This window comes from Pan paniscus, chromosome 3 (genome assembly GCF_029289425.2).
Source record: "Pan paniscus chromosome 3, NHGRI_mPanPan1-v2.0_pri, whole genome shotgun sequence".
Taxonomy (NCBI): domain Eukaryota; kingdom Metazoa; phylum Chordata; class Mammalia; order Primates; family Hominidae; genus Pan; species Pan paniscus.
This window is the reverse complement of record NC_073252.2, coordinates 185,004,877-185,076,965: the sequence shown is the minus strand read 5'-3', so window position 1 is coordinate 185,076,965 and position 72,089 is coordinate 185,004,877. Positions and strand designations below refer to the sequence as shown.

The window sequence follows — 72,089 nt, the reverse complement described above, 5'->3', positions numbered from 1 at the left end:
TATACACTATTGTCAAGACATGGCTAAACAGCTGAAGAGAATGGACACAAACAGATGCTTCCATAATAGACAAAACAAAGCTGAGCAGCAATATTATTATTAATAATAAGTAAAATATCATAATCTTGAAGGGAATATGAAGAATTTAAATGACCAGGAGGAATTTTCCACTCAAAGACCCCTAAGAAAACAAGCTCTGCAGATATGCAGCAGATATTGGAAGATGGACAAAGAGAAATGGACACATTTGCCATCTTGCTGGGAAACTCGGACATACTTCTCTTAGCCATAGATAACAGACAAATATTAGTAAACACATAGCAGATTTGAATCACACAATTCCAGAATTTGGTTGAACAGAAATGTATCATACCCTGAAACTGACTACTAGAAAATATGTGTTATTTCAGGTGTACATTAACAAAATGTGACCATTAATTAAATCACAAAGTAAACTTCAATACATTTCAAAAAATGTGTAACACAGAGACTACATTATGTGACTGCAATTAAATTTGAAATTGCCATAAAAGATAAGGAAAACATTTCATATGATTGTAAATGTCAGAACAATTCTGCTTAATTTATGGATCAAAGAATAAATCAAAATGGGAATTAAAATGTATGAAACATTGAAAGATAATTCAAAGACTATGAATTAAAACTGGTAGTCTCCACACAGGAAAGCAAAAAGAAAATTATTCTTTTTCAACCCTGTCTGACAACCCATACCCTTTAATTGTAAGGCTTAGTCACCTTATACTTAATGTAACTCTTGTTACGGTTGGATTTAAGTTCACTATATTACTCTTCGGTTTCTGTTTGTCCCACATGTTTCTTGTTTTTGTTTTGTGGTCTTTTAGCTACAATTCTTTGCATTGTTATTATATATTTTTGGAAATTATTCTAGAGATTACCATATGCACCCTTAAATTATTATAGTTTATGCAGTTAATATTGTGCTGTAGCATGTAATATATGAAAATTTTGCATCTGTATACATGCATTTATCTGGTATTTGTATTCTTGTTACTATATATGATATATTCAGGCACACCTCATTTTATTATGCTTTGCTTTATTGAGCTTCACAGACACCGCATTTTTTACAAATTGAAGGTTTGTGGCAACCCTGCATCAAGCAACTCATTTGGTTACATTTTTCCAACATTTTGTGCCCACTTCATGTCTCTGTGTCCTACTTTGATAATTCTCATAGCATTTCAAACTTTTAAATTATCATCTGTTATGGGGATCTTTGATCAGTGATCTTTGGTGTTACTATTGTAACTGTTTTGGGACACCGCAAACTGCATCCATATAAGACAGCAAATGGTCAATAAATGATGTGTGTGTGTTCTGACTGCTCTGATGACAGTCTGTTCCCCCATCTCTCTCTCTCTCTCTTCCTCTCTTCAGGCCTCCTTATTCCCTGAAACAGAACAATATTGAAATCAGGCCAATTGATAACCCCACAATGGCCTCTAAGTGTTCACGTGAGAAGAAGAGTTGCATGTCTCTCACTTTAAATCAAAAGCTAGACATGATTAAGCTTAATGAGGAGGGCACGTCAAAAGCCAAAATAGGATGAAAACTGGCCCTCTTGCACCAAGCAGTTAGTGAAGTTGTGAATGCAAGGGAAAAGTTCCTGAGGGAAAAGTTCAACTCCAAGGAACACAGAAATGATGAGAAAGAGACACAGCTTCATTAATATTAGAAGTTTTAGTGGTCCGGACAGAAGATCAAACCAGGCACAACATTCCTTTAATCCAAAGCCTAATCCATAGTAAAGTCCTAACTGTCTTCAATTCTATGAAGGCTGAGAGAGGTGAGGAAGCTGCAGAAGAAAAGTCTGAAGCTAGCAGAGGTCAGTTCATGAGATAAGGAAATAAGCCATCTCCATAACATAACAGTGCAAGGTAAAGCAGCAAGTGGTAGTGGAGAAGCTGTAGCAAGTTATCCAGAAGATCTTGTAATGATCATTGATGAAGGTGGCCACACTAAACAACAAATTCACGATGTAGACAAAACAACCTCCTATTGAAAGAAGATGCCATCTAGGACTTTCTTAGTGAAGAGGAGAAACGAATGCCTGGCTTCAAAGCTTCAAGGAACAGGCTAACTCTCTTGGTAGGGGCAAATGTAGTGGAAGCCAGTGTTCACTTACCATTCTGAAAATCCTAGGGCCCTTTAGAGTCATGCTACAGCTACTCTTCCTGTGCTTTATAAATGGAACAGCATAGTCTGGATGACAGCACATCTCTTTACAGCCTGGTTTACTGAATATTTTCAGCCCACTGTTGAGACCTACTGCTCAGGAAAAAAAATTTCTTTCAAAATATTTCTGCTCACAGACAAAGCACCTAGTAACTTGAGTTCTTTTTTCCAGTATATTTTATTTATCTTTTTAATTTTAGATTTAATGAATACATGTACATATTCGTTATATAGGTATATTGTGTAATGCTGGGGATTGGGCATCTGGTGTAACTGTCACTTAAATACTGAACATTGTATTCAATAGGTAATCTTTCAGACCTCACCCCTCTACCCCTCTATTCCATCCCCCCTTTTGGAGTTCCGACTGTCTGTTATTTCCATTGCTATATCCATGTGTACCCATTGTTTAGCTCCCACTTATAAGTAAGAACATGCAATATTTGATTTTTTGCTTCTGAGTCAGTTCTCAGAAGGGCTCCATCCTTTTTGCTGCAAAAGACATATTTCATTTTTTACTGCTATGTAGTATTCCATGGCGTGTGTGTGTGTGTGTGTGTGTGTGTGTGTGTGTGTGTGTATATATATATCTTATTTATCTAGTCATCTGTTGATGGGACACTTAGGTTGGTTCTGTGACTTGGCTATTGTGAATAGTGCTTCAATAAACAAACAAGTATAGCTGTCTTTTTATATAAATATTTTTTTTTTCATTTGGGTAGATACCCAGTGGTGGGACTGCTGAGTTGAATGGAAAGTCTATTTTTAGTTCCTTGAGATATTTCCATGGTGTTTTCCACGGAGATTGAACCAATCTACATTCTCACTAAGAGTGTACAAGTTTTCCCTTTGTCTGCATCTGGTTAATAGTAGCCATTCTGACTGGTGTAAAGTGATACTTCAGTGTGGTTTTAATTTGCATTTCCCTGATGATTAGTGATGTTGAGCATTTTTTCATGTGTTTGTTAGCTGCTTGTATATCTTCTTTTGAGAAATATCTGTTTATGTCCTTTGCCCACCTTTTAATGGGATTGTTTTTTCTGGTTGAGTTGTTTGAGTTTCCTGTAGATTCTGGATGTTAGTCTTTTGTTGAAGACATAATTTGCAATTATTTTCTCCTATACTGTATATTAGTTTACTCTGTTGATTATTTTGTTGCTGTACAGAAGCTTTTTAGTTTAATTAATTCTGATCTATCTTTTTTATTTTTGTTGCATTTGCTTTGGGATCTTTGTCATAAATTTTTTGTTTAGACCCACATCTAGAGGAGTTTTTCCTAGGTTTTCTTCTAGGAATTTTATAGTTTTAAGTTTTACATTTATGTCTTTAATTTATCTTGAGTTAATTATTGTATATGGTGAGAGATAGTGGTCCAGTTTTATTTATCTGCATGTGGCTAGCCAATTTTCCCAGTACCATTTACTGTCTTTTTTATTGTTTATTTTTTCAACTCTATCAAAGACCACTTAATTGTAGGTATGTGGCTTTATTTCTGCATTTTCTATTCCATTCCATTGCTCTATGTATCTATTTTATGCAAATATCATGCTGTTTTAGTTACTGTAGGCTAGTATTATAATTTGATGTCAGACAGTGTGATGCCACTAGATTTGTTCTTTTTGTTTAGGACTGTTTTGGTTATTATGACTCTTTTTTGTTCCATATGAACTTTAGGATCTTTTTCTCAATTCTGTGAAAAATGACATTGGTAATTTGATACGAATTGAATTGGATTTATATATTGCTTTGGGCCATCTGGGCACTTTAATGATCTGAGAGTTCTGATAGCAATGTACAAGGAGATTAATGTGTTTTCTTGCCTGCTAATACAATATCCATTCTGTAGCCCATGGATCAAGGAGTAATTTGACTTTCAAGTCTTATTATTTGAGAACTACATTTCATAAGGCTATAGCTGCCATAGATAGTGATTCCACTGATGGATCTGGGAAAAGTAAATTGAAAACCTTCTGGAAAGGATTCACCATTCTAAATGCCACTAAGAGCATTCATGATTCATGGGAGGAGGTCAATTTATCAACATTAATAGCAGTTTGGAAGAAGTTGATTCCTAAACTCATGGATGATATTGAAGTTCAAGACTAAAGTGGAGAGAGTATCTGCAGATGTGGTGGGAATAGCAAGGGAACTAGAATTAGAAGGCGATGTGACTGAATTGCTACAATGTGATGATAAAACTTGAAGTTGTTTGTTATGCGCAAGCAAAGAAAGTGGTTTCCTGAGATGGAAATGACTCCTGGTGATGATGCTGTGAATATTGTTGAAATGACAACAAAGGGTTTAGAATATTACATAAACTTAATTGACACAGCAGTAGCAGTGTATGAGATTATTGATGCCAATTTTGAAAGAAGTTCTACTCTAGGTTAAATGCTGTCAAACAGCATCAAATGCTACAAAGAAATCTTTCATGAAAGGAAGAATTGCTGTGGCAAACTTCATTATTGTCTTGTTTCTTAAAATTACCACTGCCACCTCAACCTTCAGCAATCGCCACCCTGACCAGTCAGCAGCCGTCGACATTGAGACAAGACCCTTCACCAGCAAAGTGATTACAACTCTCTGAAGGCTCAGATGATTATTAGCATTTTTTAGCAATTAAGTATTTTTAAATTAATACATATAGATTGGGTTTTTTAGACATAATGCTCTCACACACATAATAGACAGCAGTATAGTGTAAAGATAACTTTTATATGCACCAGGAAACCAAAAATTATTTGGCTCACTTTACTGTGATACTCTTATTGAGGTGGGCTGGAACTGAACCTGCAATATTTCTAAAGTATGCCTGTATTGGTTACAAACTCCATCAAACACTACTGTAATTTTTGTTTAAAAAGTCATGTATATTTTATTCTTATTATTAGTATTATTATGTAGAGACAGCATCCAGCCTGAGTGCAGTGATGCTCATGGCTCACTGCAACCTCGACCTTCTAGGCTCAAATGATCCTTCCACTTCAGACTCATGAGTAGTTGGGACTATAGGCATGTACAATATAGTATTGTTAATGATAGTCACCATGCTGTGCATAAACATAGTTGAGAGAGCAGCCAAAGAAAAGTTTAGATGAAGTTCACATGTATATTTGAGGGGCTCCCACCTTTGCTGCTCCTCTCTTCTGGAATTTTATACCTTATTTTCAGGCTCCTATAACAGCCCCAAAGTCAGACCTCTAACTGCTGTCTGATTTTTCAAGCTTGTAAACTGTGGCTATCTTCTTAAATCCTGGCTGTCCCATATGATGTGGACAAGGTGGTGCCCTGAGGCAAAAAAAAAAACCCACACAAATGCAAATATCACCCAGTATAGTCCACCTATTTCAAGGGTTGTTTTCCCTCCGTTGTCTACCCAACATTGGCCATTTGCCAGTGGCTTCAAATATTTTAAAAATAGTATTAAAATAGTTTTTTTCCCTATGGCAGGTTATTCTGATAGTAGTTACTCTGACATCATTCTATACTTTATAATAGCACATATTAGGTGCTCAAAATTGCAATGAGTAGGTACGTGACTCTTTAAATGGTTTATATATTGTTAAATATTGACAGCTACCTTAAGTACTTCTTAAAAATAATAGCTAACTACTATTTTAAGTTTTCAGATAAGGCCATAGTTTGAAATACATCAAAAAGTCGAAGTAGAGGTATATTTTGTATAACTTTGAAACTGAGGTGGGTTTAATAGAAAAATGTTCTAGCTTGATGAAGTAAATAGCCATACTATAAACATTTCAGTGTGTTGGGAGAAAAACTGACACTCTAGATGCTCATAAAATTCCACCCAAGGAGGAAAGGTGAATTTAATAAAAAATGAGGAAATGAGTTTATCTCCCTTTATCTCCCTATTTATGATTATGGATAAGAAAAACACATTCTTAAGACCTGAAATGAGGTAGAATAGAATGGATAATTTAATAAAAATTTGCATAATATTCTCTAGTGGGGCTTTTCTTTTTATTTCATTTTGAAATTACTTATGATTATCGATTATTAAATTTATAGCTCCTATTTATAAATTAAGTTTTCTGTCTGTAATTTATGTTGCTTTTGTATCTGTTTACACAAACCCCAAAGTGCTTGTGATTTATTTGTTTATCTTAAGGATGGAATAAAAAGGCTTACTGTACCTTTGAAGACTATAAATAATCTTGACATTGTTCTGTAGGACAGTGTGGAGAGTAGTGCTGCCTGAGGCTTTCACACTGTGAAGAGCTTCATCCTATTCATAAAGCACTGGGCTGCTTGGTGGCAGTATCAGATCCCTGACACCAGACAGCAGAGCTAGTATGATGAAGAGCCACAGCCCTCATTTTGAGGGCTATTATTCTTATTATTCTTAGTCTGAAACCATGCCCAAGAATATGGCAGCTCCAGAACTGTTATAGGCGGACTTCTCAAATCCCCGCAACAGCCGCCCACCAACTGCCAATGGTTTCTTCTACTTTGCTGTGCAAAGGTGGCACGGGCCCACCTCTTCGGCATGGATTTGCCTGACTCTGCTCAAAGATCCCCACGGTGTCCCTCTCCAATAGGAGAAAAGGGCAGACATCTTTCCTAAGGAGATGGAGGAGACAAAAATTATTCTAAATGCCCCAAATCTCAACCTTCAGACTATTTGTCACTGATTATATAAAACGGAACAGAGGGCGGGCTGCGGTGGCTCGCGCCTGTAATCCCAGCACTTTGGGGGGCGGAGGCGGGTGGATTACTAGGTCAGGAGATCGAGACGGTCCTGGCTAACACAGTGAAACCCTGTCTCTACTAAAAATACAAAAAATTAGCCAGGCGTGGTGGTGGGTGCCTGTAATTCCAGCTACATGGGAGGCTGAGGCAGGAGAATCACTTGAACTCAGGAGGCAGAGGTTGCAGTGAGCAGAGATCGTGCCACTGAACTCCAGCCTGGGCGACAGAGTGAGACTCCATCTTAAAAAAAAAAAAAAAGAAAGAAAAGAAAAGAAAGAAAAAGTAAAAAAGAAACAGAGACACAGACACCCTGGGCATAGGAATAATGAACTTTCACAATAACAAAAAATGAAAGAAAACACCTCCCCGAGGGAGCATCCACAACACAGCAAAGCATTTCACTTTGGGCACAAAATTATTGAAACCTTATCATGTTATTTTTGAAATATCTGAAATCTCCTTGGATAACCACAACTCCGTCAATCCTATTCTGTTATGCTTTGATTGCATTGATTTTTCTGAAGGTTGGGTTTTTATTGTGATGGCAGTGGGGAGAGAAAGAAGCTATTGATAGCAAAGGTATAGTGTAATCTGTAGCACTAAACCAAAATGAGGACATATCATTCAGTAAAGAATGTGTATGCCACTTCTAAGTATAAAAATAAATCTTGGCAGATGAGGCTTGAGTATCAAAATATTGGAATTTCCAAGATAATATCATAGTTTATGGGGCCAATAATATAAAAAAGTATTTCAGAAAACTCAGGGTCACGGCGGCGTATTCGGAGCACAGAGTCACCGTGGGTGTAGTGTACAGGGCAACAGTTTATTGAAGAACTGCTTCCAGGTTTATTGAAGAACTGCTTCCAGGTTTATTTGAAGAACTGCTTCCAGGTTTATTGAAGAACTGCTTCCAGGTTTTCTCTGAATGGCTTACAAAGAGCATGGAGCCAAAAAGACGAGGTGAGACTGCTGTGATTGTGACAATGGACAAGGCCCACGGAAACTCTTTTATAGTCACTGTCGCTGTATAAAACTACCCAGTGTGACTTGCCTGGGAAAACATTGGTTCAAAACCAATGAAGCAAAGATTCTGTTGTATTATATTCTATGAAAATGAAATAAATCAACAAAATAAAATCATAGTGTACATCTAATGTGTGTTTTCTCCGTATACTCAGTTCTGTCCCCAAATTGTGGGATTAAATGGCATGGAAGAGAAAAACGGAAAAGACTTCCACGAACTGAACCAGCGTTCTCAAGGGCCTGCAGCGTCGAGGTGATTGGAAGGCCCCTTCTCACCATGTCGGGGTGCCAAGTGACGCCTTGTAAGTAATAAATCTCTGATTTTGATTTTAAAGTCCTACCGGGCAGGATAATTCTTTTTGTATGGTTCCTAGAGCGGTGCTATGAGCATTTGAACATTTAATCAGTGCTACTTGATAATGAATATAAGGTTTAACAGCACAGAATCAAATTGGTCCTGAGAGAAAAATATCTGACTCTCAGAACTAAGTGCTTTCTTCTGAGTTGCTGCAGAGCGTCTTCCCCAGCTCATCAGTGTGAAACATCCTCAGGTGAAGAGCCAGTTTCACAGACCTTGAACCACCCCCAAGGTCAGGCCCAGGGACGGCTAAGAATAGAACACAGATTACATGGTCCACTTCACCGAAAAACCTAGAAAACCAACAGTGATTCTTAAAGGGTCACTCGTGCATAAGGCCATTTTGCAGGAAAGTCATGCTGCCCCCAAACTGCCAGAAACCGAGAAGCACTCAAGGCCCGGAGGTCCTTAAAATGACTTGAGAGACTGATGAAAAGATAATTCACCTCTACTATCTAGGACACAGCTCCTTTTCCTACGTGAGCGAATACAGTAAGCGCTGCCTCTTCACTCATCAGCATCGCATTTCCAAGTACAGGCAAGGTCCTGACAAGCGGTCAGGGCCCAGGGCAGTCGCACGGGCTGGGAGGCAGGGCTGCGAGGTCCCGGGCAGGATTCCTAGGGCCGGTTCCAACTCTGGCTTTGTCTTCGTTGTTTCCTGCCCCAACCTGTTTTCAAATTCGACTAATTCTATGAGCTACCCAATATCCTAACAGTGTTTTTCTTGTTACTATAACTGGAATCAATTTCTTGTTTTTCTTTTTTTTTTAATGGAAGAACCTTAAGATACGAGTGATTCATAAATGTCTTCACTATCAAGGTATATTGACAGATAGAATAGTTCAACTTGGAACAGAATTTATTAAATGATACCATTTTGTTTAAATATATTAATATACACATGGCAAAATAGAAAAATGGATACTAAACATTTCATAAGGTATGTATGACACCTTTGGAGAATAGAATTATAGGTTTCTTTCTTTTACCTCCTTATATATTTCTGTGTTTTCATTTTTTAACCAAACTATATTACTACGAAATAAGAAATTGAAATACTCATTACTAGAAAAGTTCATCAAAAAATCTGTATTTTCACAACCCTTCTAATCCACATGCTCTTGTCACTTCAGCTATTAGATACGGTTGTGTTTACATGCAGAGCAGTAGCTCATTAAAGACCAGTGCCCAACCGCAGATGAGGGGGAGCAGGAGCAGAGCTCCTTATGATCAGGAGGTCACAGGTACCAACAGAGGTTGTGCATGGCTATTTACTAAAGAGAATTAGAAGTAGAAATTTAGCATGTTTTGTAGAGGGGTGGGGGAATGGGGGGGGTGGAGGGGGAGAGAGAGAGAGAGAGATTGAGAGAGAGAGAGATCAGCCTAAGACCAATAATTGAAATTCACCTAAAAAAGACCAATAATTGAAATTCACCTAAAAAACTAACTAGCAGACATTGAGCTCTACTAACTGTCAGGTACTGCAATAGATAGTTTTACTTCCTTGTTTTTCCATTAACTCTTCTTTTAAAATTTTTTTGGTTGGTTAATTAATTTTTGTCTGTGTCAGTGAAAAAATATATTGAATTTCACCAGCTCTTAAGTGCAGAACTAAGACTTAAGCCCATGATCTCTGACTCTAAGTTCATTGCTTCTTTCGCTCAATCCACACACGCAAGGATTTAGTGAACTATATGTGAAATTTACAAGGCACCCTCAGTTTTGGGATCAAACGCAAATTCTCTAACATCTGGGCTGTTGCATCCAGGAGAGATTTTGGCAGCTGCCAGGCAGCTCCCATCTTCAGCTAAAGCAACTCACAGCCTCCTGCTCAGTGCTGTCTTGACTGTCCAGCCTTGTGGGGTTTACGGGCTCTTCTACACAGATAGACGTGTTCTCCCATTATCCAAACCCTTTAGGAAAGAGTGGTTCACAGTTTGGTTGAAAGAAGGAGCTCAGGGTTTCAATTTCATAGATCTCATACCTCGGGCTCTGGAATTCCTCATATTGTTCTCATCCTTCCACATTAGGAAGAAGCCTCAGTATGAGGTGGAATTATTGGTGGTTGATTAAATACTCCTATTGTTAGTAGGGCACATTATTTAAGTATGTTGTGTTTGACGTTTTGTTTTTAGGTTCAATGACAGATGGGCAATTCCATTCCTATCTAGTCTTGTTTATGACCAGGACATACCATTTACAAGATGACTTAGCTCAAGCTACAGCCACCTCTGCCACTAAAGAGAGCTAGCTGGTGTCCATGGATGGATTTCACTACATGAGCTTAGTGACTGTACTCTCTCAGTTCTGAGGGACAAGAGAGAACTCAAGTAGAGCACCCGAGTCCCACACGCCGTCCTCCCTGCCCCTTTGTGGAACAGAAGCCCTACTTTCTCTTGATGATAGTGTCAGTTACATTTGCCGAATTGGTGATTTTTTTGCTCGGCTGCTACTTCCTAGTGAACCCAAAGTGGCTTGGAACCCAAAGTGGCCAAGTAGCAATCACAACTTAGAGCTGAATAGGACTCTTGTGTCTTCTGATGAAAGTGCTACCCTTTGAGGACTAGGATCTCTAACCCTATAGAGCCTAGAGTCGCCAGAATGGAAAGCCCAAAGTCTCCTAGTGCCTACAGAGAATGATGGTAAGCAAGTTCACTTCTGATTTCGCTCCTGGCTTGTCTGACCTATGTATTGTTCCTATTTGGGACACAGTGCTATTTAAAGTCTTTGCTGCAATGTGGATGCTGCATTCTGGAGGATTGTGACTCATCTTTATAAAACGTCACCGCTGAGCTGGTGCTTCCGCTTTACTGTTAGCAGGCCTTCTAATGTTCTACTGTACCTGCAGCTTTCAGGGGCATATTGTGTAATATGAAATATGGATCCCATGCCATCCTGCTTTCAAATGCTCTTTGCTATGAAGTGGATCCACTTATCTGACATAATGCTGTGTGGAATCCTGTGACAGTGGATCAAACAGTCTGTAAGCCCTTGGAGTAGGAAAGGCAAACCCAAACATGGAATATATGTCTACTTCTGTGAGAATGCATTGTTTCTCTTTCCATAGTAAAACAGATCCTTTTCTCTAAGTGACCATTTGGTCATCTTCAGAGATGGTGCCATCTTGGGTACCTTGTGTGGGTCTCTATTGCTGGCAAGTTGGACGTTTGGTGAAGAAATAGCTTGACCAGACTTGGTGAGCAGAAGCCCATACATTGCCTCTGTTTATTTCACTGTGATCACTTTGTAGTTGTGCTCATTGTGCCAGGGCTGGAGTGGCCACTGACGGAGGCTCACTGATGTCCATTAACCAAGTTATTCTGTCTACTTGGGGTCTAGTGTCGTTTGTATGTGGATGTTCTCTTGTAGGTGTTAATGTGTGATCTTCATACTTAGTGTTCATGCCCATTTGGCCACCTACATGCCTCTATCTCAGACATCTTCGTCCTTGATAATTTAGATGTCTTCTTCCAGGTTTCTGAACAGCTTGGCCAGGACATCTGCCACTGTTCATGAATCTGTATATAATCTACCATTGGGCCACTTTTCTGCCTGAAACTCTGCCCACTGTGGGAATATTTCCTCACCACAGTGTTTTAAGGCTATGCCTAAGTCATGCTGTAATGGGTAGCTCTTCTCTAATTTTGGATTGCATCCACGCTCCAAGTCAACTCATCTATAATTCAATCTTGGATTTTCTTTTTCCTTTCGTCAGATATTTACAAGAAATTTCCCTCTCCCGCCACAGGGACATAAGTATGACACGAGAGAGCGGTGCTCCGTGATGAGGGAAACATGGAAATCTGGGATGCCTGGTTGTGCGATTTGCTTGTACTTGCTGGTTCTGCTCATATTCGATCCTGAATGTATCACTTTCATCAGATGATGGAGTTTTTTCTGGGTCCACCTGACCCAGTTGATGAAGGACAGTTCCAGACATGCTGCACTTGATGTACCATGGTCAGGTTCTCTGTAGCAGGGCCCAGTAATATGCCAGGAATTGTTTCTTCAATGGTATCCTTCTCCACTGCAGATGGCTTGGCAATGCTTCACACCTCTGGGGGCCTGTGCTGTGATTTCCTCACGGGGCTTGCCATATATTCCACATGGCATATTTTCCTACTGCAGAAAACTCTAATATCATAGGGTCTCCTGAGCTGAGTGGCCCAAGTGGCAGTGCTGCATGCACCAAAGTCTGGATGTGATGCAGAGCTCTTTCTTGCCTGTGTCTACTTTAAGCTGGCAGCCCTTTTTGTCAGTAATAAATGGGCCCGATCAGTATTCTCAGGTGTGGATTATGTGACCTCCAAAACCCAAAGAGACTGAAATTTCTTCATGGGGTGTAAGATGAAGTAATTTATCTTTTAATTTTCATGGCATGCCTGTGACTATGCTTAAAATTTTTACTGATGTCAAAAGAATTCTGAATATTCACATGGTTCATCTCTCACCCTCTGAAGCCCATATGTCCAAACAAGGCATCCAACATACTAGCCACTTCTTGCATATCTGCTCTGACTAACGTGATATGGTGGATAAATGTGATAATCTGCGGGTTATCCTGACAGTTCAGATCACTGCAGATTTTGTTATGACAGGGGGAGGGGAATTAACATTGTCCCAGGCAAAACTGTAGATAGACACTTTTGTACATTACATGTGAATGCAAACTGTTTAGGATTCTCTTTTCTGATAGAAATAGGAAAACAATCATTGGCTAAATCAAGGTCACGTGGCATGTACTTCAGGTCCTATTCGTCAGTTCTATTAAAGATATAAGCATGGAGGCTGCAATTCAGACCATGACGTGTCATCCTCGGGATCCTCTGGTTTCTGGAGGAGCCAGACTGTTGAGTTAAATAGAGATATGAGAATTATCCTTCAGATCTCATGGGGGGCACTAATTTCTGTTCTCCCCCTCCTCACCCTGAGGTGCAATACTAATTTACTATTTTGGCTGTATAGGAGACTAGTTTCAGGGACATTCGCCTAGTCTTCCTACAATCATTGTTCTTATTCTGTAGGCAAAGGATCCAATGTGGAACTGTAACTAATACCAAATATGTCTATTCCAATTATATATTTGAGGGCTGGAAAAATTACTCTTGAGTGGGTTAGCAGACCATGTGAACCCACTATGAGGCTGGTGTTGAACGGAATATCATTTTCTCCCTGCCCCTCATATTGCCTCATACTAGCAAAGGGACTCTAATGCTGTTTCAGGTCTCCAGGTATTAATATCAAGTCAGGCTTTGTTACCAGCATTCCCCATTTTTAACGTCCATTCTCCAGTGTGAGGTAAGCTGAGTTAATGGCCCTAGGTTCTTCTGGGGAAGGACGGAGAGAATCATTCCTTGTAACCACTTGCCATGGTGTTACAGGGTCCTTCCTCCTGGAGACCTCATTCTTCTTCAATCAAGGGGTTCTAAGTCTGAAAACTGGCTCTGGTCCAGAAGTAAGACACAGGAAGCTGTCTATCCCTGTAGATGGCGGAGAGCTGGAGACTATCTCTCAAATCAGTACCTCAGCAGGGAAGGCATTACAGCCTTCCTTGAAGGGCGATCTGGTGGTGGATTGTTTTGCTACTACACAGTCTCATTTATTTTAAAAACAAAATTCTCTTCGGGAAAACACATTAGTCTAAAGAAACCTCAATCAATACTAGTTTTAGATAATTATAGGAGGAGCCTGTCAGATTTAGTGAAAAAGGAGACAGAGATTGCACACACCTTAGTGATTATGCCTGAGAGTGTGGCCTCACTATTGCAAGTGTTAGACATCATTATCAAAAGACCTTGAAAGATAACCCTTAAAAGCAATAACAAAAGTGGTTACATTGTGAGATCAAAATGAGATACATACAAAATTAAAAAAAAAAGAAAACCAAAACCGTTTTAGTGCTATAGGAATTGACAGTCAACGATTATAACCAAATATTCAGTGGCAACATCCTACACTGACTCAAAAATTTCAATATCTCAAGAAACTGAAATGTAAGTGAAGATCTTGGACTGTAGGGAAAGGGTGAGACGATTCAAGAAGTGAACCTAGCAACAATCAAGTCTCCGATGTTAGAGGTGCAGACTAACAAGGTGGCTAAGTGGTTTCTCCCTCCCTTGGTCCCGAGTGTGTCAGGCTCATGGTGTGGGTCTCTCCTGATCCCATGATCCATGGAAAGGCCTACAGTTTTCCCGGTGATCTTCTTGTGGCACTAAGCTTGGAACCACGTGACAGCTTTTCCAGAAATAGCCAATGCTGCTCTTCACTATAGCTAATCCAGTCTATGCAGAATCACATTTTAACTCAAATAGGGAGAGTCACAAAGGAGAAAATATGGTATAGGAGGAATACTCAGAAACATGGAGAAGACAAAGAGGAGAATGGAGCGGCAGAAAACTTGACTTTAGAATTAGCAAAAATGTAGAAGAATGAAAATTCTGTGTGTGTGTGTGTGCATGTATAATATTGCTTAGAGATAAATGCATTTGTTATTTTTGGCATTTTATTTTATTGTATGCTTTGGGGCTTTGTAGACAGCTTTAGGAAATCTCATTTGGTGGACAGTTGGCCTATTTCCTACAGTTTATCAGAGTCCTATTATACCTCAGTTCTCTCCTAAAGCATTTACTCTTGGCTGTGGATTGTCCGCAAATTCAATTAGCACACTCTCAACTCAATTTACCAAGTATTTAATAGCAAGACTGAGCAGAATGAGATTGAAAAGGGATTCCTCTAACACGCAAGGTATAGTTAGGCTACTAAGAATAACTGCAATTCATATTCTAAAATTTTCCCCTTAAGATTGGGTTAAAATCAAAACTATTATTGTAACAACAATAACAATAACCGACATTAGTATAGCACACATATTTCTACAAAACTGGTTCACAGCCATCATTTTTGTTATTCTTTTCAATAACCCTTTGAGGGCAACTAAGCATTACCGAATACATTCTTGATACAATATTGATCTGACTGGGGAAAATGTGAAAACAACCATTTATCTTTGTAATACTGATAAGAAAGCCTAAAATGGCTTGGGCAGTTTGTAATGCACTAAAGTTTACATTTTGCTCAATATTTTAGCATAGCCTTTTAACCCAGTTCCATAATAACAAACCATGCTTTTCTTGTCTCAAAGTATCCTCATCTATCTGTCATCTAACAAACTACTGGCTATTGTTTTCACAAATATGAAGGGGAAAATAGCAATCATCGTTTACATTTTCTAATAGTAGATATCTATCCATGCATGCAACGAAGGAGTGCGGAATCACGCTGCCCTACACCTGCTAGTTTGGCATCTACTTTAGGAGGCTGCTATATCTGATCATCCTCAGCTGACTTCTTCATTCCACTTTTCCTGCAGAAACCTTTGTGCAAAGTATTTGCACTGACTGCAGGATGAATGAAGAGGCTACATGGAAAACTTCATTGAGCTTCCTTTGATTCCCTGGAATTCAAAACCATCAAATACTTTTTTTTTTTTGAAACTTCAGAATGTTACTCTAAGAACTAAGCCTACTCTGGACAGATAGCACATTTTCCTGCATTCCAAGCAGCAAGGAGTCACAAGGAATTGTTTTAGAAACCTTTGGCCCCAACCTTCTCTGACCGTGATCAGGTATTTTAAAGTTACCATGATGCCAACACAGATTTATACTGCTCTTTCTGGAGGAAAAACCTTAGTATCTCTGTGCCTTAAGACATAGTTATGGTTTTAAATTCCAGCCATTATTTCTTAAGGAATCTACCGTGGACTCTGTGGTGGCTTTTATAACAGACGTAACACATGCCTATGGGCCACCTGGCCTTGTGGACTGCTTGGCTCAAGCCGCCCCCTGGGTTCATGATGCTCTCCCTTGCCTGGCTCACTCGTCTCTTTCCTAACAGAAGCTGCTGATGGAGACAGTGCAAGCCTTCATCTTTCGCAAATTTCTGACCCTCTCTGGATGTGTGTGGAGATCCCCAAGGCCCCAGAGCAGTGCTGTATAGTTAGGGGTTTCTCCTCTGCACCCAAATTTTCCACTTCTAACCTAAAAAGGCTGAAGGCTTTATAGGAGCCTGCTCTGATTCCATGGAAATGAGTCTATATTTGTAAAAGGCTTTGCTGAAATCCTTGATATTTTTCATGACACTGAGATTTTATGAGAATATTATTTCTCAATCAATCCCATCTCTCTTTTTCTCTTTCAAAACTTCATGTCGTCTTTGTTACTCTCTAAGGTGCTTTTATTCCCTTTTGCAATCAAGGCTGGGCAAGCTGCCAGGCAGATGTTATAAATGTCTCCATCTCTGTGAGAAGATATATGCAGTTTTAACGTGACCCATAAGACTGCAGTTATGATGCAGCTTTACCATGACCCAGATAAGAAAGTCTTCAGTAACACAGAGGAGAGTTTAATTATCACATCAAAATTTTGCTATGTTTTTTTCAATGCACTTTGGCTGTGAACCCAAGTGCAAGGTGCAAAATAAATTTTAGTGCCATTGTCTTAATTTGGGTCCCCATAAAGCAAAGGTTGTGTTGGCATATGCTACTCTTTTGTTAGGGAGTGTAAACTTAGGGAGACAGGAGTGGAGGGAAAAGAGTAGTGATATAGGAAAGGAGGGAGAGTTACCCACTTCTAGTTACCAGTTACTCTTGCCTATTCAGCCTCCCAGGCAGTCCCATGTCCATGGCAATCCTTGCTCACCTAATGGTAGTGATCAATGGAAGACAGTTATATATTTTCCAAAATAGAAATTCACATCACTCTTTAAATTGTATCCGGAAATAGACTTAATATCCAAGCAATGCCATCATAACTTTAGTAATAACATGGCATGACTTATTTACTGACAACTTTGAAATGATTCATTTTTTTCAGAGTTGATGAAATCAATAAATTTAAATTAGTGTAAGATTTAAAGCCTAATAGATAATCTCCTCTCTCTTCGCACCCTCCTTCCTGTGCCACAAACACACACGTGTACTAGAAAGGCCCCCTAGAAAACAAAAGGTATTTATGGTTAGAGGGAAAAAATGAAATAAAAAGAGCCACACGCCATGTTTGTAGAGACAATGTAGGGTCTCTTGTTTGCAATGACCCCCGAAAACTCTTAAAGAGGAAAAAGGACATCTTCCCATGTCTTGTATGCACACACTAAGGAACTGATTTAACTGATGGGTTCAATATATTTCTGAATGTAATGATTGATACGGTTCGGCTGTGTCCCCCCCAATCTCATCTTAAATTGTAGCTCTCATAATTCCCATGTGTTGTGGGAGGGACCCAGTGGGAGACGATTGACTCATGGGGGCAGTTTCCCCCATACTGTTCTCATGGTAGCGAATAAATCTTACAAGATCTGATGGTTTTAAAAGGTGAAACCCCTTTCGCTTCGTTCTCATTCCCTCTTGTCTGCTGCCGTGTAAGACGTGGCTTGTGCCTTTCGCCTTCCGCCGTGATTATGAGGCCTCTCCAACCATGTGGAACTGACTCCGTTAAGCCTCTTTTTCTTTATAAATTACCCATTCTCAGGTATGTCTTTATCAGCAGCGTGAAAACCGAGTAATACAACGATTGAATTAGAATCAAGTGAATGGCCACAACTAAATGCTACAAAAATCCCAGGCTTTTCTCACACTGTGATTTTATCTCAGCTTAGAAGTTCTGACTAGTTATTTCATTATTCACACATGTAATATAGTCATCCTATCTATAAACTCAGTAGTTAACATTTGACCTCATTTGTTGTGTTTGTTTTTCAAATAATGAAGCACCTGTGAGCCATACATCGTCACTATTTTTCCTGATTTGCAAAATTCACTTCCACCCTTTTAAGGCCGAGATACCTTTAGCTAGATCAAATTTAATGAGATGACCTCTCTTGCATAATTCCCATCAAAGATGTACAGAGAGATGCTCTTTTACTACATGGATAATTATCAACCAATTTTCTAAAATGCTCAGCAACATGCCTGGAAGAAAACTCACATAGATTGATGTATGTGATGAGAAATTATTTCCACAATTTCTTATTCCTTCACTCAATCTGCTCGTGGCCATGGAAAACACAAACATGGAGGAATGTGTTTTAAAACAGTAGCAACTGGATGAATGGGTCATTTGCCTGAAACGCAATAAAACAGGAGATTTTGGTTTCTATTATAATAAATATCTGCAGGACGGTGATGTGTGATGTAGCTCAAGGAATCTTACCCTGGGCTCGATGAGCAGCAAGAGGCTCCGCAGACCCATCCCTATATTTATTCCAGGTGCATTTTCACATGTACCAGTGCCCTATTCATGTGAATCCCTGCTGTATTACTACTAGGTAAGCAGAGGTGGGTAGGTGGTGTGGGATGCAGGAAGATGGATATTTGAATGGGAACAGGAACATAGCAAGCAAGTATGGCAAAGTTCAAGGGCAATTAGCTCTGAAGGCAGATAGGACTCACAATGTGGTCCTCATGATGAAACAATTGCTTCCCTCTGTTCTGCCGTATGTGCTTATTGGTTGATAGCCTAGAGGAATAATCCTTGAAATTTCTGACTTATAAACTCAGCATATCTAACTGAGAAAAATCCTGGGGGTGTAAGAAAGGGGGGAAATCAACACAAAATCAGTGTGTGAAGCACTTCAAGGAGAATACAGTACCAGGTCAGAAGCAGAATGCTTTATAGAGGTAGAGTTGGTTCCTAAAAGACTGCGAAATCTTTGTTCAAAGGAACAGATAAAAGAAACTTGAGTGCAGTTTTGAACGTAGTAAAGACTTTGTATTTGATAACATTACCTTATTGTTACCCACGTACCTCCGATATAGGTGTATTATTTTTTGGGGCTATCAGAAGTGAAAGTTAGTATAATTTTTCTATTAGTGTAGAATATCTGAGTTGCTAGGTTTTGAAAAGGGACATCTTCTCAACTTCTACTAAAATCGAAAATGGATTAGAATGCTGATTCATTTGAGGATTTTATTCTCTCTCTCTCTCTTTCTTTCTTTCTTTTCTTTTCTTTTCTTTCCTTCTTTCATTTATTTTGAGACAGAGTCTCACTCTGTCACCTAGGCTGGAGTGCAGTGGTGTAATCTCGGCTTGCTGCAACCTCCGCCTCCTGGGTTCAAGCAATTTTCCTGCCTCAGCATCCCCAGTAGCTGGCACTACAGGCACGTGCCACCACGTCCAGCTAATTTTATTTTTAGTAGAGATGGGGTTTCACCCTGTTAGCCAGGATGATCTCGATCTCCTGACCTCATGGTCTTCCCGCCTCAGCCTCCCAAAGTACTGGGATTACTGGTGTGAGCCACCGCACCTGCTGAGGATTATATTTTATTTCTGTACTTGTCATTCATTTTTTTCTCCAGAAGAGCTTGAAATACTAAGAATTTAAGAATTTTAAAAAGTGATTCGATACCCAATTAAATAGAATGATGAAGGTTTAATGTAACAAAATTAACAATGTATGAAGGATAATATTTTAGATATTTGATATTTGACAATTTTTGTTTGTTTTCCACACAGGATGCCCTGTTTGCGTTGTAAGCACGGCGTTATTCCTCAGCTTTACTGACACTCTCTGAATAGCACTGTGACATCAGTGATCGTTTTTATGCCCGAAACTGGGTTTCAGCCCCTCTAATTAGAAGACCAGGCAGATGTGTGTGTATACAAATATATACGTATATAAATGTGTGCATCTATATGTATATATGTATACACACACAACCTATGTTGTACAGGCTATATGTTAAGCAGATTAAAAATGTCCTTATAAATAATTATAAAGCAACGTTTCATTGGCTGTGCTTCTATCTCAGATATCTGTAACAAAACTCAGAAAGAGGCCAATGTAGCCAACGGTATCTTTTTCAGAGGTAATGCAAGTGACAAAAATAATATCTTTTTCTAATTTGATTATGATGCGGCTGATGTGCCTCATGGTTCAGGAGTCCCACTCCTGTTTCAGATATTAGCTTGATCAAAGGTTATCGTTTTATGACACCCAATCCCTGGGCCGCATTTCATTATATTATACAACCCAGCATGCTTACCCGGTATAGGCTGCCCTGAACTTTTGCAAAATCTCACAGAGCCTTTAGTGAAACAGTTTTTCTATATATTTTACTGTCGTCTACCCTTTTAAGAGCTCCAACACAAGCCTCTGGTATGGGTCAGGCAGGGACAAAGTGGAGAAAGAAAGCCACATAAGCAAGGTCTTTCACGGTAACTTATTATCCTGGGACCCAATTTGAACACCTAGAAACTCTCTCTCCTGCCGTGAACTCTTCCTGAGTCACTTGTACATGACCAAATACATCTGAATCCTTTGGAGAACAAAGTGTAAGCTCAAAACTTTTCCTACTATACGACAGCGAGAAAGGAAGATATGTCCACATTAATTCAAATTTTACAACAGTACGATGCATTCTACCCAAGATTCACATGCACACCATAATGCCAAATGCCAACCCCTAGCTGATTAAGGAAATCAGTTAACATCATGAGAAACTAATCCTTAATTTCTCCATAGTAATTTAAGAGAGATGATGTCCCACTCGTGAAGCATCTTAAAGTTCTGTAGAAGGGTGCTGTCATTAATACATGCCTGTGTGTACACCTAATTTATCACCTACGTTTACTTCATGCTTCTAAAAATGTTTTTTAAGGAAAAATATCATGGCTCAGTAGCTCAAAAAATTAGTTGAAAAGGTTAGATACCCTATAATGCAGGGAAATTTAATTTTTTCTACTATTCAAAGTGTTGCCTTTTAGTTCATATGGATAAAATATATTATTGTGATTTATCAAAAAGTATGTGTATTAAACTATTGAAATAAAATATATTATAAAACCACTCACTCATTTTTGCTCACTTGTCATTTCAAGTGTTAGTACATGTAATCACTATTTATATAGGGTCATTCACATACATATCAAAAAAGACTTTTCCAAGAAAAAGTTTCATATCATCCAAATCTCACTGTGTCTTTTACCAAACAGTTCACATTCAGTTTAATTTTATTGTCCATATCTGGATTGGAAATTGTTTCATATTTTTAAAAAACTGTTCTTATTACAAAGTATCCTTCATATCTCATAAATTAATTAACTTTAGTAAGGACATCTAATTAATTAAATATTCCTAAGTATAGATGTTGTTGACTTAGTTTAAAGATATCTGACAAATAGTGGCAGTGCCTGAAGTTTGTAGGGTAGGAAAAAAAGGGTTGTCATGCCAACTGCACAGTCATTGTGTGACCACAGGGGGAAAGACACATGCCTCACTGAACCTCCAGCTGGTTAGACTGTACTCTACCACATGAATCCTGCGATTACCATCCCCACTTACACATTTCCATTGTTGTGGGATGCTCCAACTGTTCAGCTATGTAATGGAAATTCATGGCTTCCTATGATGATGAATGATTCATATGATTTAAAGACATGAGATTTACTCTTGAGAACACATTATTTTATTATTAATAATTTTGACTATCCAGTTTTTACATAAACCAAAGTCCCAACATAATGTAAACTAATGCACTAAATCTAAAAGATAAAATTCATCAAGCCTTCCAAAAATTATTTTCCATTTTTATTTGTACTTTTATGGCTCAGAAGCCTTTTTATTTATTTTTTTCTTTTAGCTATAACCATTTGACTTTCTTCTGTCGATTTCTGCTGTTCAAAAAAAGGCCAAAAAGAAAGGAAAAGGCACTATGGCATATTTGTTGCTGCACGTATTCAATTTGAATTTGTATTGATCACTGGAGTCAAACTACATCTGAAAAAAATGGAGTCAAAATAGGAAAAACTTTCTGGATCAGGAAAAGACGGTGACCTTCCTCTGTCTGCTATTAAATGGCATCAGGCCTTTGAGTAATTATTGATAATGCCCATTTTGAAGCCACATTGTAAGGTTCTGAAAATGCATTTGAGAATTTTATCCACTCTAGGAGTAGTAGCTTGTGTTTTTTGGTTAAAAAACTTTTCCTTAAGAATAAGAAAACAGAACTTTGTCTAATATATGTTTTCAAAGCCCTCAGCTATCCATTGCATTATCTTTCTTGCTCTGTTGTCTAACTTTTCATTCTTTTGCCAATAATATTTTATTTTAATAACTTGTCTTATCTTGAGCAGTTTCTCAAAATAAGGAGCCTAACCACAGCTCACATAGTTTCAAAATAGAATCATGAAGAAGGAAAGCCAAGGTAAAGACGGGGAGTATGTTTTATCCACTCATGAATGATTTTCCATTTGTTTGTGTCATGTCTGATTCCTTGAGCAGTGGTTTGTAATTCTCATTGTAGAGATCTTTCACCACCCTGGTTAGTTGTATTCCTAGGTATGTTATTCTTTTTGTGGCTATCGTGAATGGGGTTGTGTTCTTGATTTGGCTCTAAGTGTGGATGCTGTTGGTGTAGAGAAATGTTATGGATTTTTGTACATTGATTTTATATCCTGAAACTTTGCTGAAGTTGTTTATCAGATCTAGGGGCTTTTGGGCAGAGACTATGGGGTTTTCTAGGTATAGAATTATATCATCTGAAAACAGAGATAGTTTGATTTCCTCTCTTCCTATTTGGATGCCTTTTATTTCTTTCTCTTGCCTGATTGCTCTGGCTAGGACTTTCTAGTACTGTGTTGAATAGGAGTGGTGAGAGAGGGTGTCCTTGTCTTGTTCTGATTTTCAAGGGAAATGCTTCCAGCTTTTGCCCATTCAGTATGATGTTGGCTGTGGGTTTGTCATAGATGGCTCTGATTATTTTGAGGTAAGTTCCTTCAGTGCCTAATTTGTTGAGAATTTTTAACATGAAGTGATGCTGAATTTTATCAAAAGTCTTTTCTGCATCTATTGAGATGATCAAGTGGTTTTTGTTTTTATTACTGTTTATATGATGAATCATATTTACTGATTTGCATATGTTGAACCAACCTTGCAACCCTGGAATAAAACCTACTTGATCATGGTAGATTAACTTTTTGATGTGCTGCTGGATTCAGTTTGCTAGTATTTTATTGAGGATTTTTACATTGATATTCATCAAAGTTATTGGCTTTATGTTTTCTTTTGTTGTGTTTCTGCCAGGTTTTGGTATCAGGATGATGCTGGCCTCATAGAATGAGTTAAGGAGAAGTCTCTTCTCCATTTTTAGGAATAGTTTTAGTGTAAATGGTGCCAGCTCTTTTTATACATCTGGTAAAATTCAGCTGTGAATCTGTCTGGTCCCGGGCTTTTTCTTGTTAGTAAGCTTTTTATTACAGATTCTATTTTATAACTAATCATTGGTCTGTTCACAGACTTAATTTCCCTCTGGTTCAATCTTGGGAGGCCGTATGTTTCCAGAAATTTATCCATTTCCTCTAGGTTTTCTAGCTTCTGTGCATAGAGGTATTTGTAGTAGTAGTCTGAGAGTTTTTGTATTTCTGTAAGTTTGGTGATACTGTCCCCTTCCTCATTTCTGACTGTGTTTATTTAGATCTTCTCTTTTTTCTCTATTAGCCTATCTAGTGGTCTATCAATCTTTTTTGTTCTTTGAAATTACCAACTTCTTGATTTGTTGATCTTTGATATGTTTTTTCTGTCTCAATCTCTTTCAGTTCCGCTCTTGATTTTGGTTATTTCTTGTCTTCTGATAGCTTTGAGGTTGGCTTACTCTTGTTTTTCTAGTTCTCCCAGGTGTAATGTTAGGTCATTACTTTGATCTTTTTAACTTTTGAATGTGGGCATTTAGTGCTATAAACCTTCCTCTCAACACTGCTTTAGCTGTGTCCTAGAGATTATCATATGTTATATCTTTGTTCTCATTAGTTTCAAAGAATTTCTTGATTTCTGCCCTAATATTGTTGTTTACCCCAAAGTCATTCAGGAGCAGGTTGTTTAATTTCCATGTAATTGTATGGTTTTGAGTGATTTCGTTAGTATTGATTTTTGTTTATATTGTGCTGTGTTCTTGAGTGTGGTTGGTATGATTTCAATTATTTTTTTTAATTTTCTGAAAATTATGTGATGGCCCATTGTGTGGTTGATATATGGTATGTGCCATGTACAAATGAGAAGAATGTATATTCTGTTGGTTTTGAGTGGAAAGTTCTGTAGATGTCCGTTACTTCCTTTATTTGTTCAAGTGTCAAGTTCAGGTACTGAATATCTTTGTTAATTTTCTGCCTCAGTGATCTGTCTAATACTGTCAGTAGTGTTTTGATGTCTCACACTATTATTGTGTGGTTATCTAGGTCTCTTTGTAGGTCTCTAAGAACCTGCTTTGTGAATGTGGGTATTCCTGTGTTGGGTGCATATATATTTAGGATAGTTAGGTCTTCTTGTTGAATTGAACGCTTTATCCTTATGTAATGCTCTTATTTGTATTTTTGATCATTGTTGGTTTAAAGTCTCTTTTGACTGAAATTAGAATAGCAACCCCTGCTTTTTTCTGTTTTCCGTTTGCTTGGTAGATTTTTCTCCACCCTTTTACTTCGAGTCTATAGGTGTCAGTGCATGTGAAATGGGTCTCTTGAAGATAGCATACCTTTGGGTCTTGCTTCTTTATCCAACTTGCCACTCTCTGCCTTTTAGTTGGGGCATTTCACCCAATTACAAAGTTAATATTGATATGTGCAGATCTGATTCTGTCATGTTGTTAGCTAGTTATTATGCAGACTTGATTGTGCAGTTGCTTTGCAGTGTTGATGGTCTACGTACTTAAGTGTGCTTTTGTGGTGGCCAGTAATTTTTCCATATTAAGTACTTCCTTAAGGACCTCCTATAAGGCAGATCTGGTGGTAATGAGTTCCCTTAGTATTTGCTTCTCTGGAAAGAATCTTATTTATCTTTTGCTTATGATGCTTAATTTGGCTATCTATAAAAATCTTGGTTAGAATTTCTTTTCTTTAAGATGCTAAATATAGGCTCCCAATCTCTTCTGGTTTGTAAGGTTCTGCTCAAAGGTCCACTGTTAGCCTAATGGGGTTCCTTTTGCAGGTGATCTGCTCCTTCTCTCTGGCTGCCTTTAACATTTTTTCTTTCATTTTGACCTTGGGGACTCTAATGACTATTGTATTGATGATGGTAAGCTTGTATAGTATCTTGCAAGGATTCTCCGCATTTCCTGAACTTGAATGTTGGCCTCAATAGTGAGGTTGGCAAAATTTTCATGGACAATATCACCAAAATGTTTTCCAAATTGTTTGCTTTCTCCGCCTCTCTTTCATTGATGTCAATGAGTCATAGCTTTGGTGTATCTACATAATCCCATATTTCTTGGAGGTTTTGTTCACTCTTCTTGATTCTTTTTTTAAATTTTTGTCTGATTATTTTAAATCATATATTTTTTGAGTTCTAAGATTATTTCTGCAGCTTGGTCAATTCTGCTGTTAATCCTTGCCATCATATTATGAAATCTCGAAGTGAGTTTTTCAGCTCTATCAGATCAGTTTGATTCTTTCTTAAAATGGCCATTTCATCCTTCAGCTCCTGGAAAATTGTATTGTATTCCTTAGATTCCTTGGATTGAATTTCAAAGTTGTCCTGAATCTCGATGATCATCATTCATATCCATAGTCTGGATTCTATTTCTGTCATTTCAGCCACGTTAAGAACCATTGAGGGGAAACTAGTGCCATTGTTTGGAGGTAAGAGGACACTGACTTTTTGAGTTGCCAGAGTTCTTGTACTGGTTCTTTCTCATATGTGTGAGTTGATGTTTCTTCAGTTTTTGAAGTTGCTGTCTTTTGGATGGAGATTTTTTGCTTTTATCTCTTTTGATGACCTTGGGGGTTTGCTTGTGGTATAAGGTGGGTTCAGTCAAATGGCTTCATTTCTGGAAGATTTTAGGGGGCCAAAGCTCAGCTCAGCACTCCCAGGCTGTGTACTCTAACTCTGGGAGCTGGTACTAGGCCCCTGCTTTGTTCTCTGTCCGTTCCAGGTAAGGAAGCTGCTGTGCTGGAGGGGCAGAGATGTTCCCAGTCTGCTGGCCACAACACTTTGTTGGGTGGTACCCACCAAGGCACTTTGTTGGGGCTTTGAGATCCATGCTTGCTCATGTGTGCCAGCAGCCGTGTTGTGAGGAGGTGCACACATGTTAGCTTCTGGGGGGTACCAGCAGTAACAGGGCTGTGGTCTTCCCGCATGTGCATGCACTGGCAGTGGCAGGGGTGGTGCATTGGCGGGGGCTTGGCCATGAGCATCTGCATGCGTGTTTGCACCAGTGGCAGCAGCAATGGTGTTGGGGTGGGGTGGGGGGTGTTGATGTCCATGAGCGCATTTTCATGGATCATTAGGCAATTTAAGCTTCAGTCCTCTTCTCAAAAAACAGTGATGATAATTATATTGACCTCACTGAGTTTCTTTGAAGATTAAATGAGATGATCCATACAAAGAATTTGGCACAGTGCAGAACATAGAGTAGGTATAAATAATTATTAGAAATTATGGGCCTGGTGCAGTGGCTCACACCTGTAATCCCAGCACTATGGGAGGCCGAGGCGAGTGGATCTCCTGAGGTCAGGAGTTCGAGACCAGCTTGGACAACATGGTGAAACCCCATCTCTACTAAAAATACAAAAATTAGCCAGGTGTGGTGGTGGAAACCTGTAATCCCAGCTACTCGGGAGGTGGAGGCAGGAAAATCACTTGAACCCTGGAGGCAGAGGTTGCAGTGAGCCAAGATTTCTTAAGGAAGCCTGAGTTGTTTATGTTTTGGTCTATTAAAAAAAGAGAGATCGTTGGTATAACAAACTGAAATAATGAACATAGCAGAAAAACACAAATCAGTTGTAACTGAAAGTTTCCAACAGTTGGAACATATTTCCTGTTTTCAGGGTATAGAATTTATAAACGTAACAAGAGAGAATGTAACTGGAAGATTCTGAGTCAGGCCCTGTATTTCTCCTCAAACACACACAATTGTCCTTTAAGATTTTTAGAAATTCTGCAGAAAAGTTATATCATCATGAAGAGATAACGAGCTCTTAGTCTTTTTTTTTGTATAAAATAAATGTTTCTGAAAGCTAACTCTCATCAACATGAAACTGAAATTATTAATGAGCTCTTGAAAATACACATAAGGAAAAATAATCCCATGTTCATCTTTCTTATCTGGCCTCAAGGAGAGATCATTTGGTCACAGTTGGAGTCAGCCATCAGCTCCACCATGGAAAGAGATGACCTAGTTCACTTTGGTATTTCTCACTGGAGATTAAAATATATAAAACTTTAAAGAGTGGTATCTGTCTGGATAGATCCATGCAAAGAAATCTATATAAAGACAGAGGTGTAGATATATATATACACACACACACACACACACACACATATATATATACACACATATATATGATTAGCTTCACAAAATTGTATAAAAGTTGTAATCCCAGCACTTTGGGAGGCCGAGGCGGGCGGATCACGAGGTCAGGAGATCGAGACCATCCTGGCTAACACAGTGAAACCCCGTCTCTACTAAAAATACAAAAAATTAGCCGGGCGTGGTAGCGGGCGCCTGTAGTCCCAGCTACTCGGGAGGCTGAGGCAGGAGAATGGCGTGAACCCGGGAGGCGGAGCTTGCAGTGAGCCGAGATCGCGCCACTGCATTCCAGCCTGGGGGACAGAGCGAGACTCCGTCTCAAAAAAAAAAAAAAAAAAAAAAAAAAAGTTGTAATAAATGCATTTCATATGTATGCATTTTATTTACAATCTTATATATTAAAATTACATAAACATTTTATTATAGACTTTGTTATTTCCAAAAAGAAAATACAATTTTTAAAAAGTCACCTTAGACTTATATTTCATGAATTTTTCCTTTTCTTCCCATCTGGGCAAAAATCGGGACCAGACTTAATTATATTCTATGATATTTAAAAAAAAACTCTTGAGTAATGAGATTATAGCAATGAAATGTCCTAAGTTGATTACAGACTGTTGCTCCCCTCTTTACTTCCCTAATCCCAAATTCTCAGGGACTCACCCAGAGCAGCAAGATAATAGCAGCAGAAGCTACCTTGTGGTAGGGGAGGCTCCAGTATCAATAGGTGTAACTGCTGGTAAGCAGAGGAGTAATCATCGCTCTTTTTGCTGGAAATCAGCTGCTTCTGGAGTTGACTTCTACTTTCAGTCATCTCAGCCCACTCAGAAACTGACCTAGAAAATGGCATTGTCAATACTTTGCTAGTCTGAACTTCATTGTTGGCTATTCACTATGCTGATGCTTGTGCTTACAGAGCAGTTGCAGGGAGATAGAGTGACAAGTAGAAAATGATAAAAGGGTGTCATACCACAAATTGATATAATGTACACCTAAGTCCTCAAGTAAGTGCTCAGTTGGGGAGCTGAGTGTGTAAGGGCTGAGGTATTTGAGAGAACGCTCCATTGCTGATGTGATACAGTTGCCTGAAGTTTGGGCGGAGTTAGCACAGGTGAAGAGGGGGCAAGTTTAAGTAGAGTGTGCACCTTGGGGAGTCAAAAAATATATTGTTGAATGCATACGGTGGAGCGCAACTGGAGAGAGAATTGACAACCAGACAGAGGAGTCTGGGGATTGATAAAGCAGAAAATTGGGGAAATTCACATATTTTTGAGTAAGGAAGAGGCCTGATGAAAAGCTATATGCCAACATTAATAATAAAACCCCGATATGCCAATGTATAAACACACTGAAGTGTTTGTGCATTCTTATATTGTAAATATATCTTGAATAAAAATATTATTTGTTGAGCCATGCACAACTATGTTATTGGTATTATTTTTTTCCTTTCTCCTTCCTTCCTTCTCTTTCTCTCTCTCTCTCTCTCTCTCTCTCTCCTCTCTCTCTTTTTAATGGAGTTTCACTCTAGTTGTCCAAGCTGGAGTGCAGTGGCGCAATCTGGGCTCACAGCAACCTCCGCCTCCCGGGTTTAAGCGATTCTCCTGCCTCAGCCTCCTGAGTAGCTGGGATTACAGGCATGCATCACCATGCCCGGCTAATTTTGTATTTTTAGTAGAGAGGGGGTTTCTCCATGTTGGTCAGGCTGGTCTTGAACTTCTGACCTCAGGTGATCCGCCTGCCTCGGCCTCCCAAAGTGCTGGGATTACAGGCATGAGCCACTGCATCTGGCCGTTACTGGCATTCTTGAGAAACCCATAATCTCTCAATATGCATTACCATAAAAATTAACAAAATAGATTCTTCAGTTTTTGTTTGTAATCATTCCACTCACTTGTTAATTCTAGCAATGGCCATGACAGGTCCAACTACAAAATCAGTATGACAAAGGTAAACAAAGTGACAGCTGCCGTATTTGTGGGCATTCAGTTAAAAAGCCGTTGGTACTCCTTTATTTTTGGTTTGAAGTTACATCCTTACTTTTCTTGTTTGTTTGTTTTGTCCAACATCTCCCTAACCTCTGGTAGCCACCATTCTCTCTACTTCTATGAGTTCAGCTTCTCTCAATTTAATATGCAATTATGTAAGTAAGATCATGCAATATTTTTCTTTCTGTGCCTGGCTTACTTCAAATAGCATAATATCCTCCAGGTTTATCCATGTTGTCACAAATGACCAGATTTCCTTCTTTTTAAAGGTTGGATAGCATTGTATTGTGTATATATACTACATTTCTTCATTGATTCAACCATTAATGGACACTTAGTTTGACTCCATATCTTGGCTATTGGGAATAATGCTGCAATGGACATGAGAATGCAAATACCTGTCCTACAGAGATATTGACTTTCTTTTGGATATATACCCACTAGTGGGATTGCTGGATCATATGGTAGGTCTATTTTTACTTTTTGAGGAAGCTCTGTACAGTTTTCCATGACGTCTGTACTAATTTACATTCCCACCAGCACTATGCAAGGCCTTCGTCTTTTCTACATCCTTGCCAACATTTAACTTTCATCTCTTTGATAAAAGCCATTCTAACAGGCGTGAGCTGCTATTTTGTTGTGGCTTTCATTTGCATTTCTCTGCTGATTAGTGATGCTGAGCATCTCTTCATATGCCTGTTGGTTATTTGCAAGTCTTCTTTTTCCATATACTTGCTGGCCTTTTGTATGTCTTATGCTATCTCACACCACATACAAAAGTAAACTCAAAGCAGATTAAAGACCTAAATGTAAGGCCTGAAACTATAAACCTGCTGAAGCAAAATATGGGGGAAAAGCTCCATAACTTTGGTCTGAGCAATAATTTCTTTTACATGAACCCAAAAGCACAAGCAAGAAAATAAAAAAATAGACAAATGAGATTATATCAACTTTAAATGCTTCTGCACATCTGAGGAAACAATCATCCAAGTGAAGAGAGAACCTGTGGAATAGAAGAAAATATTTGCAAACCCTACATTTAATAAGGGATTACTATCTGAAATATACAAGAAACAACTCAATAGGAAGAAATCAAATAATCCAATTTAAAAATGAGCAAAAAATTTGAATAGACATTTCTCAAAAGAAGACCATGTATATCTGAGGTCCAAAGACATATAATTTAGAGAAATCTAAAGAAGGCTATGATCTAAAGTAATCTGGTAGATAGCTTAGGAAAACTTGCCATTCAAGTAAGACAGTAACAGGGCTCTGGTTCCCAAGCAGACAATGCCAGGCAAAGCATGCAGGTGGATGCTGAAAGGAATTCATGGCTGTGACAAGAAGAGGAATATGAATCTCTAAATCCTTAGTGAGCCGGGAAAAAGGCATAATTGTGGATGGGCGCAGTGGCTCACGCCTGTAATCCCAGCACTTTGGGAGGCCGAGGCGGGTGGATCATGAGGTCAGGAGTTCAATACCAGCCTGACCAAGATGGTGAAACCCTGTCTCTACTAAAAATACAAAAATTAGCTGAGCTTGGTGGCATGCACCTGTAATCCCAGCTACTGGGGAGGCTGAGGCAGGAGGATCACTTGAACCCAGAGGGCAGAGATTGCAGTGAGCCGACATCATGCCACTGCACTCCACCCTGGGGGTGACAGAGTGAGATTCTGTCTCAAAAAAAAAAGCATAATTGCTACATTGCGAGGTCTGGCTCACACCTATATTTGCCGAAAGAGAACTCTAGCCAAAAATGCAAAATAAGAAGTGACTTTCTGAAAATCTTGCATACATTTATATTACTATATGTCTTAGGTATTCTAAAGTGCTAAATAAATTAATTTTTTTCTGAATGAATAGTTAAAAATAACCTATAATTAAATGGCATATGATAAAAGCACTGATATGCATAAAATGCATATTCATCTTTAGTTAACTTTTCGAACAGTTGCCAAAAGTCCAATTTTGTGGTTTAGTTGCTTAGTGTGCCTAAGATTAATATTTCTTGCATCACAACAGATACTCACAGGCATCCTCTATTTATTATTCTTTCTGTTACTGTAAATGGTAATTGGGACAACTGGAACTCATGTTCTTAAATCAAGGCAGAAACCCCTTTGAAGCAGCAGAGACTATGTTGTGGGTTTCCCCTTTTAGTGCTCATTTTAAAAGACATTTTGGTTCATCTTTAAGATTTAAAGGCTACTGATATGCAGAGTCATAATAAAATAGATGTTTCAGTCTTCGTGTGGAATGTTTCTGTAATTGGGTTTTAATTGAACTATTTTAAATGGATATTTCAAAACCTGAGTGGCTGTTTTAATAATGTGCTCCAATATGCAGCTGATTATGTCTTTATTCCTATTGGATTGTCAGGGAATTTAAACTTCTATCAGGATTTGCTGGTCACTGCTTCCTTGACATCCTCTTTTTGTTCCCTGCACAGGCATTCCAGCAGTAACTTTGATAAGACTAATGACCAGGAAACAAAACTATAAAGCCATATTACGTGGCCTCAAATAAAAACTTTCATATAACATATTATGTCCACATTTTTAGGATGGCAAACATTGCTTTTGGTTCAGAGAGAAGCCTACCATCTGTCACCTGAAGAGCAGGCACAACAGCAGTTGCTCTGAACACAAATACTCCTTTTTAAGATACAATCTACTCTGATGTGTTAGAGGAGAAGAACAACCTAGGGCACACAGAGGAGTCTACTGTCTAGCAAAAGTCCAGTCCCTTAATCATTTCATCCCTTTTTATTACTCTGAACTCGGGGTTATAACAAGGATTGTACAGACTCTCAGAGAGATGCACTCCAGATCTCCGAAGATGAGAATTGGACTAACCAAGATGGTGTCCCTGTTGCTAAAGCAAACTCTGATTTGATAACACAGGCCTAGCTTATATTATTGTATGTCAGTCTATTGTGCTTTGCAGATATTACATTTCTTACAGATTGAAGGTTTGTGGCAACCTGGCCTCAAGCAAGTCTATTAGCGCCATTTTCCCAGCATGTCCCGCTTCGTATGACCATGTCACATTTTGGTAATTCTTGTGATTTCAAATTGTCATTACTATTGTGTTTCTTATGATGATCTGTGATCAGTGACCTTTGATGTTACTATTTTAATTGTCTTGAGGCACCATGAACTGCACCCATGTAAGACAAAGAATTTAATCCAGAAATGTTGCATGAGCACCAACTGCTCCACTGACCAGCCATTTTCCAATCTCTCTCCCGCTCCTCAGGCCTAAGACCCAATGACGGGAATTAGGCCAATTAATAACCCCACAGTAGCCTCTAGGTTTTCAAGTGAGAGGAAGAGTCACACATCTCTTACCCTAAATCAAAAGCTAGAAATGATTCAGCTTAGTGGGGATAGAATGTCCAAAGCCAAAACAGGTTAAAAGCTGGGCCTCTTGCACCAAGCAGTTACCCACGTTGTGAATCCAAAGGAAAAGTTCATGAATGATATTAAAACTGCTACTCCAGTGAACACACAAATGGTAAGAAAGCAAAACAACTTAACTGCCGATTTAAAGAAAGTTTGAGTGGTCTGCACAGAAAATCAAACCAGCTACAACATTTTCTTAAGCCGAAGCTTAATCCAGCACAGGGCCCTAACTCTATTCAATTCTATGAAGCCTGAGAGAGGTGAGGAATTGGCAGAAGAAAAGTTTCAAGCTAGCAAAGGCTGGATCATGAGGTTTAAGAAAAGAAGCCATCTCCATAACATAACAGTGCTAGGTGATGCAGCAAATACTAGCGTAGAAGCTGCAGTAAGTTATCCAGAGGATCTACCTAAGATCATTGATGAACGTAGCTACACTAAACAACTGATTTTTAATCTATACAAAACACCCTCCTACTGAAAGAAGAGCCATCAGTGGCAAAAGGCATCTCCTATTTAAGAAGGCTTTCATAACTGGAAAGAAGTCAATGCATGGTCAAGCCCTTCACTTTCTTGTGAAGGGCTAATGTAGCTGCTGTATTTTTTTTCAATTTTCAAAAATATTTTATTTCATTTTTACTAGAGACAAGGTCTCACTATGTTGCCCAGGCTGGTCTCAAACTCCTGGGCTCAAGCCATCCTCCCACCTCAGCATTCCAGAGTGCTGGGATTACAGGCATGAGCCACAGCACCCAACCTAGCTCGTTACTTTTTAAGTTGAAGCCGATGCTCATTTACCATTCTAAAAATCCTAGGACCCTTAAGAATTATGCTAAATCTGCTCTTCTTGTGCTATGTAAAGGGAACAGGGAAGCTAGGATGTCAGCACATCTTTTAACAGCATGGTATACTCAATATTTTAAGCCCACTGTTGAGAACTACTTTTCAGAAAAAAAAAAAAAGGATTCTTTTCAAAACATTACTGCTCTTTGACAATGTACCTGTCTTAAGAGCTGTGATGGAGATGTACAAAGATATTAATGTTGTTTTCATGTCTGCTAGCACAACATCTATTCTGCAGCCCATGGATCAAGGAGTCATTTCAACTTTCAAGTCTTATTATTTGTGAAATATATTTCATAAAGCCACAGCTGCCATAGACAGTGATTGCTCTGATGCATCTGGGAAAAGTAAGTTGGAAACCTTCTGGAAAGAATTTAACATTTGGGATGCTATTCAGGACATTCAAAATTCATGGGAGGAGGTCAAAATGTCAACATTCACAGGAGTTCGGAAGAAGTTGGTTCCAACTGTCACAGATAATATTGAGGGATTGAAGACTTCAGTGGAGAAAGTAACTGCAGATGTTGTAGAACTAGCAAGAGAACTAAAATTAGAAGTGGAGCATGAGGATGTGACTGAGTTGCTGGAATCTCATGATCAAACTATAACAGATGAGGAATCGCAACTTATGGATCAGCTAAGAAAGTGGCTTCTTGGGACAGAATCTTCTCCTGGTGAAGATGCTGTGACATTGTTGAAATGACAACAAAAGATTTAAAGTATTACATAAATTTAGTTGATCAAGCAGTGGCAGGGCTAGAGAGAATTAACTCCAATTTTGAAAGAAGTTCTAATATGACAAAAATGCTATCAAGCAGCATCATATGCAACAAAGAAATATTGTCTGAAAGGAAAAGCCAATTGATGCAGCAAACTTCACTGTTGTCTTATGTTAAGAAATTGCCACAGCAACCTTAACCTTCAGCATTCAACACCTTGATCCGTCAGAAGCCATCAACATAGAGGCAAGATTCCCACCAGAAAAATTATGACTTTGCTGGAGGCTCTGATTGTTGGTGGCATTTTTAGCAATGAAGTATTTTTAATTAAGGTATGTAGAGTATTTTTTAATAATGCTACTGCACACTTAATAGACTACAGTACAGTGTAAACATAGATTTATATGCACTGGGAAACCAAAGTCTTCGTGTGACTCACTTTATTGAAATGTTCTCTTTATTGCAGTGGTCTGAAATTGAACTCACAATATTTCTGAGGCATGCTTGTACTGCCCTCTCCCAAGAATGCCTACGTGACCAGCCCTCAGACTGGATCTTCTGCTTCCAAATTATGTTTGCAGTTCATGTAGCAGGCATAACAGACTTCGATCCTAATAGTTGCCTTCTTGCAATCTCTAGTAGCTGCAGCAACCTCCCACTGCAGATGTCTATTGTGAATCTGGGCCCCTGGCCCTTGGTCTACATCTCACGTGCATTCAGCCTTCTTGCACTTCCAGCCTCTTCTCCTTGTGGCTTTCTTGCCCTGCCACTTTGCTTATGTGCACTGTGGCCAAAGCTAAGGCACCAGGGAGCATCAAGAAAAGACAAACATCTGTGAGTTGGATATGTGCCAATATTTATATTCTCTTATACCTCAATGCCCTGTGCTAGAGTGTCAGAGAGGAAACGCAGAATGCAGCCATACTTCTTTTCAATCTACTGGTCAAATTTGGGTGGTTCAAGGTAATATACCCATTTTTTTATGTCTAGATGCTACACTGACATTATGATTAAAATACATTAATTTGTAGGAATAGATTAGATGTAAAACTTCAGAACATAAAAAGTACATGTGGTATCTTGAATCTAAGTTGCACTCCAGAATACTATGTATAATTCCAGTAAAACAATGTAAACAATGTACAGTGTTACTTGGTTTGATAAAATGGATAAGAGGAGGAGGCCTGGAGCCCAACTACCCAGGTTCACATTCCAATTCTACTATTTTTACTAATTGTGTGTGACCTTGGACAAGTTCCTAAACTTCTCTAAGGCCTAGCGTCCCCAGCTGTGACAGGGTAATGTTGACTCTGTCCTAGAATTGCTGTGAAGATTTAGTGAATATCCCTGGGCAAGTACTCAGGACATCTTATCTATCACTGTTTTTAGATATAACAATAAAGCTTGAGCACATCAGCATGAATAATTGCTAGAAAAATAATTTTGAATCAATTAATGGCAAGTAAAATGCATGCTATGAAGAAAAGCACAAATAAGAATCTAGTGAATAGCTTCAATACACAGATCATAAATGGAAAAGACAATTCAATGACTTCTAAATAAATGTACTCAGCACTACCCAGCATGTTGCCTCTACCGAGGCTCCAGCATCTGAATGTCCAAAGCCTTCGCTTTTAAGCTCTTTCATTGTGAAACCTCTAAAGCTGGCTTTACGAACTCGTTCTTTTGTCTCTTAATTTTAAACTTCCCCATGTACTGAGTCTGCAGTGCCTAGCAATCCTTCTTTCATCTGCCAAGGGCATTTCTGTTTTCTTCCTATGTCTTTACCAACAAGGGGAATTTGGAAATTAATATCTTCAATTTTATTCACAATAAATATTTCACTCCTTGGAAAAAAATGCCTATATTATCTATACTAAAATGACACCTTCTCGACCCCAGCATAGAACCCAGAAAGGACAAATGATTTTAAAAGTTTATTACTTAAGGTGGACTTAGAATTCAGCAGGAAAAAACTACTACACAAAGACAACCAAGACAAAATTAGATTAAGTTCCCAATTTATTTAGCCAAATATACAGGCAGACGTGGTTCACATCAGAAGGGGTATTGCTCAATCAGAGTATCTCAGTTTCCTACTATTCCTCAGCCTTTTTATACCCATTCAGGAAGAACATCCTAAAAGTTTGCACACTTATGGGCAGACATCAGTGCCTCTCTTGATACTTTGTTGAAACCAATGATCAACAAGGCTACATCTTCATTTAGGAGGTAAATGTAGAGTTATTGGCATGGATTTCCTGTCGTATATCTCCTACTTTATAGTATCCCTATCTTCCATTCCTTACCTTTTTTTTTTTCTCGTACAGAACTATTATATTGGCAGTTTGATTCTGAACTTTGTCTGATCAAAAAATCCAGCTACCCACAAAATGCTACACCCATCCAAAAAGAAAAATATAGTAGGTAATATCTTTAAATATGAGCATTATGTCAGGGTAATTTCATAGCATAAATAAAAGAGATGTAAACATATGCTAAACATTGTGAAAATGGCTATGGTTATATGTACTAGTCTTCTCAGGCTTCCATAACAAAATACTGTAAGTCTGGTGGTCAAAACAACAGAAGTTTATTTTCTTACAATTCTAGAGGCTGAAGGTCCCAGATCAAGCTCCAGCAGACCAGTTCCTGATGAGGGCTCTTTTCTTGGCTTGTAGAGGCAGCCTTCTTGCTGTGTCCTCACATGGCCTTTCCTGTGTGCATGTGCGTGGAGAGAGAGAACATTAGAAAAGTACATGTGGTGTCTTGCACACTTAGTAGACTACAGTACAGTATAAACGTAGCTTTTATATGCACTGGTAAATCAAATTCTTCTTGTGACTCACTTTATTGAAATGTTCTCTTTATTGCAGTGATCTGAAACTGAGCTCACAATATTTCTGAGGCATGCCTGTACTGCCCTCTCCCAAGAATGCCTAGGTGACCAGCCCTCAGACTGGATCTCCTGCCTCCAAATTATGTGAGAGACTGAGAGCTCTCTCTCTTCATTTCCTCGTAAGGCCACCAAACCTGTCAGGTTAGGACCCCACCATTATCACCTCACTTAACTTTAATTACCTCCTAAAATTCTGGTATCCAAATACAGTCACATTGGGGGTTAAGGCTTCCACATGAATTTTGTAGGGACACAATTTAGTCCCTCGCATGTAATAGCCATATCAATACCACTCTTATGTAAGTTTATCCAGATAATTGATATAATCTGTTAAATCTATTGTTGGGTCATCCTACTTATGCTATAGCCTTTACCAGACATTCCCTCTTTGACTTCCAAGCCCATTTCAATAACAAGGGAGCACTCTTCCTCACATTTTCCTCCTAGTTAGTTCAGTTAACACACACACAGCATTACTACAACAGTTAGTAAATGAAATCAACAATGCTGCTTTTCTCATAGCGACCAATTTTTTACCCTATCCATGCCAATTCTATTTTCTAAGATTTGAACCTGATGCACTTTTGCTATCAAGCCCCATGCCTACATTTGACACTAAGATTCTGAAGTTGTTCATTCTGTCCTTCTGAGATCTGAAAGATGGCCCACAGGGGCTGTCTCATATCCTCACATGTTCACATTTCATGTCTGAATCTCAAGCTTCACACACTTCTGAGATCTGGAAGATGGGCCATAGGGGCTGTCTCATATCCTCACATGTTCACATTTCATGTCTGAATCTCAAGCTTCACACACTTCTGAGATCTGGAAGATGGGCCACAGGGGCTGTCTCATATCCTCACATGTTCGCATTTCATGTCTGAATCTCAAGCTTCACACACTTCTGAAGGCTCACTGATTTGTCAAGGAAAAGGAGTACATTATTTGATTTAATTATGGCCATCATATTTGACTCTGTCTCCCTGAGGCTTTTTGGTTTCCAACCAGTATATCGCTTCTGATTTCCCTCTCTCACCATTACGTTTTCTGAATAGGTCTTCTCTTCCTGTCATGCTAATTAACACCCCCCCCCCGACCACCATCTCGCTTCCAAGCACATATACACTCTCATTTCCAGGACGTATTCCTCCATTACTGCCATATAGGGACCTCTTTCCAGAAGAAAGAGATCACATCTCATAGGCCCAATAAACCACTCACCAACAGGAACTTTTACAGAACTGAAAGGAGCCTTCTGACAGAAGCCAAGCCTATTATCCTAATTGCAGGCAATACAGCTTGGAGCCTTCTGAAAGATTTTCTAGAAAAGCCACTGCAAACTACCTTGACCTTCCTCACAGGCCCTTATGATAAGAGTAGACCACTAAAATTGATAACTAAATTATGACTCATCATAGGTGTCAGGGAAGTCTAAACCCAGCAACCATTTTAGATGGCTCTGAAGTATTTGGGGGATTGTTTTAAAAACGTAAGTACTATTTGAATAGTACTTAATGAACTTCAGTGAAAAACATTGGAAAGAGTATTTAGAAACCTCATTATTATTAACTTTTACGCTATTGTGACTTTATTTAAAATACTTTGTTAAACTGAGAATGTCTTTCCCTTCCAGCGCCTACTTACCTGACCATTGTCTCAACTACAGCTGATGGGACCCATGATAGAGGCTTAACCAAAACTAGCCCATGAGATTCTTTTTCTCAGGAATGTAGAAATGAGGCAGAGGTTAGCCACTGTCCGTGTGCTCTGGAGCTAAATGCATGTAAGTGTAAGGGTCCTCTTCTGTCCTAAGCTGACACAGGCTGTAGAGAAAAGTGGTTGATGCTGCCAATCAGAGAGAAGCAGATGCAGGAGCCATGCAGCCTGGAAGGCGAGAGGAGGGCCAAGAAAATGAGCTTGGTTTCCAAGGGGTTCCGCAATTGCTATTTTCGGTGGCTGCTGAGCCCAGGTGCTGTTTCTTCACTTGAGCTCCATGACCCTCCCTGTGCGGCGGGTTGAATGGTGACCTCCAAAAGATATGTCCACCTGGAACCTCAGAATAAGATCTTATTTGGAATAGTCTTTGTAGATGTCAGTAAGGTGAAGATCTGGAGATGAGACCCTCCTGGATTACGGTGGGCCCTGAGTCCACTGGCAGGTGTGCTTCTCGGGGACCGAAAAGGGGAAGACAGGGCCACACAGAGGAGGAGACGGAGGCAGAGATTGGAGTGATGCTGAGACAGGCTAGGCCAAGGTCCGCCAGGGGCTGCCAGGCAGCCACCGGAAGCTGGGAGAGAGTCAAGCAAGGACCCCCCGCCGAGCCTTCCGAGGGAGCGCGGCCTGCTGGCACCTGGGTGTCAGACTTCTGGCCTGCAGACTGTCAGAATAAGCTCCTGTTGTTTTAAGCCACCTGGTTTATGGTAATTTCTTGCAGCAGACCTAGCAAATTAATAGACCCCATAGTCCTGTAATTCATTTTGCTTAAACGAGCATGAATAAGATTTAGTTTTACTAATAAATAAAAGTTTCTTGACTAAGACAGAGGTTATTTATACATAGAAGTTATTTTACTAACAATTTTAAAATATCTTATTGTTACTGTCTGACAATTAAAAATATTCTTAAAAAGAATGTGAAAAATAATCAATAAACTATTGATTTCTAACAAGGAGGTAATATACAGATGGGATGGTAACCCCCATAATTGTATGTTTGGCCTTTTGACATCAGTCAGCATCCCATATGAATATCTCCCCTAATATTCTAAGATGTGAAGATACTTGCATGAGCTTAGTTTTTAAAGTTTTGCTTTCTAATCCTTTATGGTCATGAAAATTGCTTTTCTATATATACCAGTCAAAGTGTAGTATAATTCTATAGAAGAGCAAACTGAAAACAGAAAAAAAAGTCATCTGATAGGAGAGGGGAAAGGAGGTACTAGGTTCTTGGAGCATAGATAGGCCACCACCCCGGCCTCCTTCACAAATTGACGTGAATGATCTCTTTGGCTGACTGACTAACTGATCCTCTAGTATTGGGGGCTATAGTGAAGAGATTCTACCTCCCCCTCAGGGACATCCAAGTAGTAACTCCACACAGACCTAGGAAATAGACCAGCCACTGGAGGAAGAAATTATTTAGCCCAATGCTCTCAGTTTACAGAGAGAAAGCTAAGGCTCAGAGAGGTGATGTGAACTCCCTATGGCTGCAGAGCTGCTGACTGCATCCTCTCTGCTAATAAATGCAGGAATAAGGGAAGAAGCAGCAGGATGGGGCTACTTGGAAATTCACAAGCCTGCTGAGGAAAAGAAAAAAAAATCAAAACAGCAGCAAAAAACAAACACGACAAGATTTTAAAATGCTATTTTGTGGTCATTGGAGGAAACTCCGAATTCTGCCTTCAGTTCAATCTCTCTGTCCCTGAAGTGAATAAGAAAGAGAAGTTCATGTTTCTTTTGAAAGCTATGTTGTCTGTTCAGCAAAGTCTGAATGGTAAGAAAATTAGGTTCTGCCCTGCCTCTGTATTTTCCAGCTGGACCTATATTCCCAAGCAATGTCACACATCTGCAAGTAAATTAATCCAAAGCAAAATAACATGGAGTTTATTTAAAGTTCAAGGCATTTCTTGAACATAGGCATTTGGTCCAACGGGTCACTGATTCCATTTTCAGTGCACTGATAACAAAATTCATATATATTTAAACATTAAAACAAAAAAAGGAAAACCTTTTACTTGTTTTATTCTTCTTATCCATGACATTTCTTGAGGGTTTAGACATTTGGCCCCTAATTTTATTTTCACTTCATTGCTCCGACAGCCGAGCTGCATAGCTTGGCATTAAAACAAAAATCAGTCTGTGTGGTTGCAATATACAATTTCCTTGGTGTGGGAGGGCCTGCAATGTCTGGTTACTTCCTGCCCAGCCATCTTTGTTGGTTGCACTGACAGGAAAGGTCATTCAGCTTTGTGATGAAATATAAATTTGGGAGAAAAGAAGGAATCTAATTATCTGGCCTCAGAGTCCAGTGGAGTGAAGATGAGCTGGATAGCTGAGCTCTGACTTGAACGTCTGCCCTCGCCTCACGCCAGCACAGGAATGTCAATTGGCGAATGCTCCTGATTTAATATTCTTGCTCTTACTCAAACAGGAAAGCAGTCTTTCTTTTAAAGCATTGCCACTGTGCTTTCTGTAATCTTTAAAACTGTTCACTTCTAATCACCTCTTGAATCCTGAAATACATGTTCACATTTACCGATAAGATCTTCCTCCCTATCAGAGACTGAGTGTCTTGGGCTTTCTTGACTAATGCTACGTTGGTCACTGCTGTGGTCTGAGTGTTTGTGGCTCCCCTAGAATTCATGCTGAAATCTAGTCACCAGTGTGAGAGTGTTGGGAAGCGGGGCTGTTGGGAGGTGATTAGATCGTAAGGGCGGAGCCCCCATCAATAAGGGGATCGGTGCCCTGATGAAAGAGGGCCCAGAGAACCGCCTCGCCCCGCACACCGTGTGAGGATGCAGCAAGATGGTGCTCTCTGTGAACAAGGAAATAGGCCCTCCCACAGACACGGAAACTGTCAGGCCTTGATTTCGGACTTCCCGCTTCCAGAACGGTGAGAAATAAATTTCCGTTGTTTATAAGCCACCCAGTCTATGGTATTTCGTTATAGCTGCCAGAACAAACCAAGACAGCAGCACTGCTTCCTCAGGCCATTAGGTGAGAGTGCAAATCTCAGCAAATCAATCCTGGCTTTGGTTCCAATCCTTTGCGAACACTTTTCAGGTCAGAGTTTTAGACTCCAAGGAAAGTAGCGGCTTCGTCCTGCCTTCTCTTAAGTGTATCTATGCTTGCTGTTATTTCTCACAGGGAAGTAGCAACTTACACTCAAATCACTTACTTCTTTGAGAAAAGTATTGAATATTCCCCAAATCTTTTGTTATCCTATTTGGGGACAGAGGAAGGAGTCTGTTGGCTTCAGAGCCCAAACAGGAGCCATTGTATGGCTATTTTCTTAACCATATCTGAAAACAGAACACCAGCCATTGCCCAGAAGTGTCTGCATTAGCTGAGTTGCTAACTTGTGAATGAATTGTGTGTATTTTGCATTGTTAATGTAAAGAAAATCTAAAATTTAAATATTTGCGCCCTAAAATTAAGCAAAAAAAAAAAAAAAAAAAAAAAATCAGAAAATAGAAAGGAATTTGAAGAAATATTTCTACAAGGTTTTATGCAAGGCTGCAGGTAAAGCCATATGGGCTGTGGTTGAATAGGCACCATTCAGATAGGCATAGGTGCCATTCAGATAGGCATAGGTGATGATGTGAATGGTTCTCCCTGGAGAGTTGTTTGATGCAGTGGCCCCACCCATGGGGCAGGAACTTTGGGTAGAGTAGCCGAAGGAGTAGGCAGGTAGCCTGAATGACAGTTCATTGAAGAGCTTGGCTAGAACACCTCAAAAGCTCCCTCAAGTCTGGCAAAGACCCTTCCTCTCCCTGGAATTGAAAGTGTGGAGACTGACAGGTATTTTTCTCCAGCCACTCATTGTGTTCTGCTTGGAGTTAGCTTTACTCAACATTTAGCACCCCCTTGCCCTTTGAACATAAGACTATATATGTATGTTATTGACCTCTTCTCTCCACCCTCGTAGATGCCAGCCTTTCCAGCTTATTGTCATTATTTATGGCTCTACTAAGACATAAAACTGGCTTCAGAAACACAAAACAGAATAATGGGGATGGAGAAGTCAGAGACTGAAGTCAGTTCTAACCCATCCCGTGGCTCCCTCTCCTATGGACCAATTGAGAATTATTTTCTTATATAAAGTGTTTTTGTGGTAATGTGAAAATGCCATTCTCTACAATGTGCAGACACACATGCACAATGCATACATACATACACACACACACACACAAACACACAAATGTGTCCACATCGCAAAAAGATTGCTTGGTGAGGTGTCAGTTTGCTGAATTAAGTGTATATTTAATGCTACCTCAACTTCACATTAAGGAGACTTTCATGCCCTTGATAGAGGCAATATTCAGTACAGTCTTTCCTAAGTTTATTGTGATGGGTTATATTTTAAACAAAAGGGAAAAGTAGAAATGAAAAGAAAGAAACCGAAGCTGAATTGTAGATACAAAATGGAAAGAAGAAAATCATTTTTACAAAGTAAGAAATATCAGAAGGTATGAATTACGAGTCAAAAATAATTTGACAAAATTGCAACTATTTCAATAAATTTTTAAAAACCTATCAAACACGAGGGAAATGGGGAGCACTAGGTTCTAGTTATGAATCTTTTTCTAACTAATCATATAATTAATTACCTGATCTCTGGTTTTCTGTTATGACATCAGAAATGGACTAAGACAAACACTATTCTGTGGGAGTTGGCATGGAATAACGTGAAAGACATGAGTTTTGAAGGCAGAGACACCCAGGGTGGAGTCTAATTCCATTAACTTCTCTGATGATTTTCTTTACCCTTCTCATCAAAAGCATCCTGTATACTAATCATCTAACTAACCAAGAAGCATTTATTGATAACCTACTGTCTATGATATGGCACCAGTCTAGGTAATATGTGGGGGACAAAGGCACGTAAGACACATGTGTCAAAGAAGGGAATGCATGTCACTGAGTAGATGGCACAATGCAGGATCACAGTGTAGAGACAGAAATACATAGAAAACACTTCAAGATAGTAGTAACATGAAATACATTAAAAAAACAAGTAGATTAGCCATATTATAACATAGGGATTGCATTGGAAAAGGTGAGTAGGGGGAGAAACAGATTTAAAGTGAGATATGGCAAGACTGTAGAAGACTTTGAATGCCAAGCTAATAAATGAGGGTTTCAGTAAATAGGTAAAGAGATATAAGCAAATTGGTCTTCTAAAAGGCATGTCAGAAGCATGCAAAATGGATTGAATTAGTGAGAAAACTCAAGGGTCTGAAAATAGTCTTTGGCATTCAAGGGCAAGTTGACATTCTCACCCATCAGTTTGACAGGTGTGAATAATCAGGTTGTTATGGAAATGGCATAGGAGATTAAAATCATCAAAATCAAATATCCGTATATATTTTTATCTCTATTGCTATTGTATTACTGATGATAAAAAACTTTTGACATATGATTTCTAATAAATGGAGCAATTAACAATTATTTTATGTCTAAGCCCACAATTTTCATTAATTTCCCCAAAAGGTAATCTTTCTTTCTTCACAGTTGTGATTAAAAATAAAACCTCTGAATTCATTTGCCAAGACTATATAAAGGCTTTTCTACTATTTTCCCAGATGTGCAACCTTTGTTTCTCTGTATGTTTAACTTCTATTCTTTCTGACAATTTTATAACTAGCTGGAAATCTAAACATTTCTTTTCTCTCAAGAAATATGTTAAACTGAAAAAACATGATATCTAGGCTTTGAACAAGACAAAACAAACCAACCTCAAAATATTCATGAACTTCAAATCACTCAAAATTCACAAATCTGTATACATTAGGCTGCAAGAGTTTTAGCAATATATGTAATATGACATGCTGTCTGCTTTACATCTAGACAAAATAAATAGAAATTGTAATGGTTTTATGGAAATCTTAATACACAGGGACATTATAAGAGACATTAGTTTGGAAGTCTGTTACAAACGTTAAAGCAGCAGCTTCTATGTGACTTTTGCATTGAAGAACCTGACTCAAATACCTGGTGGGTATCCATGATTACATGTCTATTTTCTCAAGCATCTACAATTAGGACAGTGCCTAGAAAAGAGAAAATTTGGTTAATTTTAATGCATTTTTTTCAGTCACCACCACTTCCAATTTGTATATAGACTCTACACATGAGCCTCCTCCTTTACTTATCTTTAAATATTGAATTTTCTCACGAGTAGGTTTTAAGCACTCTTTTCTTACACATATGTACTTTTTCACAGTTGATCTCACACACTCCCATGAATGTAGATCTATCTACCATCTATAATCTGATAAATGCTAATTATGTCTTTAGCTCCAACTTTCCCCCTAGATCTAGGCTTATATCCAACTATTTATTTGAAATTTATGTTGAATGTCTCATAGGCATTTCAAGTAGCCTTAGATATCCCAACGTATCCCAAGTACATTCTATGACTTCCCTCCTGCCCTCGCCCAGCAGAGTCATCTTTACATTTCAGTAAATAGCACCATTATCCACTTGGTTACCAGGCAACAACCTAAAAGTCACCTGCTTCCACTCCTCCCTTCTCCCATCCCTCACCTCCTCTCATCAGGCTCTCTGTGACACTCCCAGATAGATCTCAGACTCACCTCTTTCCACCTGCACCCTCACCACCATGACTCAAGCCAGATTTCTCTTGCCGAGATCATTCACTAACTGATCTCCTAGTGTTTAATTTTACCATTTTCAATCTATTCTCTTAAGTGACAAAAATAAACTTTTAAAAATGTAATTCATATCCCAGGAACAAAACATGTCCCAACCTAACATCTTTCCACAGGTTTCCATGACACATCGAGCCTTTGCATGGCCTGGCTTTTGTTCTCCTTTCCAATCACTCATTTCCCCAGCCACTGGCTCACTGCAGCAGTCACACTCCAATCTCTCCCATTGCTGGTCCTCCAAGGTTTCTCTTTTCCTGTGCTTTCATGTGACTGGACCTTTCTCATCCTTTATATCTCAGCTTGAACCTCCGTGGAGGGCTTCACACTTGCAGCCATCTAAAGTAGCTTCTTCCATACTCTATTTTAAAGGCCCTATTGTTATTACATAAAGACCCAGCATCCCCATTTGTGTTCTTTATAGCACTTTTCATAAACTGGATTTTATTTTGTTTATTCAACTACTTGTTTCTCTTCCCCAAAATAATGTGAGTTGGGATCCAGGATCTCTTCAAGTTATGTTCCAGTACCTGTGACATAGAAGATGATATGGTTTGGCTGTGTGCCCACTCAAATCTCAACTTGAATGGTATCCCCCAGAATCCCCACGTGTCATAGGAGGGACCCAGGGGGAGATAATTGAATCATGGGGGCGGGTCTTTCCCATGCTATTCTCATTAGGGTGAATATGTCTCAAGATCTGATGGGTTTCTCAGGGGTTTCCACTTTTGCTTCTTCCTCATTTTCTCTTGCTGCCACCATGTAAGGAGTGCGTTTCACCTCCTGCCATGATTCTGAGGCCTCCCCAGCCATGTGGAACTGTAAGTCCAATTAAATGTCTTTTTTTTCCCCAGTCTCCAGTATGTGTTTATCAGCAGTGTGAAAACGAACTAATACACTAAACTGGTACCAGTAGAGTGGGGCACTGCTGAAAAGATACCTGAAATTGTGAAAACAACTTTGGAATTGGGTAGTAGACAAAGGTTGCAACAGTTTGGAGGGCTCAGAAGGAGACAGGAAAACGTGGGAAAGTTTGGAGCTTCCTAGAGACATGTTGAATGGCTTTGCCCAAAATGCTGATAGTGATATGGACAATAAACTCCAGGCTGAGGTGGTCTCAGATGGAGATGAAGAGCTTGTTGGGAACTGGAGGAAAGGTGACTCTTGCTATGTTTTAGCAAAGAGACTGGCACCATTTTGCCCCTGCCCTAGGGATTTGTAGGACTTTGAACTTGAGAGAAATAATTTAGGATATCTGGTGGATGAAATTTCTAAGCAGCAAAACATTCAAGAGGTGACTTGAGTTCTGTTAAAGGCATTCAGTTTTAGAAGGGAAGTAGAGTATAAAAGTTTGGAAAATCTGAAGCCTGACTATATGATAGAAAAGTAAAACCCATTTTCTGGGCAGAAATTCAAGCCAGTTCCAGAAATTTGCATAAGTAACAAGGAGCCTAGTGTTAATCCCCAAGACCATGGGGAAAATGTCTCCAGGCCAAGTCAGAGACCTTCATGGCAGCCCCTCCCATTACAGGCCTGGAAGCCCAGGAGGAAAAAGTGGTTTCATGGGCCAGGCCCAAGGTCCCCATACTGTGTGCAGCCTAGGGACTTGGTGCCCTATGTCCCAGCCAATCCAGCCGTGGCTGAAAGGGGCCAACATACAGCTTAGACTGTGGCTTCAGAGGGTGAAAGCCCCAAGACTTGGCAGCTTCCACCTGGTGTTGAGCCTGAGGGTGCAGAGAAGTCAGGAATTGAGTTTTGGGAACCTCCGCCTAGATTTCAGAAGATGTATGGAAACTCCTGGATGCCCAGGCAGAAGTTTGCTATGGGGGTGGGGCCCTCATGGAGAACCTCTGCTAGGACAGTGGATAAGGGAAATGTGGGGTTGGAGCCCCCACACAGAGTCCCTACTGGGGCACTGCCTACTGGAGCTGTGAGAAGAGGGCCACCATCCTCCAGACCCCAGAATGGTAGATCCACTGACAGCTTGCACTGTGCACCTGGAAAAACCACAGGTACTCAACACCAGCCCATGAAAGCAGCCAGAGGGTGGCTGTACCCTGTGAAACCACAGGGGCAGAGCAGCTCAAGGCCATGGGAACCTACCCATTGCATCAGCATGACCTGGATGGGAGACCTGTAGTCAAAGGAGAACCTTTTAGGGCTTTGAAATTTGACTGCCCTGCTGGATTTTGGACTTGCATGTGCCTTGTAACTCCTTCGTTTTGACCGATTTCTCCCATTTGGAATGGCTGTATTTACCCAATACCTGTACCCCCATTGTATATAGGAAATAACTAGCTTGCTTTTGATTTTACAGGCTCATAGGCGGAAGGGACTTGCCTTGTCTCAGATGAGATATCGGACTGTGGACTTTTGGGTTAATGCTGAAATGAGTTAAGACTTTGGGGGACTGTTGGGAAGGCATGATTGGTTTTGAAATGTGAGGACATGAGATTTGGAGGGGCCAGGGGTGGAATGACATAGTTTGGCTGTGACCCCACCCAAATCTCAACTTGAATTGTATCTCCCAGAATTCCCATGTGTTGTGGAAGGGACTCAGTGGGAGGTAATTAAATCATGGGGGCCTGTCTTTCAAATGCTATTCTTATGAAAGTGAATAAGTCTCATGAGATCTGATGGGTTTACCAGGGGATTCTACTTTTGCTTTTCCTCATTTTCTCTTGCCGCCACCATGTAAGAAATACCTTTCACCTCCCGCCATGATTCTGAGGCCTCCCCAGCCATGTGGAACTGTAAGTCCAATTAAACCTCTTTTTCCTCCCAGTCTTGGTTATGTCTTTATCAGGAATGTGAAATGGACTAATACAGAAGATAAGACAAAAATACTCTGGAGTGAAAGAATAAATGCCTAGATGAATGAAATTTGTGATTTGAGTTAAAAATATCAGTGGTAGTAAAGGTATACATTCCCTTCTAGAACTCCTTTCTGATAGCTTAGTCATTAGAATGGTCAAACAGCCACCATCTTGAAACAAAGCTCTTCCCAGAGTCGTAGTACTGGGAAAAAGGGGATAAAATGTTTCTGTGGGAAAAAAAAAAAAAGAGGCCATTTGTAATAAGGTTGCCACAAGTCTCTGGCTGTTTCAGAAGGAATTGGCAGTCTCCAGTTGAATCTAGGCTAAGGATTGTAAACAGGGTGTGGTAATGTATCTTACAAATCATATACATTGGCCAACCTCCAGGAAGACAATTCTTCAACTGCTGCTTCTAGTATATTTGGATATGAGATAGTATCATTAGTCTCTTTCTTCCTTTCAAGAATGTCACTGTCTATAATTTTAAGAAAATTAGTTTTTTATTCTTAAAAATGAGCTCAAATTTCATAATCCTCCAATTTAATTAAGTGTGAATTAAATAGTGCTTTAGAATGATGTCATAATTGGGAAATTTATGAAACACTCCAGTTTTATTAAAATGTGCTACAAAAATTACCGTCGTAATTAAAACACTCAGCTTACCCTGGCATTGCAAAGGAGATCAAACTAGTAACATACATTTATAATGCTAAAATAAATGCATAATCTTTGGTAGTTCATTTTGTAATTTGGGTGCTAAAACTAAGTTTCTTCTCAAAGGGGGGAATTTTTTTTTTATCTCTAACATAATTTCTATTCACTAAGGTTTCAACTACACTGCCAAAACTCCAATCGCCACTCATTTGGAGGATGATGTATTTTGCTTACTGTGGCAGACACAAAGCTCTATGTTTGCACAAGGTATCTGAGCTTTGCTTTCAGCTAGGGCAGGCCATACAACTGAATTCCGTCCAATGTGATATGAGTGGGAGTGATATATGCTACTTTCAGGCCTGACCCCTACAATATCTCGCAAGATGTCCTGTGATTCCATATCTGCTGGGAAAAGATAGAATCTTTCTGTGGAGGGTTTCAAGGATTTCAGGTTCTCTCTATGGAAGGAACCTAAGTCCCTGAGTAACTGCTTAGCAAGCCTCCCCCCTTCATTCTGACCTTGTTGATAGCCATTGGACTCTAACGGCTGCAAGAATCAAACCTTTATTTTGTTAAATAATTGAGATTGTGGATGTGTTGTTATAGCAATTGACCTTTTCTGGTAAATACAACTGTAAAACCCAGTTTTTGTAACTGTTCAAATAGAAGTTGTGACCACTTTTTGTTTTAATTATATGATTATATTAGACACCGTACCAAGCACTTTATGTAAATTATTTTATTTAAATAGATGGAGATAATTATTTAAATATCTTTTACCAGTTATTTGTATTATTTTATTATTAACTGCTTTATTTGGAAGAATGCAGTTGCTGAAGTCAGACCAATGTAGAATAAATGCTGGCTCCATTACTACTCCTGGTTTTGTGGTCATGCAGGTAACTGAAATGCACCTGTGAGACTTTGTTTCTTTATTTGTAATATTGACCTGTTAATACACAATATGCTTGGTTCTCGTAAGAATTAAATAGAACTTAATGCAAAATGCTTAATATAGGACCTAACACACTCAGTGAAGAGTGACATAGAAATATGTGGTAGCATGCATATAGTAAAGCAATTTTTATTTCTCAGAATATTTAAAAATCATAATGGGAAAAACCATAAGGGAAATAATATGCCAGATGACTGATGTCTTTTAAAAGATACTTTTGACCAGTTCATTTCTATAACAGCAGAATTGATTGTATCAAAAGAGCTTTTCAGACGTATTAACATGGGGAACCCCGATGTGTAAACAAGCATCAAGTATAAGGAATCTGTCAGAACCAGCAACAGACAAATGAACATCTTCCAGTAGGCTTCTTTTGATTTCAGGGAGAATTTCCTCTTATTTATGATTGTATGCCCTAAAGGAAGATCCCAATATTTAATGACAAATTGGAAGAGAACAAAGAAGGAGATTAACAGTCAACTTACAAGAATGAAACTAAGTAAATGTAAATGCCCAGTAGGAAAAAAATAGGTTCTGCTATTATTTAGGAATCATAATTTATGAGTCAGTTGATTTTTTAAATAATTAATGAAATTATAACAAAATACTGTCAACATTCATAGAAGTATAAAATGTTATTGTAATTTCTAAAATCTTATAATGTAAAAAAATCAAACATTCTTCCACAGTAAAGAAGCTATTCACTCTGTAAATACATGCAGATCACTGAATATTTTGCTTTTAAGTAACAGAATACCTTTTAGGACCCTTGAGAAGTGTGTACTGTTGCATATATATTTATTTTATTTAATTAGTCCAGAGCATTCATCTTATATATTTTCATTGAATTCTTCTTTAAGAAACTTATTCAAAGTTTCCCTTTCATCTTATAAAAAAAGCACATGCAGATTTAAAATTAAATTTTAATAATATCATTAGTTCTATAATATTCAGGGATCAAAAGGAATTTCTCTCCTGTCTCCGTCTCTCTCTCTCTCCACTCCCTTTCTCTCCCTCCTCCTCTACCCCTCCCCTCTTCTCTCTCCCTCCTTCCCTTCCATCTTTGTTTCTCTCCACTATTAGACGATCTTAACTGTATGCACAGTTAAGAATGATTGTGTTTCTTACTAGGTTCTCACTAGGTACTTTAGAAATTCTGAATCTAACAATAAGTACTCATTTCTATCATTAATTGCATTTATGAACTAGATCTAAAATTTCTCATCATAGTGGAGAATGATGGGTAGCAAAAAGCCTTTCAACAACACAAAACAAGAGAACCTGGTCTGTAAGGTCAGTATTAGTTTCTCCGCCTCAAGCAGAGGGTGCCCCTCACTCAGCTATAATTATTATGAACTGCTGTTCCAAGATTTCAGGGAAGTTATCCCAGTGTAGGACTTAGGGTTTATGTTGTGGATGGTACACATTATTCTGTCTTATGATAGAAACACAAAGGAACTCTCATGAATTTCTGTCTCTGCAGTGAGTTATGGAACATCCTCTCTATGGCATGAAAAATTTTCCCAAAATAGAACTATTCCTTTAAAAAGCAGATACCTTATGTAGTCAGTTTCTTTTCCAAATCTCCCACATTGTGAGGTTTCCATTGAAAACTTTCCCCGAGGCATCAGTGATTCATGTGGATCACATAATTCCTCCTAATTTTTTGTAAAATTTGAATTTGTGATGCACTTGGAACAAGGTTAGCAACCACCCGGCTAATCAACATCAGAATTATTTATAAAGAAATTCTGGAAGCCAGACACTATACAGATAATTAGTTATTAAAACATCAAAACAATTTCTATATGTCAAAATTATTTTCACTACCATGGTTCTCATTAGAAATTGAGAGAGCAAAATTTTATTATAATCAAGAGATTTTATGGTCTCTTTCCTAGAAGAATTAGAGATATTTGATTTGTGTTTAGAAATGGAAAGTCTCTCAAAAACTTTTATTACCAACAATACAAAACTAGCCCCAAAAATAATATTTGAAACATCTTTAGAGGATTTCCAGCAGGCTCCCTCAAAATCACTGAGCTTAATCTTATAACTTGATTAGTTGAGAGATTGATTACATATTGCAGAAGGTTGTATTAGGTTGGTGCAAAAGTAATCTCAGTTTTTGCCATTACTTTTAATGACAAAATCTTTCGCACCAACCTAATAGATTGGGTCAGATATGGAATCTGGAATTTAACCTGAAAGAGATACAGAGGAATATGAATGTGTTAAAATGGGAAATGACATAAAATATAAAAGAGGCAGACTTGGGGGAAATATGTCTCTGATGATAGGCACTTCCTTGAAGCCCCAGAGGTATCGCTGCTTCCAAGCTTATAGGAATCACCTGAGGTCACTTTCCAGCTAGCGCAAACTGAGCTTCTGTGAACCATCACCAGGGCCACTGCTGCAGGTTGGTTTTGCATGAGGCACAGGGAGATGACTGCAGGCCTTCGAGGAGAGAGCAATGCCCACACACAGGGCAAGGGAGTAAGGGAGAAAGGAATTACTCAGCTGAGAGCTAATAAATAAGCAGGCACTAACTGGGGAAAAAAAGAGTTCTTCCTTCCCAGTGGATCGAACATGACCTGCCAAGACCCTGTAGCCTGTCTTTGCTAAAGAGAACCTGGATAGCTGGAGTGAGGGGTAAGAACAAGTGTGATTTCGATGCAGCCACAGTGGTAAACCACGTTAAAGAGGCCACATTGAAGAGGTTTTTTTTTTTTTTTTTTTTTTTTAATCCTGTTCTCAGTACAAATCAATAACAGCATTTTAACAGGGGAGTGGCATAATCAACTTTTTATTTATGAAGTATCACATGGGTACCACCTTTGGGCTACTACCACAAAATACCATAGACTGGATGGCTTATAAATAGTGGGAATTTATTTCTCACAGTTCTGAAGGCAGGGAAGATCAAGATTAAGATCCCAGCATGAAATAGACAGCCATCTCACTCTAACTTCACATGGCAGAAGGAAGAGGCAAGAGAGCTTTTCCAGGGCTTCATTTATAAGGACACTAATCCCACTCATGACCGGTCTGTGCTCATGACCTAATTACCCCCTAGACAGCCCTCCCAACGAATACCACCACCTAGGAGTTAGGATTATAGTATATGAATTTGAGGGGGTGATATGGTTCCACTCTGTGTCTACACCCAAATCTCATCTGGAATTTTAATCCCCATGTCTTGGGGGAGAGGCGTGATGGGAGGTGATTGAATCATGGGAGCAGTCTCCCCCTTGCTGTTCTCAGGACAGTGAGTGAGTGCTCACGAGATCTAACTGCTTAAAAGTGTGTGGCACTTACCACTTTGCTTTCTCTCTCTCTCCTGCTGCCATGTAAGATGTGTCTTGCTTCCTCTTTGCCTTCTGCCATGATTGTAAGTTTCCTGAGGTCTCCCCAGCCATGCAGACTGTGAGTCAATTAACCTCTTTTCTTTATAAATTACCCAGTTTCAGGTAGTTCTTTATAGCTGTGTGAAAATGGCCAAGTACCGGGGGACACAAACATTTGTACCACAGCAGATACTAAATGGAGATTGTATGGAAGCTTCAATATACATGATCTAGTAAAGGTTGATAGAGACATAATTTGAAATGAAACACATAAAGACTACGTGATCCATTTTCTGAAACTATGGCCTCAATTCAACAGCTTTGACCTAAAAGAATCAGAATTTACTCTTTAATGCTAACATCCACATGCTGGAAATGCTGATGGTTTATTCATTGTTTAGTAACTAAATATAACACTTGGTAAGATTTCATTCATAGTATCTAAAAATAAAAGATGTCAGAAAGTACAACCATAGCATTATCAGAAACAGCATTGTTTTAACTTTAAGAATTTGGGTTTTAAAGAAACAAAGCATAAAATCTATATGAGCAAAATAAATATTTTATGGCTACATTCAAGGAAGACTGATCTTAGGCTGATTACCTTCCCTCTCATAAATATTTGCAACTCCCTAAGGACCTGGAGTTAGTCTGATATTGATGATTTCCTTAAGTGATCAGTGCTGTACTTTCCAGGCTATAGGGGTTCAGTGAGTACTTTCTGACTTAATGAGTTTCCTAAATACTAGCACATTCTACCTCCAAGAGCATTATGCTTTAGTGGTTGGGGTAATGGCCATGCACTAGATGTTTTCTGCTTTAGAGAATGGAAATGTCTAAACTATTATGTGCCAGCTTTAGTAAGATGAAAAGAATTTCCTGCCTAGTGAAAAATATTTTTCCTGTAAAATAATTGATTCTCACTGAAATTCATATTCAAAGAAGTAGGAAGCAGAGAGTCAGTCATAAGACTGGAATGGCTAAAAGGAGGCTGTTGAAAGCACGACTGATTTACAGAACTTGGACTCAAGGTGGAAGTTTAAGGACAAGATGTTTTTTCTCATGTAATTTCCCAGTGAGAGGGTATTTACAGAGTGCCCAAGTGTTACTGAGCTGATTGCATTTATTAGGATGACCTGACATGCCAGGGAGCTGTGATGTGGGGCACAGCGTGACCCAGTCTATGAGACCTTCGGAAGTTCTCCCCTGCTGTCCTGGAAGCAGAAGTAAATTTCAAGAGAATTGGTGCTTTTACTTTGGCCTTGCAATATCTGCATTGGGAGGTAGGATCCCAGCCTGCCCTGGCCTGGAAGACTTCCACAGGGACAGCCTGGCCCCAGGAAAGCTCAAGGAAAGGATCATAGGTCCAATCTGGGCCATCCCACTTTTAAATCACACCCAGAGAATCTCCAGAGTTAAGTATCCTCTAGGATCTAAGCACTCTAAACTCTAAAAATATATGTTGGAACAGTCGCATACTCTTCATTTCACAGGTATTTATTATAGTGTTTGCAATAATGGAGTTTCCCTTAGAACCACTAATTATCCCAAGTTAAATTTTTATCTCTTTGACCTTCATTCCCAGAAGTAGATTATTTGCATCTCTAGGGCAAAGGCCTTGAGACCATGGGGCTAGTCTATCTTTTATTGTTACCCAAGTACCTTCTGGGGCATTATGAACATATGCATTCTTTAAAAAAATTTTATTATAGTAATTTTAAAACAAACAGAAAAACAAAAAATATACTACAAAAAAACCTATATACTCACTATCCAGAGTCAACAGTTATTGACATTTAGCTTATGTAGATCTGTACACTATGAGTAGAGTATATATTGTAGATCTATACTCTGTATGAATATCCATATTTATATTGCTATTCCTGTCTGTTTGCTAAATCATTTGAAGTTACTTACAGATGTCATGACACTTTCTCCTGAATTCTTCAGTATGAACAGAAGTGCTCTCCCATGAGATCGCCATGGCTTTATTGTACCCACCCCACAAAATCAGCAGGAATTCCCTAATATCAGATACGTGGCCCAAATTCAAGTTTCCTCGATGTCTGTTTTAACTCTTGTTTTCTAAGCAGGATTCAATCAAAAAGCATTTAATACATTTTTTTGTTATGTCACTTGTCTTTTTAAGTCAAGTATAGTTTTTACATCCTTTTTCTCCCTGAGCTATTAATTTTTAAAGACATCATCCAGATATTGTGTGATGTTCTATTTCCTGTATTTGTCTGGTTGTATTTTCATAATGTAATAGTTCATGGAGAAAATTGGTGTTTCCGGTTGCATTTCATTAACAGAATGTCTAAGGAGTCCTATTAGTTAGTGGTAATACTGGATTAATTTTGTTACAGTCAGATCTTTCCACTATAAATACATGTTTCCTCCTCTGAAAATATGAAGTAGTCTGTGGAGAGATAATAAGCATTGTGTGAATATTCTGTTTCCCAACATTTTATGAACGATGTTAGCATCACTAAGTTTCTTCCTTAAGTTGTTTCATTATGATTAGCAAAATGATTATCCAATTCTATTCCTGTTACATTTTAAACTGGCATTCTTCTGCAAATAAAAGCTTTCTTTATCAATTAGGATCACCTTTTTTTAACCTTGAAACTAAAATTCTTATTTAAAAAGCAGAATGAATATTTTGTTCTCATCTTTTAATTAACAACTTTCAAAGTACAGAAAGAATATATCAAGAAAGCATATAAAGAATTGGCATATTATTTATCTGTTTGATTACATTATCTTTTTTTAGCATTACCATTGACCAATGATGTGTATGTATGTAATGAATTTCAATGAGTTATAGCTATTTTGTTATTGTTGTTGTTGATGCTGGAATTAGTTTGAACTACAGGAAGACCTGTCAGGCTGCCACTGTGTCCTTTTTACATAATCTCGGGAGTCCTAGACTTTCCTTTCTCGTGGTATTTAAGACACTCATGATATATAAGACTCAGCTGGCCCCACCCCCATCTCTGTCTCCCTATTTCTCCATCAAGAATCACCTACTCCCTAATGGGCCCTGCTTCCTTCAGTGTGGAATGATAATTTAAAAACAAAATATGAGGCTGGGCACAGTGGTTCCCGCCTTTAATTCCAGTGCTTTGGGAGGATCACTTAAGGCCAGGAGTTTGAGACCAGTCTGGGCAACACAGTGAAACCCAGTCTTCACAAAAATTTATTAAAAATTAGCCAGATGTGGGGGCATGCAGCTGTAGTCCCAGCCACTTTGGAGGCTGAGGTGGGCAGGTCACTTGAGCCCAGGAGTTCCAGGCTGCAGTGAGCCATGATGATACCACTGCACTTCCCCCTGGGAGACAGAGTGAGGCCCTGTCTGTAAAAGAAAACAATAACAACATAAAACCAAACAAACGAAATATGTGTGTGAGAAGTGCTGATTCCTACACGAAGCATTATTGTTGTTTTTGGGCTTTTTCAACATGGAGGGCTAGAACATTTAACTTTCAAAATTATAATTTGGTATTGCAATTTGAGAGATCAAAATAGACATCTATCAACTAAGACAGGCCCTAAGTTTAAGAAAACAAAAGTTACCTATGGGTCGAGGGTTCAGGGCTTGGCTGGCCTGGCAACTTCCTAAATTCCTGCAGCTATAAACCACCCTCTTATTCCTTAACAACAGGAGACATCAGGCAAATTCCTAACTCCAATTTATAACCCAGACCACCACAACACTGATTAGACAGAGGTCCGGCCTTACACACATTCTTTTCTGATAAACAACTGCAGATCTTGAGGCAGTTTCAGCCAGCTTGTAGAGACTGTGTGCAAATTGTCTTCCTGTCCTGTCATGCATCTTTTTAACATAAACAGCCAAATTCCATCTCATTTTCATGCTAAAACCCAGCCCCAAAGTGAACATGGGATGTATGTTACATATCTACTTACCCGTCGTGCATGTTTTTGCCTTTCCAGCTGCCCTCATCGACATGTATAACTTATCCCCACACCTGCCGAATATCTCTGACTCTATTGTGTGGTACAGGCCCTGTGAGGCATAAAACCCAACCTGCCCTTTCCCTCTTCAAAGAGAGCAGCCTAGGTCCATGCTGCAGATTCTCTCTCTTGAGACAGTTTGAAGCTGACATCACCGATAAAACTCTCTTTTCTATTATTTCACCATCCTGATGGCCTTTTGGATGACAGTACTTTCAACTTAATTTAACATTACAGGGTTTTAAGTTTTTGATTTTATATTCATATCTCTTTTTAGAAATTTCATTGCAACTTTTAGTTCTTGAAACAATGATTACTATTAAAGCAAAACAACTGAGATAATTTTAAAATTCTTCTGCCTTATTAAACGTTAGGATATGTATTTTTAAGAATAAACAGAGTACTGTGTTCTAGAGGCACTTGGATGTGAATATTTCTATTTTCGTAGGCTTGTAAGTCCCACACATACTGAGCTCCTTCACGGCAGGAACAATGCCACATTCATTGTTTTTAATTACTCCTATTGCCCTCACCTAGACCCTGGCACACAGATACTTTCCAATTATTTGTTGCATAAATACAAAGTTGGAACATCAAAAAATGCTTAACCATCCTTGGCTGTCAATGATACCATTTCCCAGGCGTCTCAGTTCCTAGGTAAAGAGGAGAAAAAAAAACTTCATCTCCAGCTTCTATAGGTATTTCCTTTTTAAATGTCTCTGAGATTCATCTCTTCTTCTGCTTTTACACAGCTATTGCCACAGCCTGAGCACCAAGCACTCCATGCCTGGATCACGGCAGTACTTTCAGTCTATTTCTACCCTTGGTATCATCCTTTCTAATTTGTCTTGTAAAAACCATCTCCTTAAATTCTCTTTCCATTGTTTTAGTATAGACCTTCCAGTAGCTTCCCATTACCTTTAGTATGAAATCTAATTGAATTTTATTGTCTCAACCTTTTATTTGACTTGATTACTTCTGTAATCACTAGCTAATTTTAAACCAAGGCCTCTTGATCCAAAGAAAGGTTTCATTTGCTGATGCTCCCTTTGCAGCGCCTATTCTTGTGATTCCTTCCTGACTTTTCAGAACTCATCCAAAGACTTCCTGCAATATTAACATGATCCTGCAATATGAACATGATTGTCTCTAGCAATACCAGCAATTTTCTATTTTGAAAGATGCTTGATCATATTGTTCCCCGGTTTGATGTGAATAGAAAAAGAAGAAGTCATTTTAAACCAATCACAACATGACACTGAGATACTCAGAAAAAGTTTAGGTAGGTAGGTATTGGAAATAACCCACGGTTAATCTGCAGTTGGGAAAGGCTTGAGTTGAAAAAATTATTCTGACAATTCAGAGGGAGAAAAGAACTTAGTTAAAGAATAGTACTATTGTGGAAAAAATGAAAAGTTTGGCTGAAGGTATGTACATTGACGTCTATTTTGATCAAATCCTCAAATTAATTGCTGGGCTTTCTATTTCTTTCTATCTGACTCCGTGGGCTTTTTTTTTTCAGTCTTTAGAGAGTTGTGAAAAACGCATGTAAAATACATTCCTGCCCATTATAAGATCTGTCATATTTTTCACCATGACTTTCGGTGTTTGCAAAATAATTTTGACTTTTTCTCCAATATTTGACATTTACTTAATAGCCGATGTATTTCTCAGGCAAGTAATTTGGGGGAAATTGTTTGAAGCAGAAACCTTGGGGTGCTTCAAATGAAATTCTGCCATTTCTTCCAAAGACTTTACAAATAGTCTTTCTTCATCCCTGTGACAAGTCTGAATTCAATTTTACCTAATTTTAAGACTTGTAACAAGGGAAAAATAATGTTAAAAATGATTTTTATTTATTTCAGCATGTCATCAAAGTATACTAGAAAACCAAAAGTCACATCTTCAAAAAATAAAAACAGAATTGATTACATATATGAGAAATAATATTTAATGAAATTTGTATTTGTGTAGATCTTTCTGGATCTTGAATAACATATTATAAAATATTAATTATTGTACCCTAAATAGTATTTGACTATATTCTGTTTTATTCAATTTCAAAATATACACCTTAAATAACAAGGGCTCTCAGATGGAATAAATAGTATCAACTAAGGAGAAAACTGAATTATAGTAAAGGAAATATTGGCATGCAGAATTAACTGCATACAGTGTCTTAAATCCTACAGGTTTTCAAGTGGATACCATTGTGTTTTGTTCTAGGCAATATTTCATTGTCTATGCACATTTTAAAGACATCTAATTTTAAAGAAAACAAACAGAAGAACATGAAGAACTGGTAGAAATATTTATAGTTTAATATTTTGAAAGCCTGAATAACTACCTTGAAGAATTTATTACTATTAATAGTATTGAACAGGATGATAATTAGTTTCTGGGTTCACATTAGGAATATTGAAATATAATGAGTAAATTATGAAGCTCAAAGTCGTCCCTTAAAATCAGAAATTTAGTTTATAAATAAACATTAACAGTAGAAAAGGGAACAACATAGAAGAGGCTGAAGATCATCTATTTTGGTGTGTTTGAGAAATCACTAGACATTAAAAAGCCCTGACACAAACAGGATAAATGAATTAAATTCATAAAATAATATGATAATGTTCTTTAGCCAGTGAAGAACATAAGCAATAATATTTCCAGCCATAGACATCCCAAATAAGAGCATTTGGATCAGTGACAGCTGTGGCAGTCAGATAAGAAATGCTTTGTGAAACCGTAGAGGAGTAATTTTCCTTAACTTATTTATAGTTGCCCGGGCTGTAAAAGTTGGGGGGATGGCTGTGGGTGGCGTAAAAAATCGATCCCAGCTTTCGGGGGGGAAAACACGATACTTATTTTGTAAACATGACACATGGAAACAGGGATACAACAGTATCCCACTTCATTTTCCATACTTTTTAGATATAAATCAGCCCAGTGACTAATTCTCATTGGTGCCAAGAAGCATTTTTTGGGAGATGTCAAATGTTGTAAGACAGCTGTAAAGCTGCTAAGAGTCATTCAATTCTAGCAGATTCTAAGGACATTTGTGTTGACAGAATAATATTCACGGTGTGCAGCCAGACCTGGGCAGCATCTCATGGAGATCTAATAACCTTCTGGCCTAATGTGAATGCCTGTTTCATCCCCCTAAAGAAGCCAAGGAGAGTTATTTGAAACAATGGACTGAGACACACTGTCCCCTGTTCCTGAAATTTCCACCGGGCATTGAGCCAAGATGTGGGTTCAGTTACAGAGCACTGCACATTTAGAATGGAAATATATATATATATATAACTATTGATTAGCAAATCATTGGTGCATCTTCAATCTCTTTCCCTTCCGCAAGAACTCCAAGTCCAATTACAAGAGCAGGAAGAGGGGGAACAAAGAGCAACGTCTTTTTATTCCTTTCTATAGGGAGAGGCTACAAAATCATAGGGGAAAAAATGTCGTGAAAAAATACATGTCTAATCTCTTCAAAATACCCTGGATACCCCTTTCCTCTGAGTGCTTCAACTGTGAAAATAATATGCTTTAAAAATTGTAAAACGCATCTTTGAAGAATTATACTTTAAAAGTAGATTAGTTATAACAGCGAGGTTATTATCCCCACAGCCGCCCCAAGGGGATTAGCTTCCTTTCTCACACAAGAAAATGCTGCGTAGTACAACTCCCAGAAAGAACTGAGCCTCCACTTGAAATAGCCATATAGTGTTCCAAAAATAAGAAGTTTCTGACTACAGGGATCCTGGCATCAAAAATCCAGCCATCAGGGATCATAGTCACATGTCACCTTCTTCTTTGAGAGAAGCTGGTGACTTTGATGCTGCTTCAAACATAAGCAATAATATGGTTTTGTCCGAAGAGGTGACCCAGAGACATTGCTGGTCTGACATAACTAAGGAGCTATGTGAGTAGGTCGGTAGGAATGGAAAGAAGACAAAAGAAAGTCAAAGTCAAAGCCTGTGGATTCTGGAGCATATAGGATCAAATACTATCTAGAAAGACTGGGAAAACCTAGTTTCCCTATAGCTATCACCGTGAAGCCAAAATATTTTCTTTTTACTAATTCCTTTAATTTTTTTGAGACAGGATCTCCCTCTGTCATTCAGGCTGGCATGCATTAGCAATCATGGCAACCTCGACCTCCTGGGCTCAGGTGATCCTCCCACCTCAGCCTCCCAGGTAGCTGGGACCACAGGTGCGCGCCACCATGCCCAGTTAATTGTTTGTAGAGATGGAGTTTCACCGTGTTGCCCAGGCTGGTCTCGAACTCCTGGGCTCATGCAATCCACCCACCTCGGGCTCCCGAAGTGCTGGGATTAGAGGTGTGAGGGACTGTTAGAACCCAAAGTTCCTAAAGACTTACAAGTCTTCCTTCATCATTTATTTATTTGCCCACTGTATACAGACGTAATGCTTGCAATATACGTTAAGTAAAAATAAAAGCTGTAAGACTCAGCCTCCCTTGTCTGAGGCATATGCCCCATTTGCTCCACTCACATGGCAGTTGTCACGCACTGTTCTACTGCTGACTTACAGATTTACCTGTGTCCCTGTTATCTCCCTTAATAGGGCATATCACTCTTGAGCAAAAGAACTTTGTCGGATTCAACTTGTCTTCTTCCACGTGCAATAGATCCTTAAGGAGGACCAAATTTGGCGAGAGAAGCTGGATCCGCAAAAGCACAGCCAGCGTAAAACAAAACTTTGTCACAGAGAGAAGCCCTTCATCTCCTTTTCAGACATTAATGGCTACTTATAGAAAACCTATAAAGACAATTTCTTCTTTTTTTGTTGTTGTTTTTTTTGAGACAGAGTCTCACTGTGTCGCCAGGCTGGAGTGCCGTGGTGAGCTCTCAGCTCACTGCAACCTCCGCCTCCTGGGTTCAAGTGATTCTCCTGCCTCAGCCTCCCAAGTAGCTGAGATTACAGGCACGCACCACCACGCCCAGCTAATTTTTGTATTTTTAGTAGAGACGGGGTTTCACCATGTTGGCCAGGATGGTCTCCATCTCCTGACCTCGTGATTCGCCCGCCTCAGCCTCCCAAAGTGCTAGGATTACAGGTGTGGGCCACCGTGCTTGGCCGAGATCCTATAATGACTAGTATGGAGAGAACATGAATACCATGACAGATAACTGAATGGAAGTGGCAAAAATAATGGATTCCATGATTAGAAAGCAGCTCATTTAAAACTTTTAATATAGTTTTACTCTTCTTTCCCAAAATAAATTGTGTATTTAACCTATGGGTAGCAGGGTGTCAACTACAATTATGCATATTTGCAAATAAAATGTTCTTTCTTTATATTCTACAACAGGTCCTAATATTCCCTCCAGCATCATCCAGCTAGAGAGTAGAACAGAGGTCTACCTTTCCTGGTACATTGTGATGGTTAATTTTAAATGTCAGCGTGATATGGTTATAGGATACCCAAATAACTGGAAAAATAGTATTTCTGGGTGTGGCTTTGAGGATATTTCTGGAAGACATGAGCAATCGGTTTGAGAGACTGAGTAAAGGAGATCCACCTTCATCAACATGGCTGGGCATCAGCCCATTTATTGAGGGCCTGGATAGAGTGAAAAAAAGGAGGAAGAGTAAATTCACTCTCTCATCTGGATCTGGGTCAACTGTCTCTCCCGCCCTTAGACATGGCTGCTCCTGGCTCTCTGAGTCTAGCCTTTAGACTCAAACTAAATTTCACTTTCCTCATCTCCAGCTTGAAGACAGTATGCTGTGTGATTTCTTGGCCTCCATAATTGCATGAACTAATTCTCATAATAAATCCCCTCTTACACATCTCTCTCTATATCCTACTGGTTCTGTTTCTCTGGAGAACTCCGACTAATACAACCATTCACAGTATCTGCCATTCTTCTGGTATTTATTTATTTATTTATTGAGATGAAGTCTCGCTCTGTCACCCAGGCTGGAGTCCAGTGGCGCGATCTTGGCTCACTGCAAACTCCACCTCCCGGGTTCAAGCGATTCTTGTGCCTCAGCCTCCCCAGTAGCTGGGATTACAGATGCCGCCATCACACCCAGCTAATTTTTATATTTTTGTAGAGATGGGGTTTTGCCATGTTGGCCAGGCTGGTCTCAAACTCCTGACCTCAAGTAATCTGCCCGCCTAGGCCTCTCAAAGTCCTGGGATTACAGGCATAAGCCACAGTGCCCAGCAGTAGTATTTAATCAGTAATTGTTCATTAACTTCACCTGTTCCAGGTAAAAGCCCCTTCTATTGGATGACAGCCCATGCCACCTCCCACCAGCATATACATAGCACACATATCTGCACACATGCGTGCAAACGTTAAGTGGACATGCACAACGCACTCAGCTCCTCCACAGGGTGACATCCAGGTGAATGAAGAGGACATCTAATGCCCTATGAGCAAAGGGGGAAAAGGAGCTTAAGTCAAGGAGTTTTACCTGCATCTTCACTCGTCTTTGCTCCAAAGTACCTGGTGAGTTGTTCCTTGTTCCATTTACTCCGTGAAGCACTCAGTGAAGCATTGTGGCCTGTCTTTGGCATCTGGTGCTGTAGATGCCTCCGAGTCTCCACCCTATCCACAGGTTGCCTCCTCCAGGGCTCTGTACCCAGCAGTGGGTCTCTCCCGACGATGCTTCTGTGCCAGACCTGTTGCCCTCAGCTCAGGGACCTTCTGCTTCTGGGTTCTTTCCATGTCTCTGACTTCAGCCTTCCCTTCAAAGGATCTAACATCTTCCCACACTCCCTCCGTTTCATCCCAGAAGAGTGGACTGAGACATAAGCATGTCTGTCCACTTTTCTTTTTCCAATTTTCTTTTCCTTTCTTGTTTCTCTTCCTCATCACCAGCAGAGTGTAAGGGGCAGATTTTCCGTTTTTTGTTTGTTTGTTTTTTTCTTTCCAGTGTAGAAGGAATTCTCCCTATATCATATCCTCTTTTTTCTCAAACTGTATTTGTCCTGTCTCCTTCCAGATGCTCTGAGGGTGGACGGGCTTCAGAGAGAGGCTGGATAACCAATAAAAGAGGCCTCACAAAAATAATTTCCTATGAGATAGCAAAATTGGTGGCTCCACCATGGAGTCCAAAACAAGAGAACACTTGGTGAAACTGAATTATCCTTTGAACCGCAGGGGACATCAGCAATCACAGCAGAATCGAAAGCAGCCAGTGCCAGTCATTCCCTGTAGGTCTGTATCAGGATTCTCGCCACTGCGAGGCGTCTCCCCTGTGGGGATGGCTGGACACAGAGGCAGTCTACTCTGGCAGGCATGGTGTATTCAAGCACAAACATTCCTTCTTCCAAATAGCATGGTGGTCATGTCATGAAAAATCATTTCTTTGATACCACCTTCAATGCTCAAGAATAGCACTGAAAATATCACCACAGTATTAATGAATAAGAACAACATGCTAATTAAATGTTAGGAATACCAAAGAAATTAGCTGGGTTATGTCTAATTACATTATCAACTGAGAATTATTTGCACAGGAAAAATATGAAAAACATGGTTCCAATTCAGAAAATCTTCTACCTAGTAAACTTAAGTAATGTGATTTTTAAAAAAATCAAAATAACCCTTGGTTTAAGATTTGGCTACATGGCAGACTGAGAGGAGGTGGTTCTAATTCTAGAATCAATGCTAATTTCCTCAGTTCAATTCCATCCAGCTGGCACCATCAGCATAATCTGTATGCTTTCTAGCTGGGCCAGCCTCTCCATTCAGCTCAATGCTTACTGAGCCTTGTGTAGATATCAAGAACCTAGCAGTCCCTGCCCACGGGGTGCTTATAATCTAACAGGGGAAAAAGAAATGCACAATTAATGAATTCAAAATATGAAAAAGTACAAGCCGCAAGCACAGTATAAAGTGTTAGCCAAAAGACCACACCGATTATCCATGACGGATTTTTCTTTTCCAATTCTCTCATAAAATCTTTATGTGATATGTGATTACCAAATCATATTTAGAATTTGAGAAGTTGAGGCTATTACATTAAAAGATTATTTACTGACATGCAGTCTTTTAGAATAGTAGCTGATTACAAAGAAGGAGGCAGGGCCACTAACTGGTATGACAAAGGACTGATAATTACACATTAAAAATATCATCCTCAAATCTGCATATATTGTGACAAAGGAGAAACTATAAGAGCAGTTTTTTTCATAAAGACCCGTTATATAATACCTATTCTTCATCAAATAAACCCTCATAATTTATTTTAACCAGTTTTTATCTGTATTGTTTCAGCAAGAGTATTGTACACCCCCAGAGCATATATCCACATGATATTTTTGTGGCAATTATTATAATCTGATCAGATTCACCTATGTAGATCTAGGGGATAAGACACAACTAGCCTTCTGCAGCAGGAAAAAATGAAGGAAAGAAAGGCTCAATGTCATTGCACTTGAATACAGAACCAAGCTAAATAACAAGGTCCCATTTTTCTCTGATGTTCTTTCTTATTCTTGAAGATTCAAGATGCAAATAGCATCACTTTTGTAGTGTTCTAGCAACACATTTCTCCCTGTCCATGTGCAGAAATGATTATTCTCACTTTTTTGTTACCTCTGGGCCTGAATATACTTCACTTCTAAATTTGTACTGCAGAATTTTTAGTAGATAATTTTTTAAGACTTTCTCCAAATGGAGTATAAATAACTTCAGGGCAGCAGTTCACCAATGCTTAATATCCTGTGTGGCATCTTTTCATATTGCATATTTGCCTTGTAAAGAGGAAATGAAGTAGCTTATATTATATATACACATACAGCATATATGTGTGTATCTATGCATATACACAGCAAGAAACATAAATAAAAGAAATATGGCTAAAAAAGGAGAGAAGGAAAATAAATTTAAGGGTAAATTAACACATGAATTTGAAGGCTATAGAGGGAAGACCACTTCAGGAAGAAAGAAAAGAATGTGTTCAAAGATGCTTGAGACAGAAGTTCAAGTTCCTGCAAGTAGCACAGATTTCAATGTGACATTAATATGAGGAGAAGGAGGCTGGGTGAGGAAGGGAAGGACAGCAGAGGAGAGATGAACCCCACAACTTTGGTTCACCTTATAGGTGACAAAGCTTTACCTGTTTACACATTTTCTAACTTACTTTGCTCTAGAAAATAATTCTGGCAACTTCATTTCCTGTCCTAAAGGATTCTACAGCTATTTCAGCAGGTCTGTTGGAGGAGCTCCCAGCAGTACCAGCACATGCAGATTTCACAGTGGAGAAAGTGAGTCTAGAAACCAAAAGGCAACTAAAGGTATCAGATGTGACTTTACCAGAACCAATTTTGAAAACTACATGGTAAGACACAAAACGCAAAAAGTTAAAAATAGTCAACTGTTAATTAGGGAATCCTGGGCAGACATGAGCGTTGGAAACTGAAAGTGGAGTCACATACCTTTTTCTTACTGTGGTAAAACCAGGCCAAAGTGTACAGGAGAAGCTGCAGACAGCAACTGGTTGTGAGTCAGAGGAAAGGCTCCATCATCCAGGAAGATGTTTCCAGCTCCGATTGATCTAATTCTGCAAATACTGATAGATTTGTTTAAGGAAACACAGCAATGCAGGAAAGACGCTAGCAAGAACTTGCCAGTCAACAAAGCATGTCGATTCCTACGCCAAGTTATCCTGCCAATGCTCTTTAAAAATAAGGCCCAGAATTATTATTAAGTGATAATTAAAAGAAAAACATATGCTCAATTTTGGCTTGGTTTTCTGGGATATGGTAAATTTTGAAAGCCTTGCCCGTCATAAATGTGTGAGTATTTTATGATATATAGTGGACAGACCCAGCCTAACGTATATGATTCAATTGACTAAAAATGTCAGCATGTGCATGATCAATTTCCAATTTCTCTTGCCATAAATTTAATCATTATTCGTCATGAATTATATGAGAAAAACATTAAAACCTTTTAAAATTTGATTATTATAAATTTGTGTTCTGAAAGAGAACTAAGTTGAGCTATGTCCCAACAAAAAAAGGAAGAGAAGGAATAAATCTAGCCTTAACAATGGTCTCTCTGAAAGTTTAAACTTGATTGGAATAATTGTAGAGAACTTTTTAAAATATAAATCTAGTGCCAATCTGCATAACACATAAACTTTCTCATAAACAAACATGGCTTGTATATTTATGATAAACCCAGAGAATGATGTGAAAGTCATCAAATCAGGCCATCCTCTCTTGAAATATATGACTCCTACGATACTTATCACCAACCTATGCACCATTTTGCCATATGTTGCTTTCCTACAGGTGCTTAATACCATGATACCTCTGTTCCTTAAGTTATTTGAACTCCATTTCAAGGCCAAGTTTACTCTAGCCATGAGGCCAACTCTCAGGAGGTGATAAAAGAACAGAGAGCTCTAATTTCTTTTCTTTAATTCCCAGAGCATGATAGTAACCCCACAGCCACTGTCACAGAGTGAAATGAAATGTTCCTTTTTGTTCAGGTGGGCACTTGAACACAGTTATGGAAAATCTCTGCTGTGTGGGAAAAGTTGGAAGACTGTGACCTGTTTTGTCCTAAAAATTTCCCATTTCTGACATTTACATTGTACTTTACAAATGAAAGCTGATTTTATGAAAAACAGTGCAACTGTACTTGGGCTTGTTAAAGGGCTGCACAGTTCACAGTGGCCAAAGAAATGTTGATGCAGAAATCAGAGCCCTGGGGTTATTTGCCTGAAAGGATCTAGAGAAACACAAAACTGCTTTTATAGAAGTCTTTCTAGAGATCAGACTGCTGTGATTAGGATGTGAAAATTGAGGGGTTTCCTTTCTAATATTTCCCTTTGCACACTCCCTTCTGGGTTTTGACAATTAATTGGCCTGCTTGGGGCTAAGTGAAGCTAGCTCCACCATAATTGCTAGAAACCTATCTTGGAGTCAAAATAGCTCCTAGGGAATTTCGCTTTTCCATCAATGAGAGACTCCAGGACAAACACTTAATCTCTGTCTGCCACATTCTTCCTCATGACCTTTACGAAATGACTAAAGGATCCACAAGTTGGAAACTGCTTTTTCAAAGCTCATGCATGAAAAATTGTTGGCAGTCTGAAAGGTATATTATTAAATATTGGGTTGGCAACATCTTTTTAGAGCTACAGTATTGAGTATTACTGACTTCCATCTAGTTTATCCAGGACTAAACTGATCCGCCTGGATTAAGGCAATAATTCAATCTGAATGTTTGCTTTGTATTTAAAAAACAAATCAGATGTTGAACAGTTGTCAGGTGTTAGCTTGATCTTTATTGTAACTCTTTGCTAAGATTACAAAGATTATATTGGAAAGCAATTGAGTAAGATTTGGGTAGGAACAAATACCAGGTTGCCATTATCTGGTTTCAGCATCAATCAAGGAGGTATTAAATAATCCGATAATGTCTCCAGGTTCTCAAAAAATAAATCTCTTTATGCTAATCCATACATGCTGCCAATCATAAGGCAATCACAGGGACTACACGAAAAACAGTGTATGCAGTTCCACTCACAGATTCTGTACCCAATATAAATTAAGAATTAAGGTACTCTGTTCTGACTTATCTACATGTCACATATCTTTAGGCAACAAACAATGCCTATGGGTTGCAGTTCCTCTTCTGGCTTGGGAGATTCAATGTGGATCTCCATGCTTGCTTCTGCTGATTCCTTCAGATTTTTTCCCTATCTTTGGACCCACTTTCCAAATTGAAATGCAATTATTTTAGAATCACGGCATTTTAGATCTCAATTAACCTTCAAAGTGGTTTAATCTGAACCATTCTTGTATCCTATCTATAGATAAGAAACTCAAGCCTACAGGAAATCATTCCTTTGTAGTAGAACTCAAAACTCCTGATTCACAGCTAAATTCTATTTTCATTATGCCCAATTTATCTTGTCTTCTTGCTTTCTAAATTATTATGATTTATGATGAGAAAAGCTGTTAGGATGTTTTCACCTACTCCTAGAACCGGCTTTCTAACTCCATGTGATGTAAAAAGTGCCTTTATGAACACGTGCCTTGAGCAGCGATATTCTCAGTATACCAGCAAGTCTACCTGTTTACTCCAGTGTGTGCCTGTTTGGTGACAATGATTGATTGACTTTGCTTCCCCTGCCTTCTGCCATGCCATCTCTCTCCTACATATGGTGACAACATTTCTTTGAACAGATGGTTTCTTCCTACTCACTATCCACTTTCCTCTGCAATTTGGTTTCCATCTTCCCCAAATTTACTGAAACCTGTGATCTTTTCTAGATCAAAGTCAAGAGCATTTCTCCTGCCATCTGTACGCTGCCCTAGACAGAATTTAATGACCCTCTCCTCTCCTTAAAGCTAGTCTTACTCTTTGTGATTCCTCCTTTAACTCCCTCTGTGTCTGTAGGTGTTTCCTAAGATTAGATCCTTGATCTCAAGTTTGTTGGTAAAAATTGAGGAGCTTGACAACAATTTGAAACACTGAGAGGTCTCACTATAATAGATTCAAAGGGAATGACTTTACACTTCTGAGGGCAAAATTCGGTCAAATGACCATGAGGCTTTCATTGCCTTTCTTCACACATTTTCAGGCTGGTAGGGCCACTCTTTCTGAAGCCATCAAAATTGCATGATTGAAGTATGTTTTCCCCTCTTGATTATCCTCCTATTCTATTAAATAAGCCCTTTAATACTGGATTGTGTGTGAATCTCCCACCTTAAAAATTCTATTCACACCAAATCCTGGTCTAGCCTCTGCCTCATTTCTCTGTTTCCTTTCAAAAGCAAAGGTGTCAAAATTCTTGTCTGTATCTGCTATCTACTGTCTCTCCTCTCCATGTCCCTTCTTAGCCCATTCAAGTCAGCTTCTGCCCTCTCTACCCCATTGAAAGGACTCATATCATCATCACCTGATTTCCATGTTGCCAAATCCAGTGATCTTTTCTCTGTCCGTATTTCAACTGCCCTCCAGTATTGGATGGAACGTGTTCTGTTTTTCTTTTAAAATACCTTCTCTGCTTGCATTTTCTAACATAATCCTCTCCCAGGGCAAGCTCAGTCTCAGGCCCTCTTTTTTGTCTTCTGTTCTTAAGCATAACTAAGCCTAACTGTCTCCCCCATAACTATGACTTTTAATGCCCAGATGTTTCCTTAGCCTATGATTCCTTAGCCTTACCTTCTCTCCTGATATTCCAGTGGCACCTCTATTTGGTCTAAATTCAAACTTGACTTGACCACTCATCTGCCACGGCCACCTTCTTCCTGACTTTTCACCGTCTCAGTAAATGGCACCACTGTCCACCCAGAAGCCCAAACCCAAATTCTAGGAGCATCATTGGCACCTCCTTTTTCTCTCCACCCACTTCTAATCCATCAGCAAGTCCTTTGCATTCTACATCTGAAATATATCCAGAATCGGAGCACTTCTTTCTCTTTTATTTTTATTTATTTTTATTTTTTGAGACAGAGTTTCGCTTTTGTTGCCCAGGCTGTGCAATGGTGCGATCTCGGCTCACTGCAACCTCTGCCTCCCAGGTTCAAGCGATTCTCCTGCCTGAGCCTCCCAAGTTGCTGGGATTACAGGCACGCACCACCATGCCTGGCTAATTTTTGTATTTTTAGTAGAGATGTGGTTTCACTATGTTGGCCAGGATGGTCTCGAACTCTCGACCTCAGGTAATCTGCCTGCCTCGGCTTCCCAAAGTGCTGGGATTACAGGCTTGAGCCACCGTGCCCGGCCACTTCTCCCTTCTTTACTGCTACTTGTTTAGTCCAGGCCGCTGTTCTCTTGTTTGTATTAATGCATCAACTTCATGTTGGTCTCCAGGCTTTCATTTCAGCTTCACCTCCTTCAGTGCATTCTCTCTACACAACAACCAAACACAAAGCAGATCGTCAGGGACAGATTAATAGTTTCCAATACTATTACCATACAGGTAAATAAGAATCCATATTCTTTACCAGGGTGACATGCCCCCTGTAATCCAGGCGTTGCTACTTTTCCAACTACATCTTCCATTGTCTGGCTTATTTCCTACTTTTCAGGCACAATGGGCTCCTTCCTGTCCTTCATAGATGACTAAGCACTGCTATCCCAAGTGTCAATCTTATATATAGCAGGTCCTCGAATAACATTTCATTCAATGCTGTGTTCTAAAATTGAGGAGAAAAAAATGAATTCCCATTGGGGACCCTGTCTGTGTGGAGTGTGTGTTCTCCCCACGTCTGTGTGGGTTTTCTCCATACATTCTGGGTTCCTCCCACATCCCAAAGCTGTGCCTGTGAGTTGATCCTCCATGGCCCCAGTGTGAGTGTGAGTGTGAGGTGGGTGTAGGTAAGTGTGGGTGAGTGTGAGTGTGGATGAGTGTGGGCAAGTGTGGGTGTGAGTGTGTGGGGGTGAGTGAGGGTGAGAGTGAGTGTGGATAAGTGTGAGCGAGTGTGGTTGAGTGGGTGAGTGTGTGCAAGTGTGAGTGTGTGGATGTGAGTGTGGGTGTGAGTTTGAGTGTGGGTGTGG

The 72,089-nt window shown here is 39.1% G+C and overlaps 1 long non-coding RNA gene across 1 annotated transcript; it reads right to left on the bottom strand.

The window, feature by feature from the left end:
• Positions 1–36,603: 36,603 nt before the first annotated feature.
• Positions 36,604–64,849, bottom strand: LOC117980137 (uncharacterized). Its single transcript, XR_004671307.2, has 3 exons — positions 64,033–64,849; positions 45,159–45,217; positions 36,604–37,264 (listed from the first exon to the last, which is right to left on the bottom strand). It is a non-coding gene; the product is annotated as an uncharacterized LOC117980137 (long non-coding RNA).
• Positions 64,850–72,089: the final 7,240 nt, after the last annotated feature.